The sequence below is a fragment of the Macaca fascicularis genome, chromosome 7 (assembly GCF_037993035.2).
Source record: "Macaca fascicularis isolate 582-1 chromosome 7, T2T-MFA8v1.1".
In the NCBI taxonomy this organism is placed as follows: domain Eukaryota; kingdom Metazoa; phylum Chordata; class Mammalia; order Primates; family Cercopithecidae; genus Macaca; species Macaca fascicularis.
The window spans coordinates 58,937,871-59,009,959 of NC_088381.1; the positions used below are offsets into that span (position 1 = coordinate 58,937,871).

The 72,089-nt window shown below is 38.6% G+C and overlaps 2 long non-coding RNA genes across 2 annotated transcripts; both read left to right on the forward strand.

The window, feature by feature from the left end:
• The first annotated feature begins 25,144 nt into the window (after positions 1–25,144).
• On the forward strand, positions 25,145–29,839 carry LOC141407224 (uncharacterized). Its single transcript, XR_012415254.1, has 2 exons — positions 25,145–25,350; positions 28,858–29,839. It is a non-coding gene; the product is annotated as an uncharacterized lncRNA (long non-coding RNA).
• Positions 29,840–41,570: 11,731 nt separating this feature from the next.
• On the forward strand, positions 41,571–55,641 carry LOC135971870 (uncharacterized). Its single transcript, XR_010588199.1, has 3 exons — positions 41,571–46,785; positions 52,914–53,011; positions 53,119–55,641. It is a non-coding gene; the product is annotated as an uncharacterized lncRNA (long non-coding RNA).
• Positions 55,642–72,089: the final 16,448 nt, after the last annotated feature.

Here is a 72,089-nt window from a genome sequence, read left to right on the forward strand (position 1 = left end):
TAATCCCAGTACTTTGGGAGGCCGAGGCGGGTGGATCACGAAGTCAGGAGATCGAGACCATCCTGGCTAACATGGTGAAACCCCGTCTCTACTAAAAATACAAAAAAAAAAAAACTAGCCGGGCGTGGTGGCAGGCGCCTGTAGTCCCAGCTACTCGGAGGCTGAGGCAGGAGAATGGCGTAAACCCGGGAGGCGGAGCTTGCAGTGAGCCGAGATCGGGCCACTGCACTCCAGCCTGGGTGACAGAGCGAGACTCCGTCTCAAAAAAAAAAAAAAAAAAAAAAGAAACTCCATCTAGAAACTTTAGAAAAATCTTCATTCAGAAGACCTTGTATTTGTAAAAAGGAAACACCTTTCTCCACCACTCTTTCTCCTCTCCATCTTTGCAGCATTGAGATTGCCTACTTTTAACACTTTCCAATAGAATGTTTTGCATTGATAGAAATGTCTTAGATCTATTTGTTGGATACAGTAGCTACCAGCCTTACATGGCTATTGAACACTTGAAATGTGGTTAGTGTGGCTGAGAAAGTGAATTTTAGTTTTTATTTTATTTACATTTAAATAACTATATGTGGCAAATGGCTATCATATTGCATAGTTCAGGTCTAAATATTTTATCATAAATTAATATGATGTACTCCTCTTTTATTTCATTTTTCCTTGCCATTTTTAGATAACAATAAACATTACAATACTATATGCTCAGCCCTATCCCCTCATAGCTTTTCTTTTATATCTTTTATTTATAGTTACTAAAATGGAAAAATTGTGATAACATAGTTTAGATTTTAAAAGGAAGGAACATAGTAAGATGTACAACATAGTATCACTTATGTAAATTAATTAGAGGCACTTTCATATGCAATTAATCTAATATTTTATGAAGATAACATAATGTCTCTGACATCTATAAATGTCTTTGAGATTTATATATACACACATTTATGTTTTGGATACACATACACACACACCATACATGTAAACAATAATGCTGTGTACAAAATTGGTAATTTTTTATCTATTAAATACTTTATTTCATATATTTTCATTGATCACAAAGGACCGAAATTACAAATCAACGTTAATAATAGAAATTTCAAATCAATGTTAGTAATGATAGAAATTTCAAATCGTTGGTAATAGTAATAATAGTAACAATGTTAATGGTATTAGTTAATATTACTATTTTTAATGACAAATTAGTAACATTTGTCATTAAAAATATGTCTCAGAGAAATTAGACATACTAGCTTGCATGTGTATAGGAGTTGGGAATTGGGATGAAAAGTAAGAAAAAAGAGAAATCAGAGTCCTCTTGCACAGGCTGGTGATAATAGTGTGTCATGTACTGAGGGGTTTGCTTAACTCAATTCTCTGCACATTGTATCCAGGCACATCACTGCTAGGGGCTGAACTGTGTCCTCCCAGAATGTATATGTTGAAGCTTTAGCCCCCAGTGACTATATCTGGAGAGAGAGTCTTCAGGATGTAATTAAGGTCAAATGAGGTCATAAGGGTAGGGCCCTAATCCAATAGGATCAATGTCCTTATAAGAAGAGGAGGAGAGACAGAGATCTCTCAGCCTCAGTCTCTTCTCCCATATGAGGACACAGAGCGAAAGCAACCATCTGCAAGCCAGGAGGAGCCCCCACCAGAACCCGACCATGCTAGCATCCTGACCTCAGACTTCCAGCCTGCAGAACTGGGAGAAAATACGTTTCTGTTGTTTAAGCCACCCAGGCTATGGTGTTTTGTTATGGCAGCCTGAGCTGACTGAGACAGTCAAATCACATTATTCCATGATAAATGTAGCATTTTGGAAGTTTGGCTTTTGATCACTAGTGTGTGGACAACTGGCTAAATATTTTTGTAAAAAAAAAAAAAAAAAAAACCAAAGTTTACTTCTACTTCATATCTTATAGTAAATTCCAAATGGATTAAATGTTTAAATGTAAAAAAGATAATGAAGAAAAATTATAACTAAAATGTTATCACATGGGTTTAGAGTTCATGAAAAGAAAAAAAAGCCATGATTAAATAGGTTGTATTTTATGAAGATAGGAACATTTAAACATGAAGCAGAAAAAAAAATGTCACAGATGAACAGTAATGGAATTAGCCTGATAGACATTACCATCTCACCCCACAAAAAATATTTTGATAAAACTCAGCCATTTATTTTGGTTAAAAGCTCTTGATAAAATAGGAATGAAAGGATGCTTCCTTCATAGCATAAATATCTCTAATCGAGTCAACTTCATACTTGATAGTGAACTGCATGAGAAATAGCCACTAAAATTAAGAACGAGTTATAAATATCTCCTGTTACTATTATTACTTAATATAGGTTTGGGATTTTAGTCCCTTGTGATCAGACAAGGGAAATGAACAAGATAAAATATTTAATAGATGGAAAAAATCACATTTTTTGCAGATGATATCATTTGCATAAAAACTAAAAATAATGTAAAGTTAATTATAACTGATGAAAATTTCATTAAAGGGGAAATTATAAAACAAACACAAAAAATATACAAAGTACAAAAGAACACATTTTCTATATATCAGTAATATGCAATTGAAAAGTATAATGGAAGACTGATTCCATTCATATCAGAAGCATAAAAAATCTTGTAACAATATTGACAGAAAATATGCAGGTCATATATTTTTATGCTCATACATATGTTAACATTTACTGTCAATATTGTTTATATATGTGTATATATATATGAACATTTACTGAGGAATGGGAAAATTAGGATAAATGGAAATTTTGCTTGAGAAGATAATTTAATGTTCTCAATCCATCCCAAGTATATCTATAATTTGAACATTTTAAATGAATTGTTTTGGAAATTGAAAATAAAGAAAACAAAACTTTATCTCAAAGAAAAATGATTGAAAATAGTATGAAAGGAAGAGTAATAAATTTGAGTTACAAATAGAAATAGAAGATGAAGTTAAAATAATTTAACCACTATGAAACCAGCACAGAAATAGATAGGATTAAAATCCAGAAAATAGACAAGCACATAATGTAAACGTAGCAGATGAAAAAGGTGTGAGTTCAAATTCCTGAGAAAGAATAAAGGTGATTTAGTAAATGCCATTGAATCAATTGGCTTAAACATTTGGGGGAAAAAAAGAATACAGAATCTAGCTTACGTGTTATACCAAATTAGATAGTAAATATGCTAAGATTTAACTTTCAAAAATAAAAGTATGAAAGTAGTAGATGAAAATACAGGCTAGTTAGGAAAGTTCTATTTATGAATTATATCAAAGGCAGAAATCACAAAGAAAAGTGGGTTAGATTAATTGAATCAAAAATTATTTGTTATCAAAGCCATCATGAAAAGAATTTAGAGGCAAGTAAACTGGCTAAGAGGTTATTGTCTTTAACATGTATAGGGCTCTTTCAAATCAATAAAAATATAAAAACACCATGGACAAATCAGTAAAGACTTTAAAGAGAAGTTTCTCCAAAAATGAATACAAACAAACATATAAATATTTGACCTAAACAAAAATCATGGAAACTAAAATATGAAAAATAACATTTGCCCATATCACATTGAAAGTAATGTGAATGCTTTCATGGCACAAGGGGAAATGGGTAATCTTATTCACTTTTAGAGGAAATGCAAATACCTGTCCACTGTCTGAAACTCAAGTTTTTCAGTGTATCTCAAAAGCCTTCAACGTGTGCATTTTCTTTGATCTAGCAATTCTGCTTCTAGGAAGCTTTCCCAAGGAAATAATTGGGTCAAAAATTAACTGTAAGGCTCTGCTACACAAAGTCTTTCATGCATTGTGAGGGGACAGTAACTGAAAAGTAGAGCAAATTGTTCAATCATAGCAGCTTTGTTAAGTAATTTCTAGTCATTCAATTTATTGAATTATGCTTAAGTAAAATAAATTATATAGCAGTCTATAGAATAAAATCTCTTCTCATTTAGCAACATTCAATAGATGTATAACTATTTTAGATTAATGGATATAACCCTAGAAGAATACATAGCACAATACTAACACCCAACTTTTTTGTGGTATTCATACTACCTGCTTCTAATGCTACAAAGTAATCCTGACTCTAAGGATTGTAAGCTCAAATGTTAACTCCAGTGAGTGGCCTTCGGTGAGCACCACAGACAAAACTATCTTCTAGCCAAGGACATTCCCGGTCCCAAGCCCAACACAGTTTTTTATTGCCATTTTTTAGCTTCTTCACAGCACTTATCAATGTGTGGCATTACATAAACACATTCATTTGTTAATGTATTTCTATTACCTGCCTGATCCCCTTTCAAGGTCAGCTCCACGAGGGCAGGGACTGTCTCTCTTGTTTCTACTGTCCCCAACAAGAGGACCCAGCACAGAGCAGATATTGAGTAGATGTTGGTTCAATTAAGTATGCTTTCTTACTGAATTGTAGGGGTTTTTGTATATTAAGGATGATAAACTTCTATCATCTACAGCAGAGGTTGAAAACTTTTTCTGTAATTGACCACATTGTAAATACTTTAGGTACTGAAGTACTTGCAAGTCACAGCTACTCAGCACTGCCTTTCTAGTGTGAAAGCAGCACAGACAATACACAAAGGAATGAATGTGGCTATATTGCAGTAAAACTTTATTTTAAAAACAGGAGGCCGCAGGATTTGACCCTTGCTAACCCCTATTCTGCACTGCGAATATATTTCCATTTTATCGTGGGCCATTTAATTTTGGCTTTTTATGTACAGAAATTTTAAATTTTTATGTAGTCATTAGTATTCAACTTTTTCTTTAGTTTTGTTTTATTTAAAACTTTTCTTAGAAAGTCTCTCCCCATCCCAAACAAGATAATTATGCTCCGGATCATTAAATGTACATGATTCAAATATATTAAATTCTCATCCTTTGGTCTTTTATTTCTTCTTCTGAGACACAAATTCCATGTGTTTTGTTTCCTGTGAAAATAATTGTATCTGTGCATAAAGCTTTTCCCACAATGATATTCATCACAAGGCTTATTGTAATAGGCACTTTTTGTAATAATCTTAGTGTCTACTAATTGAGAATTAGAGGTATTATCAATATAAATGAAAACAAATGATATAAACTAATGAAAATGATTTTAAATTGAATTAAATATTGACCAGAAAATGTGTCCACAATATCCTAAGCAAACGAAAGCAGATTACAAATAGACCTACAGTATGATCCATTTAAAACAATCTTGGCACTTATTTGATGTTCCATAAATTCTTGTTGAATGACTGAGTGACTGAATGAATGAGAGAATAGAGTAAAAAAATAAGAGTATTCTTTCTGACAAAATAGCAGCACACCTAAAATGCTGGATCCAAAACAACCAAACAAAAAGTAAACAAAACATTCTTTTCTAAGCATAGCATGGCTTACAGGAAAATAAGGAAGTATTTTCTGCTCCAGGAGCTGCATAAAAATGGGACTGCATTGGAATAAGCATCTACGGGAGCTGATGTCTGCCCTGGCAGTGTCTGGTAACCTAGAATTTCCAGAACTGCATTAAGAGGTATGGGGCCGGGTGAGCGAGGGGGATGACCACAAAAGAGGGCAAAAAGTGGAAAAACAGGCCAGGTGTGGTGGCTCACACCTGTAATCCCAGCACTTTGGGAGGCCGAGGCGGGCGGATCACCTGAGGTCAGGAGTTCAAGACCAGCCTGGACAACATGGTAAAACCCCATCTCTACTAAAAATACAAAAATTAGCCGGGTGTGGCGGCATGTGCCTGTAATCCCAACTATTCGGGAGGCTGAGGCAGGAGCATCCCTTGAACCTGGGAGGCGGAGCTTGCAGTGAGCTGAGATCACGCCACTGCACTCCAGACTGGGAGACAGAGCGAGACTCCATCTCACACACACACACACAAAAGTCGAAAAACAATAGAAATATGAGGCAAAATAAAATGATAGAAATGAACATAAATGTGCCAGCAACTGGACTGAATTCACCAGTAAAATAAACAAAGATTGCTAGTCTCAGTAAAAGAGAACCAGATAAATGCTGCAGTCTCTGTGTGCCTGAAGGCCTGAGAAGTCTCAACAACCAGGTTAGGGGAAGCAAGAGAGAGACGGAAGGTGTTCTGAGGGCTACCCTGCTCTCTACTTTTTTGAATGTGATAAGAAGTAAGTTTAAAAAGCAAAAGAAAATGTATAAGGTAACTGAGTTCTGACTTTTTTTTTTTTTTTGCTTCAGAGGACAGTAACAGTCTCCCCAAATTTTAAATACTAAAGAACAGTTGTTTTCACAAGTTAAATGTGTTAAGTAATATATATATATTTTCTTGCTATGATTCGCTTTTCAAAAATTGTTCATGGCTTTCGTAAAAATTATAAATAATCATAAAAAGTTAGTTATGCATGTAAAGAACAAAGCAAAAACCACAATGAACCCACTAATAGATTTTGTACTTAAACTATTTATCAGAAAAAAAACCCTAAAAAATCCTAAAAGGCCTAATTCTAACAAAACAAAGGATAGTGGCTTTTTCTAGTGTTTTTCTCCCAAGAAATGCATAGTTTTCTGATAAAATATTTTCATTGATTGTGACGAGAGATGTTACAAATTACAGGGTGGAAACTGAGGTTTCGTTCTGAGCTTGCCACTTAGCCTGTGACTTTGGGACAGTCACTTTTTCTGTCTGTGCCGCAATTTCCTCAACTATGAGACAAGCAGGTGGACAGAATTCTAAGATCTCTTCCACATAGTAAACTGTGTAGTTTGAGATTATGCAGTGCATTATTATACCACTAGGGGGCAGTATTTGCATAGTCATGTCCATCAAAAAGCAGAATTGGGCGTACAAAATTAACTTAGAACTCGTTCTCCCATCTCTGCTAGAGGACTACATTGTAAGCAGGTGGAGACCATAGCCCTGCATGAAGTATTGGGGCCTCTTTGCCAACCCACAGTTCCACTAGGAGGTAACAGCTACCCCACACCAGCCCCAAGAGCCCAGAGAGAGGCGGGACTTCTCATGTCAGCTGTGACTTTCCCGGGGGCCTCCGGAGCGTCTGCATTGTTCTCATTACTGAAAGCGTTCTGGTTGTAGCTTGATATCTTTGGTGAGGATAGAGTATATTTTGCTTCATCTACTAATTCTTGTTTTCTTCTCCTGTCCCTTCAACATGGACAGATAAATCTGCACAACTTTTACCTCTGGAATTGACGTGTTATCTTCATTTGTGGTTTGCAAAAAGATGCCTGGAAGAATACTGTGTACCAGCACCATGGGATACTTGACAAGCCCAGTCAACGGGGATCCATCCTGGGCCCAATGCTGTCCATTCAAGTGGTTCTGGAATCCCAGGGCACACCACCAACCAAACCCAAACCAAATCTCCAGGGCGGACCAGGGATCCAGAGATTGGAGAGATGTGGATTTACATGGTGGTGGCAAATAAAAGAAAGTGAGAACAAGCTTCCATTTGCCCAAGATAGCACTTAACCATATCCTCCCTAACCCAAACCTCCCACTCTTTCTACCGCTAAGGCGGCTGAGAAGCTGTCAAACACCCTCCGTGCCGTGCCTCCCTGGTGGGGCTGCTGGTGACAGAGGCATCCGCCAAGACAGGTCATTGAATATTTATTGGTCCTCCTGCACTGGGAGGAGCCGTTGCAGAGTATAAAGATCCAGGAGACAGGTTTCTGCCCTCCAGGAGTTTTCAGGAAGGAAACAAAACCAGGATACAAATATTATTAAATAAGGACAGAACACGCCGGGGACCCTAGGAGAGAAAAGGCCGAGAGCTGTGGGCAGAGACCAGTGGTGACTGAGAAGGCATCCCGTGGGCCTTCCTTGATGTGGGTGGCCTGGAAGGGAGGAGAGCTGGACAGAGGTGAGGGCAGGGCAATGACGGGTGATGGGGACAGAATACCTGAACACACTGGGGTAGGATGAGTAAGACATATTTGGTAAAAAGGAAAGATACAAGGAGGTTGAAGTAAGAGCAAGAGTGGACAATGAAAGAAGGGAGGCAGGGAGGGGAGGAGAGGAGCTCCCTGCCCAAGCCAGCCCTGTCTGGGCATTCTTTCGGCTTTATTCAGCTTATCAGAGACCTAAGTTCCAATGTTACAAAAGCATGTGGGAAGATGAGCATTCTCCTTTACTATCTGTGAATGTGTAAATCATCATACCCTTTTTTCTGCGTAGTTTGACCCTGTGATCTCACAATCCCACGTCAAGGAATTTCCCTTTAGCAGATAAGCACCTAGATGTAAGAAGCATATACGAAAAGCTGATTTTCGTAGAAGTATTTTATTTTATTTATTTATTTTGGGGGCAGAATCTCACTCTGTTGCCCAGGCTGAAGTGCAGTGGTGCAAACATGACTCATTGCAGCCTCAACCTCTCAGGAACAAACAATCCTTCAGCCTCAGCCTTCCAGAACCACAGGTGCACACCACGATGCCCAGTTATTATTATTATTTGTAGAGATGAGAGCTTCACTTTGTTGCTCAGACTGGCCTTGAATGCCTGGGCTCAAGCAATCCTCCTGCCTCAGCCTCCCAAAGTGCTGGGATTACAGATGTGAGCCACTGCACCCAGCCCAAACTATGTTTAATAGTTAAAGATCAGAAATAATCTATGTGTCCTTCAAAATGGAACTCGAATATATAATGGTCTTTAGGAGCCATTTAATAAAAAAGTAAAAATCGTCTTGTGATCAGGGGTGTTCATCACACGTGGTTCAATGCACTAGGCTACTTATAGAACAACCCTATATTGTGTTCTACAGAACAGCCCTATATTGTGATGCCTTCTCAAAGTTGTCCACATGTAAGTGTGAATGAGAATATGCACCGATCGAGTTATCTGAAAGAATGCTTAACAAAATGTGTACAGATGTGCGTGATGTTATAACATATATGTGTGCCATGATGTGTATGATTTTGTGTATTATCTTAATTCTTGACCCCAAAGGTGCCATCTTTACAGAAACTCTTGGGCAGTGTTCTCGGGAGGTACAGAACCAATAGGATGTATGTGCATAAAAGTCTCTTTCTTTCTACATATATATTGATAGATAGATAGGTAGAGAGAGATTTATTTTGAGGAATTAGCTTACATGATTTTGGAGATACAAGTGTAAAAATCTGCAGGGTAGGCAGGCAGGCTGGAGACCCAGGAAACAGTTGCAGTCCAAGCGCAAAAGCCATCTGCTGTGAGAATTCCTTCTTGCTGCAGGGAGGTCAGTCTTTAGTCTATTCAGGCCTTCAACTGCCTTGATGAGGCCCACCTGCATTTGGAGGGCAATCTGCTTCACTCAAAGTGCACCCGTTTAAATGTAAATCTCATCCCCAAACTCCTTCACAGAAACATCCAGAATCATGTTTGACCAAATAAATCTGGGCATCATGGCCCAGCCAAGTTGACACATAAATGTAGCTATCACAAGCAGTGCCCAAGATGTTAGGACTGGTTATTAACTCCCTGAGACTTTCAGAAAAAGTAATTTCAGCAGCTTCTCAGGAGATGGGGTGCAGGGGATGAAGGGGTGTGTGTGATAGCTCCGGGGAGGCACTACAGGGTTTTGTTTTACTTGGCTGGCTAGAGAAAGCTGGAATCCTGTATAGAGTTACTGACTTGAAGAAGAATCTATAAAGAACAAAGAAATATTTGAGTTCTTTTCCTACATTAGGCAAAATTGGAACTTTCATGCACAATGGCAGACCTGACCAAAAAACAAACAAAAACCAAACAAATATTCGAGTCTCTTACTGTGTGTGATGTGTTCCCATGCCTGTAATATGGTGTCTTTGCCTACTCACCCTCTTAGATACTCTTACATTTCTTTGCCTGTGACTCACACCTTGCTAGAAACAATGTTGGTTATTGGCGTCCAAGGTACAACATGCAAAAAAGCAGCCTAGGCTTAAAATATAATTTTCTGTTTTCTCCATATTTTCTTTGCACTTCTCAGGCCTTGATGCAGGAAAGTTGAGACACCACTGCTAGTTCAGGTGAAATTAATTCAGTGTGGGTCATTATCATCAAATCGGTAAAACTGCTCTCTGCTCACCCTCCATAGAAAAAAGTCCATAGCTCTCCACTCCAGTGTGGCCAGTATCATTCCTCAGCCACATTCTAAAGAGGGCCAAGGAGTTTAGTCTCATAGCATCTGTGGCTTTGTGCATGCCTCCTGAGCATGCAGCAGCTGGAAGGTGGCCAGAGCTGGGTCATTGTGGCTCTCCAAAGGCTCCTCCTCCACTGGGAGCCATGGTGTCAAGCCTCCCTCACACATTGACAAGGAACCCTTTCCTCCGCTCCCCACTGTCCATCACGGCCTGGAGATATGTGTTGCGAAAAGCAAAAGCCCGGGAAAGAGAGCCACCTGCCAGCTCAGCCTCAGCAAGTCCTTCCTTGAAGCCTTCCCGTCAGAAGCCAGATTCCTTTCCCAGGAGCAATTATTCCTAATGACAAATGACAGAGGTTCTAAAACTGCGATTCAAGTGAGATTTGCAGAAGAAATGATAAATAAACCCAGAAGTTATCAAATTATAGCAACAGGATTTATTCATTTGTATTAGAAGCTGAAAGCACAATGTAAGGGCTTGTGTTCCTTTTGGCACAAGTCTTCTCGTGCAATTATTCACTCTTCCTGAACACCCTGGGATTTCCACGTGGAGAGTTCAGAAGGAGAAGTAATCTGCAATCTCTCTGCTTCAGGCTCTCTTTTTATTTCTTCATGAATCGTTTAGTCAACTGTCCTCTGGGAGGGAACTTTAGTCACTGCACCTTCTAATTAAGATTTCTTTTCAAAAACAGCAAACATAGGTTTGGTCCACTGGGTTTGCTTACCCTGGCCCAGCTGCCATGTCCTTATGAGAACAAGTTAAATGTTTAGCTTGGGTGTGTGCAAAAAAGTTGAGATAGTCATCTGCTTTGCATCACCTGAGGTCAGCGGGCTCAAGAAAGGAGGTGAATGCAATTTTAGAATCCTTGACTGTCCAAGGTGTACAAAAGGTTGCTGGGTACAGTCTGCCTTCAACATCTGCCTCTCTAAGCAAGTCTTTCATTGCTGCCCACACTCAGCCAAATTTGCAACCCCCTTTCTCCTCCCTGATTTATTTTTCTTATTTGTACTTATCCTCAGCTGACACAGTTTGGATGTGTATTCTATTTATCTTGTTCATTGTCTACCCCCATCCCCCACTATAAAATGCCTTCACAAGACTAGGATTTTTTTGTTTGTTTTGTTCACTGTCATAATCCGAGAGATTAGTATAGTGACTCTCAATAAATACCTGCTGAATAATAAATGAATGAATGAATTTCAGTGCCTAGGTCCTAGGTCTGCCCATTGTACTTTACATAATAAAGCTAATCTGATCCTATCTAATCAGAAACAGTTCTCTAGCTTTGTATTATTTATGAGGTATTAGAAAACATGAACCTCCATCAGCCTTGGAAAGGCTAGATGATCAGTCTTTATAAGAAGGGAGGATTTATTTAATAAACACTGAGAAAGCATGAGGAGCGTTCAGGTACTGTTCTAAGGGCTTTATAGAAATCAGTCCATTCAATCCTTTGACCAGCACTATTAGGTAAGGACAACTGTTACCAGCCCATTTTACAGATGACGAAATGAGGCTCAGAGATGTAAGCAGACTGCTTGGGACCCCATAGCTGGTAAGTGTCCGAGGCAGGATTCAGACACAGGAAGTCTGAATGGAGAATCTAGTTTCACCGGCTGCCTTCCCTTGCTTGGGAAGGACTTTGCATGCTGCCGAGTGCCTAGTGAAGCCATCTCTAGGCACAGAGAAGATGGGAGCAAGGGACAGTGTGAGTGCTGCCATGTGGAAGCTCACCCTGAGGTGAGGGAGATAAGACACCTGTTTCCAAGCTGGCCATGCCGTATGAACAGTGCACTACATGGCACAGGAGGTGAGAAGCATGAGCCCTTTCCCATGGCCAGTTCTCCGGCTTCCCAGGACAACCACCCTAGGGCTCATCAATGAGAGCATGAGGCATCCCATCCCAACCCTGCCCAGGCCTCTGGGGAGAACACACACTCGCCCTAAACCAGCTTGTCAGGGCAGTGGAATCCATAGGGTGTGGAGAGGGAGCAAGGTCGGTATGAAACTTGAGGTTTCCAGAAGCAAACTCTTCAGTCAGTCTTTCTCCTCAAAATGTGTTAGGGCTCTTGCTTGAATCTTCCAACCTCCAATGATCATGTCATTCACGGTCTTCTGTCCACTAGGGACAGGTTGGCTTTTTGGAAGAGGGGAAAAAAACACGGGGAGAACCATGGAAGACTCTTCAAGCTTCTGCTCTGAGGCTTACTCTCATTTCACCAGGTAAGCCAAGTCACTAGGTCAAGCCTGATGCCAGTCTGGTGGGAAGTATTGTTCTCCCCAGGGATGGCTAAGTGAGGAAGGATGGTACATTTTTATGACAGTCATATAGTCTACCAAAGCTGGGTATATATAACGGGAGCAGGAAATAGTTGGTTTGATGGAGGCATGTGATGTCTCAAAAGGAGGTCCTCTAGGATGTGCTGAAAGAGTAGCTTGGGATCAGTTCTTGGACTGTGGACTTCACAGGAAGGTACTGGGAGCAATGGAGGGTTGTTGAGCAGAGAAGTAACATATTCAAAGCTATGACTCTTGGGGGCTGGATTGGCCCTTTAAGTGCACTTTATAGTAGGCATGTAGGGATAATAAAATATAATTACTCCAACAAAAAGCAGTTCAATTAAAGCAACCTAAATCAGGATGCTTGGACACTAGTCTGCTAAATGGTGCCATTCTGGCTGCACAAGAATCACAGCAAATCCTGGTGACCGTACCTCCCAAATACATCATTAACATCGCCACTTCTCAGCCCCATGCTCTCACCTCGGTACAGCCACCAACATCTTTTCTCTGACAACTGCACCCAGCTGTCATTCTTTCTTCTCTAGTTTCTCTGTAGTCTCTCCTTCCCACATCAGTAGAAGATAAACATATTTTTAACATGTAAATCCAGTCATGTCGCTACCTTGCCCAAACCTTCCTGCTAAACACACACACACACACACACAAAACAGTAGGTAGACTTTAAAGGAATTCTGTAGGTAAAGGGAATCTATATCACAGAAACTCAAATGATTATAATTCAGGGTTAGATATTGCTGCTCCTCATCTTCTCGAAGTCACTTTAGAACTTTGGAGGCCAATCTCGTACCACTGCTCATCCTTGCTTACTTTCTCTCCCACTCCCATTCTCATTCGCTCTCTTTCCTGGCCCTCTATGTAATTCCTCTTCTCTTTGAATTCAGAGAAGTTCAGCTATCTCTCTGGGCTCTTACCCTCAGAGACTCAAAATCCTTTCCCAGGAAGAGTTCTGACGCCCCCTGTCATGCTTAACTTCCCACCTTCCCTTCAGTTTAGATAACTTTGTCTCTCTCCCTCTTTCTTTTTTTTTTTTTTTTAAATTTAATTTAGTTTTTAAAATTATACTTTAAGTTCTAGGGTATATGTGCACAACGTGCAGGTTTGTTACATATGTATACATGTATCATGTTGGTGTGCTGCACCCATTAACTTGTCATTTACATTAGGTATATCTCCTAATGCTATCCTCACCTCCCCCGACCCCACAATAGGCCCCAGTGTGTGATGTTTCCTGCCCTGTGTCCAAGTGTTCTCCTTGTTCAATTCCCACCTATGAGTGAGAATATGTGGTGTTTGGTTTTCTGTCCTTGTGATAGTTTGCCAGAATGATGGTTTCCAGCTTCATCCATGTCCCTACAAAGGACATGAACTCATCCTTTTTTATGGCTGCATAGTATTCCATGGTATATATGTGCCACATTTTCTTAATCCAGTCTATCAGTGATGGACATTTGGGTTGGTTCCAAGTTTTTGCTATTGTGAATAGTGCCGCAATAAACATACGTGTGCATGTGTCTTTATAGCAGCATGATTTATAATCCTTTGGGTATATACCCAGTAATGGGATGGCTGGGTCAAATGGTATTTCTAGTTCTAGATCCTTGAGGAATCACCACACTGTCTTCCACAATGGTTGAACTAGTTTACAGTCCCACCAACAGTGTAAAAGTGTTCCTATTTCTCCACATCCTTTCCAGCACCTGTTGTTTCCCGACTTTTTAATGATCACCATTCTAACTGGTGTGAGATGGTATCTCATTGTGGTTTTGATTTGCATTTCTCTGATGGCCAGTGATGATGAGCATTTTTTCATTTGTTGGTTGGCTGCATTAATGTCTTATTTTGAGAAGTGTTTGTTCATATCCTTTCCCACTTTTTGATGGGGTTGTTTGATTTCTTTCTTGTACACTTGTTTAAATTATTTGTAGATTCTGGATATTAACCCTTTGTCAGAAGGGTAGATTGCAAAAATTTTCTCCCATTCTATAGGCTGCCTGTTCACTCTCTCCCTCTTTCTTTACTTTACTTGCCCAGTGGACTGTTGGATACAGCTCAGGAGAACTGATTGTACTCATTGCTTCCCAGGTCTACATTAGTAGTACATAGTGTTTGTACCTTCAAATCAGCCATAGTGGGCGTATTTACATCATAGAAAACAGCAAAGGCTACAAATCCAGGCTCTTTCCTTCCAGAGCCGGCTGTTAAACATTGATCAGCACATCACTGTATCTATCTATATGATTTGTTTGTTTAGTCATATTCAATAATTTCCAATAAAATGGAATCTTAATACTGTTTTAAAGCTAGTTTCTAGGTAAATAATCATATTATATAATGTTTCTATTGAATTTCTTTATGTGAGTGAGCACAGCATGGTTTACTCAGCCAGTCTCTTGCCACTGGACATTTATGTATTGCCAGTATTTTCACATGACAAACTATAATTAAGATATTTATAGACATTTATTGAGCACATCTTTAATCATTTACTTAGAGTTGATGATGAAAATGCTGGGAATTGCTGGATCTCCGGGTGTTCATATTTTTAGAGTTCTTGATCTACATTGTCAAGTTGAACTCAGAAAGGCTGGAGCCATTTATTTTTTCACAGGCAGTGTATAACCTGCCCAATTCTTTTTAAATTTCTGCTCTTTAGCCCATAAATTTAGCATAATCCCACTCAAAATTCTAAAGGAATATTTGAAAGAATTTTACCAAATAAGCTTGAAGTTCATCTGAAAAGTAAGCATGCAAAAATGTCCACAAAATGGTAGGACTTACCCTACTGGATGTTAAAATGTATTACCAAACTCTGAAAAATCTGAACAACTATAAGCCAGCACTAGAATCATCTGATCAGAACAAAAATTATAAAAATTAGACTAGCGCCTGTATGTGTGTTTATGTGCAAATCTGCATAAAATGCTAAAAATGGAATTTCATATTGGTGGGGGCAACGATGGATTAGTCAAAAAGTAACATCAGGATGATAATATAGGGAGAGAATCAAAATCTCTCTTCAAACTTAAAAGAAGACAAAAATGTTAAAATTAAAAGTAGAAATAAGACAAAAACATAAAACATAGGTGAATTTATATAATTCTGGGGTAAGGAAGGCCTTTCTAAGCCGGGCACTAATAGCAGAAGTTACAAACAAAATAATTAATAGATGTGTATTTCGTAAACATGTACAGAACCATAAAGTAATTTTTAAAACAATTGAAAAAAAAGTATATTTGTAAAAGACATGCCAGGCAAGGATTTAGTACACGTAATATACTAAAAGCTTCTACAATTAATAAGGAAAATATAAAATATTGACAAACTATCAGCTTGCAAATGAAAAAAATTTCTTTCATATCTTAAGAATTAAACAATTATATTTTCTCTTTGTCATATTTGTTGCTGTAAATGTATAGTCAACTATTTTAATTCTCCTTTAATTTTTCATTGTTTCTTATATAAATTTTTTTTGTCCTAGAAGTATAATTCATTGAGCTTTAACTTTGTGACTTCAATTTTTTCAGAAATTTGATGATCAATTGGATTTTCTGGGAACTTTTGACAATATTTGTTTTCTATAGTTTCTATAATATGATTTTTATAATTTATCTCTTTAATACATTTGTAATTTATTTTGTATGCTATGAGATGTGGAGCTAATTTTATTCAACATTTAATGGTTCTAAAATAATACATTAGATGTTTATTATTTTCCCAATTTTTATATTATATAATGATAGGCATTCATTTATTTATTCAACACAATTTATTGAGAATTTTGGTGGGCTGTGTGGTTGTTTTGTGAGCATAGCAATTTTAATTGTTATAACTTTAAAACATTTTTATATCTAGTAGTACTATCAACCTCAATGGTAACTCCTTTTACATTTTTTAGTGTATCCATATTCATGCTGTTTTCCTAAATCAATTTTGCAAATTTCCAAAAGGTCTTGACATAGATGTATTTCAGATGTGAGTATAGATGAAAGTGTAGATGCATATTCAGAGCTGGAGCATATTTGTTAAATGGATGGATAATTTGGTGGGGAGAAATAGGTTAAAATTCAAAGAACATAAGGCAAAACTTATTTGATGATGTTCCAGTTAGCATCACGGGCACACCAGATGGATCAGCCTTGGAGATAATGCATACAATATCTTCTGATCAGGAGAGAAGGAGTTGAGGAAGTGGTGTGTATTAGTCCATTCTCATGTTGCTGCAAAGATACTACCTGAGACTGGATAACTTATAAAGGAAAGTGGTTTAATTGACTCATTGTTCAGCATGGCTGGGGAGGCCTCAGGAAACTCACAATCATGGCAGAAGGGGAAACAAACACATTCTTCTTCACAGGGCAGCAGGAAGGAGAATGAATGAGTACCCAGTGAAGGGGGAAGCCCCTTATAAAACCATTAGGTATCATGAGAACTAACTCACTATCACGAGAACAGGATGAGGGTAACTGCCCCATGATTCGATTGTCTCCACCTGGTCCCTCCCACGACATGTGGAGATTATGGGAACTACAGTTCAAGATGAGATTTCGGTGGGGACACAGGCAAACCATATCAGGGGGAAACAGACCTGTGGTTCCCAGAGGAGGCCACCTCTGAGAGGGCATCCTTCCCAGGGAACTAAGATGCTCAGCAGAATGCAGAAGAAACTGGTTCCAATGGAAAGATTGTCAAAGAAAGTGGTGTCACAAAGGGAACTTTTGAAAAGATGTTTTGGGGGGAGAAATAGGAAGGAAAGAGTAATCTCTTTGCAAGGAATGCACACCTGAAATGATCTGGCAAGTGCACAGTGGTATTAGAGAGAAGCTGGAGATTATCCCACAGGGAGGTATGACCTCGATTTTTTGGTTATATAACATTTCAATAATGCATGTGCATGCTGCACTCTAAGAACAAAAATTCCTTATCTCCAGTGTAAACCTAGAGTGCTGGTTACTGCACACCATTTTTTGGGTATATCTTTGGCTTAATGAACATGCCCCTAGGAAAGATGTAGGGTAGATGCTGAGATTGCCACAGGGGACTTTCTTCTCACTAGGAGTGTAATTCTATGAGTGAAAGTAGAGGAAAAAAAGGAGGTCAGGAAAAAGTGGGGAATAAGAGAAAGCGATAACAAGCTCTGAGCTTCTCTTCTAGAAGTCTGTTCGGAGACATGATCTCATATGTTTTCCTAATATTCTTATAAGATGAGTAGGAAGCAGTTATCACCACCTGAACTTGACAGAGAGGAGAGTGGGTCCATAGAGATCAGAATACCTTTCTTAAGAGATGGCAATTTGTTAATATAATCAGGAATATAATAAGGTGGTTTAGTAGCCTCCTGGGTGTACACAGTCTTAAAGAGAGGGGTCGTTATTTTTTTTTATTTTTATTTTATTTTTTTGAGACGAAGTCTTGCTCTGTCGCCCAGGCTGGAGTGCAGTGGCCGGATCTCGGTTCACTGCAAGCTCCGCCTCCCGAGTTTACGCCATTCTCCTGCCTCAGCCTCCCGAGTAGCTGGGACTACAGGAGCCCGCCACCTCGCCCGGCTAGTTTTTTTGTATTTTTTAGTAGAGACGGGGTTTCACCGTGTTAGCCAGGATGGTCCCGATCTCCTGACCTCGTGATCCGCCCGTCTCGGCCTCCCGAAGTGCTGGGATTACAGGCTTGAGCCACCGCGGCGGAGGGGTCGTTATTTTTAAGTAAAACAGACTATCATCATTGACACAAGACAGTGAGATATTTTACTAATTTAATTGATTTTCTTGCTCTCACTGAATCGAATTAATTTATTTGCACGTGCTGACAGAGACCCAGAAAAAAAGCTCTAACCATAAGTCAGCACAGCCTCATTTCAGGATGAAAAGTGGTTTCAGCTCATGGCTCAGTGCCTGGGAAGGAAATATGAATCCCCGCTCAGAGGAAGGTGTGCTTCATCCAGCAACAGGAGCTGCTTTGGGGCTTATTATTCAAATTTGGCAGAATGGAGGATGGTCTGGCAAAGAGGCCGGGTTTATAGATAAAAGACCCGATGGTCAAGTGATTGGAGATGAGAGAATTTGCTGTATTTTGGGCAGAATCTCTGGCTGTAGCCTCCCCCCGGCACCTTGCCCATCGCAACAATGATGGAGATCCGCCAAGAGGATCACAGCAGACTGGCTTGCTCATACAGCCTGGCTTTCGGGTGTGCACTACAGAACATTCACCCTGATCTCAATAGAGGAGCATGTGGTGGTGGGGGTGCTGAGAAAGCCCACATCAATACCTTCATTAAGGCTCTTAGCACTTCTGCAGCTGAACAACATTTAACATGTACGCACTCCTAACATTCAATACATTCACTTAGGAAATGTAACCTTTCATGATGGGTGAGAATGTGAGTCTCTTTATCGCCACCCCCAAAATCCAAGGGCTCTAGTGTCAGGGACTGGCAGATTTCCCAAACCATTGGAATTTTTCCCTCTCAAAGAAAAGCACAGCTGAGATTTTAACTACATGTTAGCTGGGGAGTCTAAATTAAATGGAGAAGGTTTGAATGTTTTGAAGAAAGAATAAGTTTTCCTTTATTTTCTTTTTCCTTTCATATTTTTCACCAGCAGCACTAATGTGGCACACCAGCTATTTGGCAAGCCAAATTGCACCCCTGAGAGGATAGTTACCAAGGTGCTTTGCCCATAATTGCCACCCAATAAAGGCTTGACTGGTTGATCATTTAATTACACGCTGTGTATTTCTTAACTTTCTTCAAGCATCAAGCAGACTTAAGCAGACCCAACACCACAGTAGGTCAACATTAGGGGCTAATCAATTCTAGTATTTGTGCAGTGCTGTTCTCTTAACAAAGCATACTCATTCTCGTCTAATTCCTTATTCCACACGTGACGACTCTGGAGACCATTAATCAGGGCTCAAGAAACTTGATCTGTAAAGGTACAGATTATAAATACTTTAGGCTTGTGGGCCAAATACTCTCTGTTTCAACAACTCAATTCTACCACTGTTAGGTGAAAGCAGCCCTAGACAATAGGTAAATGAGTGGCTGTGACTGTGTTCCAATAAAACTTTATTTATAAAAGCAGGTATTGAGCTAGATTTGACCATGAGCCATAGTGTGCCAATCCCTAAGTCATTGATAACCTGACATTGCCCATTAAGAATCTAATGCCCAATGAAATTATATGTTGTTTCTTTAATTCTGCCTACATAACTCATTTTTAAAAGAGTTTTTTTCTTTTTTTACTTCTAGTTTTAGATTCAACTGTAATAGTTCATAATAATCAATGTTTTGTAACAACGATGACTCCAACCTCACTCTGTCTAGATCTAGATTGTTACCCTACCAAAGTCCTTGCCCGTTGTGCTGCTAGAGGTGATTCATTCAAGAAATAAACTAAAGAAGAAGCAGTATGGCTCAGAGTCCCTAAGCCAAATGCTGTTGTTAAGGACTGTGAATGGTACAGGGTCTGCCTGCAGAGCCCCACGAGTGCCTGTGCTGTGCCTGTTGGACACCTTAGCATCACTCCTCACATAACCCTACCAGACAGTCACTTGCTCTCCTTTCATTTTAAAGATGAGCAAACCCAGGCCAAGAGCAGTTAAAAGAGCTCCTCAAGGTCACCCACAAGGTCATGTGCAGTTGCATAGGGCCCCATCCTCTGAAGGGGGCCCTGCATGATTGTATTAATGCTTTGCTATTGCCATTTTGAATTCTTAATGCATTTTGAACAGAGGGCTCTGTATTTCCACTGGGTTCTGCAAATTGTGTTCTGTTTACTGGCTACAAAGCTGATAAGAGTGGAGCTGGGATTCAAACCCAACTCTGTCAGGCCTCTCCTTAACTCTGTGTGTTCTTCTCACCATCGACCCCCAAGTGATTGAATTGAGGGAAGATTTTGTTATCACGGGTTCAGCTTCACTTGGTTGATATATTTGCAGGGGCCAGACAGAGATGTGCTCAAGGGACCAAATCCATTTGACCCATATCAAACATATAAAACTCAACACAAAATACTGTTTAATCATATGATCCAAAAGATCACAAAAAAGTAATTTACGTTTGTATGGTATGTTGACTTTCATTATCTGACATAATCCCTCTCATTTCCCTGTAAGTGGATGTTACTATCTCAAGTTTCAAGTGAAGAAACTGAGGCACAGAAAAAGTTAAATAACTTGCAGAGTTGGAGATAGCCAATGCAGCTGCATATCCAATTTTTCTCTCTTGAGATGAAAAGGATCCCTTTTTCCAGGTCTCACCTCAATATCCAGGTTTATAAATGATTCCTGGAATGGGATATAATTATTTCCAGGTATGCAGACTCACACTAATATCTGCCAACAAACAGTTAAAGAAAGGAGAAAAGTGTGCCATTTCCTTCTGAAAAAGAGCCCTGCCTCCCCCTTCATCTGTTAGAGTAGATGATGTGGCTTTCCGTCCATTGAGTGTCTCTAGGAAAGACTCAACTAGAAAAGCTCTGTGTGTACTCCAAAGGAGATGTTAAGTGGGGACCCCATAAAACTTAAGTAGAAGCAGGCATTTTTCCTGGAAAATACTCACTCTGATGTGGCCATATGTTATGTTTTACAGTGCTGCCTCAGCAACAGCAAAAAGAAAAACCTGCTGCCCCCAGATTCATGGCGTGGATTTGCAACCCATCAATCACCGGGAAAAATTATTTCAATAAAGCCCTCTCCAGAAGTCAAAGCAAGGCTATGGTGCGCTTGAGGAGTCTATAATCCAGAAACCACAGCTAGCCAACTTGTGAAAAGTAAATTCTAGGTGTTAAATATGACAGCTTCATCCTCTCTGGGGTTTGGAGGCATTCAGGTGAGTTCACCAAGAATATTGGGACTGCAGTGACCACAATGTGGGAGCCCCAGCTCTACTGCTTACTTGCAGTGCAATCTGAAAGAAGTTACCTTTTATTGTGGTGCTTCAAGTTCTTCAACTGAAACAATCCTGATCATAACAATCTCATACGTTTGCTGTAGGGATAAAGCAGACAATAGTAATATTTGAAAGCAAAGCATAAACATTCTTTAAAAAACCCGGAGAGTAAACTGTAATAACATAATGTAAATGTTGGTATTGCATTTGAGTTTCCAGACCCTGAAGGTGATCACATTAAGACTGCAGATTACCTGTAAAAAAAAAAAATATATATATATATATATATACAGTATAGAATTAAGGAACTCAGAGTTCCAGCAGGAAAGTTATGGCACAGTCCAGAAGAGGCAACTGAAGAGAGTTTAATGAAGGGCCTATTTACAAGGGGGGTGAGTAGGTTATGGGGACCAAAGGAAGGGTAGTGTAAATGCCTTTGGGTTTTCAGCTGCCTAGAAGGTTCTCTTCCAGAACCTGCAGAGAGCTACTGCTAGAGGATAGGACCTTAGGCAGAACATAGTCTGTGCCAGATTATGGGATGAGGAGGTTGGAAATTGACACTTGTACTCTCCTCTCACCATCTTCTGTTAGTGCCTTCCATGGGCTGAAACCAACTGGAAACCATAGAGCAAGGGAAGCCTTGGGTGCAGTTTCTAAGAGTCTGTCTGTGGGGCAGTAAACCGGGTGGAGAAGGGTGGAGAGTTGACTTGAAGAGGCACATAGAGAACACCTGGCGCAAGGGACATTAAAAAGCAGTGACTCCCATGTCTGGCTGATTCTTCAACTTCACTGGGGATTAATGTACATACTATATGCATACATCCATGCAGCCTTGTCCTTAGATATGCTAATTTCGAGAGCTGGCCTGAGGTTCACCAGGTGATCTTGATGATCGTACAGATGTGGGAACCACAAAAAGACGTTCATCGAGAGTGTTTCCATCCCCAGCATGTAATGGATGTGCAACAACACATGTGCTGCAAGAATCTGATCTCTTGAAGTGCTTGCCCGACTGCCTCCCACCCAGTTCAAAACAACCAGTGCTGATTGCACAGCTGCAATGCGCAAAGCACTGTAATTAGTTTTTCTGCATGGAATTTGCTTTCCAACCCCTGCAAATATATATATAAGATAGGGTCCACGGTACTCGAAGTTCCTTCATTTAGTGAGAATAAAATATTTTGTAAGAGTAGAAGGTTTTTATGAAACTTCAAAGCAGTAAGTGTAAGAGATTATTTTGTAAGTGCAAAGTAGGACAAATTTCACTGCTGGAAAGGGATAAAAAGAAGTCTTATTCACAGCAACTGGGTAGAATAGGTGACTCCTTACTATCCCCATTTCATAGATTGGCATGGTCCAGCAGCAGCTGCATTGTGACTTTCATGGGGCCTCCTCCATAAAAAAAAAAAAAAAAGATTATATTTTGGAATTACTTTGGTACAAAGACAAATATCATCCAGGCTGAATTATATTCACTTTTTTTCTTTTGATTAAAAAATGTAAAGCATTTATGTAGGCTGCTAAAAGTATCATGGGTCTTAAGCACCACGCCTGCTGTGCCAAATGGAGAAGTCAGCCCTGAGCATTAGGTGACGCACCTCCACACACACAGCTGGGAATCAAAATTCTCATCAGCTGTCAGGCTCTAGAGCTATGGCTGCACCTTAGGAGAAGCTGGGTTGCTCCCTCAAATCCCCACTCTCAGCTGGCACCCAGACGAGTTAAGTCAGAATCTCTGAGTATGGGGACAAGGCACCAGACATCAGAGGTCCCAGGTGATCCCAATGCGTAGACAAGGTTGACAGCTATGCTTGAAAGTCCTCTGTCCCATGCTGCTTCCTTTTTAAGGGAGCACAGAAGAGACTCATTGTCATATCCACCAGCTGATCTCACCTGTAACTAAGGCGAGGGTGTATATTTTGTATCAATGCATACACCTCCATCATCTTCCCCTGGTGTTCTCTCCAGCCTTTTCTTCCCTTCTCAGGCTCTCACCACAGGGCTCCTCCCTTCCTGGAAGAGATTTCATGTGTTCCTGCCTTAGCTCACATGGTTTCCTAATGTGTAATTCTCCTCTGCACCTACCTGGACTCAAATCCAGCCCTACCACAGCAGCAGGCCTTCTGTGCCTTCTCCAGGTGATGGATGCCTCTGAACCCATGCACAGTCTGTCTGCTCTCAGAGCCAGGCTTAGGGAGGGCCAGCTGGCAGCAGTGCTCTGGGCTTTCCAGGAGGCTGAGCAGTGGCTCAGGGAGGCAGCATTGGCGTCTGCTTTAGGACTGGGCTTCCTTTAGGCAATATCCCAACCAACCAACACCCTCGCACCCCCACAATGAGGAGGACTCCACTGGGCTGATCTATCCCCTTGGTCACTTTCATATTCACTTCAGTATTGTATTGCTTTTGGGTCACTTCAGATTCATTTCACCTGAATTCAGATGTTTGGGGAAGGGAGACAGCCAAGGTGTAAAATAATATTGGCCTGTATTTAAAAAGAGAGAATATAGGCCGGGCACCATGGCTCACGCCTGTAATCCCAGCACTTTGGGAGGCCGAAGCAGGCAGATCACCTGAGGACAGGAGTTCAAGACCAGCCTCGCCAACATGGTGAAACCCCATCTGTACTAAAAACTACAAAAATTAGCCGAGTGTGGTGGTGGGCACCTGTAATTCCAACTACTTGGGAGACTAAGCCAGGAGAATTGCTTGAACCTGAGAGGTGGAGGTTGTAGTGAGCCAAGATCGTGCCACTGCACTCCGGCCTGGGTGACAGAGGGAAACTCCATCTCAAATAAATAAATAAATCAATAAATAAATTAAAAAAAAGACAGCACACAAAATCAGAATGATGAGTCTTCCTCCAGGAAGATTAGTTTTTAATGAAAGAAAATCCACAGAGCACATCACTTGAACTTAGCAGTATTTGTTTATTCATTTACTGTGTCATAAATCTCTTTTTTGTGTTAATAAGAATACAGAATAAAGATTCTTGGCTATCAACTGATCAGCTAAGCTGATGGCCCAATTAATATTACATTTTATTATGTTCTATACTCAATTATAAGGACAGAGTTATTTTCTTGTATTTTCGTGCCATTAAAGTAAATAGATAAGGACTCTCTTGTCACTCAAATAAAATCCAAAGAATATTCCCATGGCTTACAGAGCCACGCATGAGCTGTCTCCTTGCTACTGCTGTAACTTAACACCTTCCTCTCTTCCTCTTTGCATGTGGCTCCAACCTCCTGACCTCCTGGCTGTTCCATGCCAAGCACGCTCCTCCCTCAGGACCTTTGCACTCCTGATTCCTTTTGTCTAGCATGTTCTTCCCCAGCCATATCCAAAGGGCTCACTTCCTCCCTTCAGTTAGAGTCTCTGCTCACTTCTCACTTTCTCAAAGAGAACTTCTCTGACCACCCCACATAAAATGGCCCCCTGCCTCCTCCACGACACATTCTCTTCATCTACCCAATTGGTCTTTCTTCACAACCCTCTAAGTGTGTTGAAATAGGTTCCTCCCATCTCAGGATAAGTACAATGGCTATCACCAGAGTGAATGTGAAACCCATCCCCACTGTCCCACACCTTAGGGAGAATTTTAAAAGAACATATGGGAAAATAGCTCCATGACTCAGCCATAGAAAGAATATACAAAGGTGTCAGAGAGGGTTTTGGGTAAGGCCTTATCTTCCCCGTATGGGACAGGCGTGTAACTATACTGTGAATCTTCCTCATGTTCTGATCTCCAGCCTTAGTGATGGAGGAATCTTTGCACTTCCTGCAGTCTAGAAGTGTCTGTCTCCTGCCTGAGAAATCTCAGGTGGCCCTAGGCAGCAGGATACAGGCATTTTCTCTGGGATCACATTGCACTCCAGGGTTTATCCGAACAATGATGCATGACTATGTGCTGTGAAGGTATGGAAGAAGATGGTGCAAGAAGCAGCAGCCATCGGAAATGCTGCCTGGGAGCAATGAGTGCCTGAGAAGCAAGGGCTGAGGGAGGCAGCCGAGGATCTCAGACTCAGCTAGAACCATCCATCTGCCAGGCCCAAGAGGTATGACATGGTGGTCAGTTCTTACCAGTGCTGATGACCTGAAACTGAAGTTAGGAGTTAGGGGAGGCTCCATGAGGAAAAAAGAGAGTACTATCCAAACCCTCCCACCATTGCAACTGGCCAGCCCACCGTCAGCTCCAGCTGAGAGGGGTTGGAAAAGGTTTGGTTTGGATTCAAGTTCATTTGATTCCTACAAAACAGTAGACATTCTAACTACTAAACCGAGATTCTATTTGTGACCACAAGGGATCACAAGACTTAATTTATTAGTTCGTTGTTCATTTGTTTGATTTTACCTGAGAATGAGTAGAAAAATCTTCAGCCTGCTGGAATGTTCATCAAGGGGCAGGAAAAGAACTACTCCTCTCTGAATATGTATGCTTTTCCTGAATATATTTAAAAGAAAGAGAGATAGTATTAATAGAAGGTGGTGATTGTTTAAGATACCAGTCCCATACTTACCAGCACCACTCACTTTATTTACATTTGCTTATTTGTTTATTATCTGCCCCCTCAAGAAGTATCCAACCCCAAGAGAAAAGTGATTCGTCCTTTTGGTTCACTGCTCTTTCTCTCTATCTCTATTTCCTAGAACAGAAGTGCATAGCAAAGGGTACAAGTTCAGTAAACCTTTTCTGAATGAGTGAATGAAATTATTTTACTGCTGGACTTACCTTTGCCCATCTGAAATGTATACTTTTATAAATGTATGGAAGTCAAGATTTGTGAAACACATTAAATAAATAACTGCTGACAATAATGGCAGTTCAATCTAATAAATATTTATTGAACACTCATTAGGAACCAAGGTCTGTGAAGGGCAAAAAGATTTTAAGTCTCCTCCAGTATTGGAGAAAAAACATGTACACTCAAAGTTATTTAGAGCTTTCTTTGGGCTTCCATCAAGCGAGAAGTCCTGTGCATTTGACTACTATGTTGGCTGTCTTAGGTTTTGTACTGTGACCTTAGAAGAGACACACACACACACACACACACACACACACACACACACACATTGAGAGAGAGAGAGAGAGAAAGGGAGAGAGAGAGAGAAGAGAGAAGAGAGACAGGAGGAAAGAAAGAGCGGGGGGAAATAGAAATACCAAAGCAACGTTGACCTTGCTTTGTAACCACATTCGTATATGCATTGCAGAAATGACAGTAAAATGTATGTGGAGAGGCTGCAATAAGTCAATGCGTTCTCGGCATAAAGCATTGTATCCTGAGCTCTTGCTCAGTGATGCCAGGTGCAGTAGCTAAACAAAGCTGATCCAAGACTTTTCCTTTTTTTCCCTAAAGCATCCAATTTATTCTGAGTCCCTGGAGTCATTACTAAAAAATAAATGGTATATATTTTTCTGACTTGTGAAGTTATTTAAACAGAGCATCGTCCAAAGTATGCAATTTAAATCATGTGTAGTAATGTACTTGATGAATTGTCTTTCTAAAGGCTACAGAATCTGCAAATAATTTGAACTTTTCTATATTGAGAAATAATTCTCTCATTGGGCCAAAATATTAGGAGATTTATTTTAAAAGTTAAGCTCTATTCGGCCGGGCGCAGTGGCTCACGCCTGTAATCCCAGCACTTTGGGAGGCCGAGGCAGGCGGATTGTGAGGTCAGGAGATCGAGACCATCCTGGCTAACACAGTGAAACCCCATCTCTACTAAAAACAACAACAACAAAAAATTAGCTGGGCGTGGTGGCGGGCACCTGCAGTCCCTGTTACTCAGGAGGCTGAGGCAGGAGAATGGCATGAACCCGGGAGGAGGTGGTTGCAGTGAACAGAGATGCCACCACTGCACTTCAGCCTGGACAGCAGAGAGAGACTCTGTCCCCCTACAAAAAAGTTAAGCTCTATTTATATAAGTAAATACAGTAAGTAAGTACAATCACCAGAATTGTGTAGAAGAACATGTAACGATAGGGAAGTGTGTCCATGGGCTGTTGTTGAGAGAGCAAAAGTAGATTCCAGGGCAGGGGCTATGTTGTGATCCGGAACAGTGTTTTCATGCTTTGTTGACAGTGTTCCATACTTAGAAAGAAATTAGTGACATAGTGCATAGCCCCCAACCCTGCCCCCCGACACACACCTGAAGTAGAGTTTCACAATACCCAGACTCTCTTTTCTTATTTCATTTCTTTTTTTCATGTAATGGGAATTTTATGAAACCTCTATTCTCTTCTCTTATCTGTTCCTTTTTAATGCTGGTCACCACACCTAAATCAATGTTGTGACATTTTAATGTGGGTCACAACCTGTAAGTTGAAAGCCACTGACAGAGAAGATGAACAGCAGCCACCTACTGAGTGAGTGCTACGCTACACCAATTTACATGAATTAAAACAGCTCATTTGGCCACAATCTTATCATGCAGTGATGACTTTTAGCCCCATTTTATAGTTGAGGTAAGCATGGCAGAGAAAGTAAAATAACTAATACAAATTATTGAAACTGGAAAGTCATGATGCCAAAACTTTTCGTCATTCTCGTCTTGCCAGGGATATTGTGTATAATATTACATTTAATCAGTCCTTAACACATATGGAAGAACAAAGTCTGGAGATCCGCACCAGAATGGAGCCAGGGGTTGTCTCTGATTGTGGAATATGGGTGATTTCTTCCTTCTGCTTGTATGTATTTCCACTCTTAAAATTAAAACATTACTTCAGTAATAAGATAGCTTATGGTATTTACTTGATCAGTTTCTTTCTTTTTTTTTTTTTTTTTTTACCTATTTCTGAACTCAGTAACAATATTGTTGGAAGAACTCATCCTGTTCCACAATTTTTTATTCTTCTAAATGTTTCTGAACATCCTCTTGAGAGTCTCTAAGCAATTTAGTTATTGAGAGAGGTTTTATAAAGTGATTTCCATGATCATTGATGGCTCCTCTGACTTCTGAGGGTTGTTAATCAGTAGAAATCAAGTGTTAAGGTCAGAGTTCTTGTTCAATCATTAGAGAGGAAATTCACATATGTCCTTTATTTGTAGAATATTATGTATGTATGTCATTATGAAAATTATGAGGACGCTTTTGCTGTCTTTCATGCTCATTTTGTCCTTGCCAATTTCACTGGGAAGTTCTGATGTAGACAGGGGTTAGGAAAACAAATTTCATGTAAAAGCATTGTCCTTTGTGTCGCAGCTTATGTGTGACTTCTCCAGTGAGATCTTCCTCCCCGCAACAAGAAAATGCCAGACTCCACTATTGCACATCCCCACAGGGCTGTGCATTCCCTCTTTTAGGTAATCATCACAATTAAAATAGTTTGTTTAAAAGCTGTCTTCATGACTTGTCTGTCTGTTGCATGAGGGCAGAACTGTGTCCCTCTGGCTCCCAGCTCTCTACCAAGCCCTTGCTCGTTGTCTAGCGAGTCACAGTAATTCAGTAACTATTTATCGAATGAATGAATATGTGCATAATGAATGTATCTACAGATGAATGACTAAATAAATGAAATATGAGAAACACATTTTTTAAATTCCCCCTTTTTTTTTCAGGTAAAGTACATTGAAGACCATGCTTTCAACTGAATCCTACAGGATTAATAAGGGCTTTCAAATTTGCCCTCCAAGGACCACAGTGATGGTCCAATTTACTCAAGCTTGAGTAGGGAAGACCATTTGTAACATAAAAAATATACACATCTCAACCTAATAGAAAATAACTTCCATCTTCTATGAACAAGAAGCCCTCATAAGAATAGGTATTCCTACATACAGCAACTCCCCAGTCCCCAGGGGTTTTTAGCCACAGCATGAACTCAAGAAGACTCAACAATCTAACTTTCATTTACCTGCTGAACCTCATCCAAAATGCAATACATACTTTTTCTCAACAACTTTCTTCCTGAATTAGAGAACAGTAAATTTTAAAAGTTTCACATTTTGTTGTCTTTATTATTGATATTGATACAAGTATAAGTAATTCCACACAAGGCATGGTTACTAATAAGTGGTGCTCATCCATTTCTGGAAAATGTAACATAGAAAGTAATTGTAGCATTGAGAAAGCATTAAATTAGGTCAACTATGGAATTTTGGGGAAAAAGGGTCAATTTAAAGAAGTCGTTTAAGGCTGGGCACAGTGGCTCAAGCCTGTAATCCCAGTACTTTGGGAGGCCGAGGCAGGCACATTGCTTGAGTGCACGAGTTAGAAACCAGCCTGGGAAATATGGCAAAACCCTATCTCTACGAAAAATACAAAAATTAGCCAGGCATAGTGGCGGGCACCTGTGGACCCAGCTACTTGGGAGGCTGAGGTGGGAGCCTCCCAGGCTTGAGTCAGGGAGGTGAAAATTGCAGTGAGCCCAGATCGCACCACTGCACACCTGCCTGGGCAATAGAGACCCTGTCTACCCCCTAAAAGAAAATTCCTGTAAAACAATGTTTGAAACATTCACATGCTACTTCAAGATTGCACATTAGATTTGTATGTCTAAATAAGACAATTGGTGTGTTGTACATTTTAACAAAGAACAAATTGATGCTAACATCTTTACTTTTATTAAAATTATAAAAATCAATATTATCAAAATTATATCTACTTTAATTTTTAGAAGATCAGATATGTTATTGACATATGGATATCCTACTCATGGTTGAGAACTTCCATATTAACTTTTTAAACTAATATATTGACTTTTGTGGCTAAATAGATGTTTTGTTTCACAATGGCTAAACATTAAATGTCATCCAATTCCTAAAGTATTTTGAGCTTAAGGAGAAAGAGCATATGTTATGATAATTCTGTGTTTTGTTTGTAATAATGAAAATTTAAGTTTAAAGATTATGAAAATTTATCTGGAATTTGTGGTGCACTGGAAGCTGACTCACACCAGTTTGTGGGAGCTGATTGGACACAAATTATCCCAGTGACATCACGTTGGTAGACTTTAATCAACCATATTTGGAGTATTTATACCATGGATATTGACAAATTCTATAAATCAAGGCACCTTCTCTGGAGAGCTGGTTAATATACATTTGCTCACACAGCGATAAGTACAACAAAAAGATCTGTGACCATGGTTGAGTTTTGCAGTATAGTGTATGATTTCCCATGTTCTTGGCAACAAGCCTCATTTTACGTGATCTTATCTCAAGAAATGTATTCATGGAAGCACTAGACACTACAGACTCAACAGCTAAGTGAGTTCCTTAGATTGAATATATTATAAGTCATACTTCCTGCCTTGAGTCATGCTTATCTCATAAGTGAAAAGACAAATTGTCATGTCTCTTTTAACAAATGTAATTCTTTTGGCAAAGCTTTTAAAAAGTAAGTCTTTAAAAAATTATCATTTATAGACATTTTGACATGAAAGTTAAAAGTGTAATGATATATTTTCAAACCTTTCAAATATCTTTGAACTCTGGGAAAGTGATCTGGTAATACAGCTGGAAATGTTCCTTGCTGATGTCACCTTGTGCCTATATCTTTACTGACCTATGGCCACAATTTCTCAGCTTAGCGTACCAACACATGCCCTGTGGGCTTCAGCTACTAAAATAGCATATCTACACCTGAACATTGAGCATATATTCATTTCAGTAATCACGTTCTCACCTTAACTGGTGAATTGTCATTTATTAGTGGGTCTTAACGTTCAATAACTTATGGTTAGGTTTGTATAATTACTATATATTAAACTCTAGCTACTTCTAGAAAATTCAGATTACCCCTGGAAAAAAAAGAGCTATCTTAGAAAATCAGAATATATGGTCATTCTATTTAGATGAGAAGAGTTACTGTATTGGAATTCAAAGGACCTGTTTGCTCTCTTAATAATACGACAACCTAGCCTCCAAAAGAGAGTTGACGTAGGACAGGTGGCTACTCTTACAGTCTGAGATCCTTCTCATCACCCTAACCACCTTCTTTGCAGAAGAGAAAGGAAACATTCTAACATTTTGCTGTAACTCTCCTGTGAAAATATTTGTACTTTTGAAGGTGGATGGTTCTTAGGAAACTGTCTCTATTTCTTCACTTACAATTGATCTGCTTATAATTTCTCTCTTAGGGTACATTTTAATCATTTATCTTTTATTAAGAAATCACTGTAGAGATTCTCAAATTTACTTGTGGAAAATTACAAATGGCTTCTTTAGGTATTTTTCTTCAGGTGCTTATATCTTCCCTTTGTTATTTTTTCTTTAGCTTTTTCAAAAAATTTCTTTACTAATTTCTTGAATTAGATAAGTAATATATTTTATATAAATTTTGCTTGTTTATTAGCAAAACATTTACAACCATGAATTTTCCTCTGACAACAGCTTTGTCTTATTGAATCAAATGCAAAGTTTTCATTATTGTTCTTTTCGATATATTGTGAAAATTGATTTTAATTTCCTCTTAGAGTTGCATAGGTGGTTATATTAAAATTTTTTGGTGATAAATTTTTTATATTGTTTTTTGTTCTATTGGAGATATTAAGACTTTTTTTTTCTTTTCTTTTCTTTTCTTTTTTTTTTTTTTTTTTTATAGAGTTTTGCTCTTTTTTCCTGTGCTGGAGTGCAATGGTACAATCTCAGCTCACTGCAACCTCTGCCTCCTGGGTTCAAGCAATTCTCCTGCCTCAGTCTCCCAAGTAGCTGGGATTATAGGCACGCACCACCATGCCCGGCTCATTTTGTATTTTTACTAGAGACACAGTTTCACCATGTTGGCCAATCTGGCCTCGAACTCCTGACTGCAGGTGATCTGCCCGACTTGGGCTTCCAAAGTGCTGGGATTACAGGCCTGAGCCACTGCACCCAGCTGAGACATCTTAAACCTTATTTTATCTTGTCACTTGTCCATCAAGATGGTACAGTGGCTACCTACTGGCAACAGCATTCACCATTCAGCAAATAACTATCAAACACCTACTGTGTCTTTATGTTGTGATAAGTGCTAGAAATAAAATAGTAAGAAAATAGAGACATGATCCCTGATCCCACAGCATTTATACAAGTGTGGGAGACAAAAAACAAAGTATCTAAAACACAATTATAACTGCAGTAAGTCCCTGATGCTGTGATTACATAATAGGGAATATGACTCACTTAAGATGTTAAAAAATATGTTCAGAAAGGAACTGGTATTGAGTTGAGGTCTAAAGAATGGTAGAGGTAGTACAGGATGGGAGTGTTCCAGCAGAGATAACACACAAAGCCCCTAGAGTAGGAGGAAGAGCCGGGCTGCTCCAGCAACTGAGATAAGACGACATGCCTGCAAAGAACGAGGGGCCGGATGCTAGAAGATCATGCTGGGGAAGGGTGTTGGTAGACTAGTTGGAGGCTATTGCAGTGGGACAGTAGCTTGAGTGATGGTGTCCAAAGAGAGAGAAATATATAGATTTAAAACTTATTTAGGAAACAAATCAGAAACAGGTTATGTGTTGCACTATTAATGAATGGGGTAAGGGTCATGGAACAATCCCAATAAACCTGGTTCCTCAGTCTGATTTTCAGTGTAGCTTCCCTACCCCACTGATCTTACCTACCATGACTCCCGATATTCTCCCATTGGGAAGCCCCATCCTTTTCACATGTCCCAATAACCTCCAATCCAATGTCTGTGTCCACACTTCTTCCCTTGTCTAGAAAGCGTTACCCCTGGGCACCCATCCACATCCAAGAGAGGTGCGAAAACATTTTTTATATAAATGGATGTGTTGTTTTTCGCACAACTTCTTTTCATCTTGTGATCCTTCTCCTATTTTGTCAGTGTATTTAATGCTTCGTGGAAAGGATATTCTAGCAGAAAACAGGCTATTGCATTTCAAAAGCTTAGGCCTTGAAAAGACTCATAGAAGAGAACAGTGACCTCTAAACAGGAGTATACAAGCCAAACCACTGGAATGTGGGAAGAAAATATTAGCTTTGCTAATACAAAGGGATTGACATTGATACCTGCATGAGGTCACATCTTGCTTAGTGAAGTAACCTATGAGAAGATCGGGATTTATATGCCAGTGAGTATGGCCCATCCTCATTTTTTCTTTCACTATATGCATGCACTCTAGTTTCTTGGTACTGGTTTAATGGTCTTTGGATTATATTTCTTAAACTTAATGGAACCAGCTTTCCAAAAAATGGACAGTCGGCTTTAAAAGATTTTTAAAAAGAAATTTTTGTTCAAAAATAGTACTATGATATATTCACAAGAGAGAAATAAGGAAATAGCAGAGCCGACACATCTACTCCCGGGATGAGTTGTCAGCTACCTCATGGGTTTAAAAAAGATAATTTCATCAGAATTGAAAAAAAGTCAGCCAAACTATTTCGAAGTTATTAAAACTGTTGGAAATATAGTTTTAAATCTAACACCATGAGCAGTATATATACACACACACACACACACACACACACACACATATATAAAATCTCTGAGATAGCAATTAGTAACAACAATGTAGTATATAGGAATGTATGTATTTTCTCAGAGCATGCCTTTTTATTGGTAATTGTTCACGATCAAAAACAATTTACAAGGCCGAGCATGGTGGCTCATGCCTGTAATCCCAGCACTTTGGGAGACCAAGGTGGGCAGATCACTTGAGCCCAGGAGTTTGAGACCAACCTGAGCAACATAACAAGACCCCATCTCTTAATTTTTTTTTTAAACAAATTGCAGGCATAAAGAATATTTGATGAATCATGGCCTAACTCCCCACTCACTGAGCCTATAAGATATTCTTCATATCATAGGGGTGAGAGGAGAATTTTAATAGAATTTAGGGCTTAGATTATGGTGTACTTCTGTGAAAGAAGCCCCATATCCTGGCCTACCTGGGTAAGTCACTTTGATAGTGAGATGACTCACTCGCTGAGCACTGAGAGGCTTGTGTTTGTTAGTGCAAGCCTAGAAGAGCTTCACAGATTGCTTCGATTTGCAAAGGGGTGTCAGAATCACAGAACTAGCTAAGAGCACTTAGGAGGGGGCATGGATATAGCAAGAAGAGTTGCTGAACCAGAGAGGTTTTAGCTGAAAAGAGAGATGCTGCAACAGCAACCTGCAGTGAGCAGAATATGGAACTTAGACAATCAACATCACATTTGTGGCTCCTAAACATCCATGTCTTGTATTTATTTCCAGTCATCTGTTGTTTTTTGTTGCCTAGACTGGAATCTTCTTGAGATTAAACTGATTTCTTAGAAACGTTTTTGTACCTTCAAAGTGCCTAGAGCGTTGATTGAGACATGTCGGTGATCGTTTAGGGCTTACTGATTGTTAGTACATTGACCTTTAGAAGGAATCAATGTATTATCCATCTATTTCAAATGCTATCAATGATGTTAGTTCTGAGAAGAAACTAACCAGCAACAGCCACTGATTTGGCCTCAGAATCCGTAGTATTTATTGATTACTTGCTTTTAACAAGAATCCACAAATGGACAAACCCTCAGGAACAGTTCCTAATCCAGAAGAACCTTTGTTTTATTTTAACAGTGCAACTATTGGCTTATAGAGCCCTAGTAATTTATTTAATGTCATCCAAGGGAAGGAGTGACAGAAAACCAGATTTTTCATCTTTACTCTTTCTAGGCAGAAATCGAGGTAGTGGTAGAATGTTTGGCTTTAAAAGCCAACTACTAAAAATAAAAGCAGGATTTGTATGCTTATTAATTTGTATACTGCTTATTAATTATTTTTAGTTTATTATTGGTGGTTCTCTTTTTTAAAGCAAAATAAGTAATATTTTCAGTGTTCATTACCTTCTCAAGAGAGAGACAAACTGATGCCTACACCTTGATGCTTTATATATCTGCTTCAAAAACAGCTTTTGTCTAATTTGTCTCTATTACATCAATTGCTTGTGATTTTACATAATCCCATGAAAGTATCACTGGCAGATGATGACCTGATGCAACACAATTTGAGAATATGGCTTTCCTTTCATTAAAAAAATTACACACACCAGCTTTGGAGAAGATGGCAGTTTGAATTAAAACAGTTCAGATCCCATCTTAAAGTTTCTGTTAAACTATACATAAAATATTAAGAAGGAAAAGCCCTTCAAAAGCACCAGAAAAAGTTGAGATAAGAAAGCTGTATGTACTAGAAGGTAGTCAGATTGTACATTTTGTTCTTTATACTGAATCAGTCTTAACCAAGTCCCGATAGAGAAGTGGAATTGTGTGGCCGCTTGCTGGGACATGGCAAATTATCAATTCTCAATCAAGTCAGGTTCTTTCTTACAGCTATATAGCTTCCGTTTCAGTATGTTAGCAGAGCAAGGGACACATAATCATTTGTGCTGTGAAAAAGCACCCACAAGGAAAACTCTTTTTTTGAGGAAAGGTAGGAGAAAGACTACCATATAACAAGATAGCTCCAACAATTTCAGAGCTGCTAGTTATAAAAGTAAGTGGACAGATGATTCTAGCTCTAGAATCTACTAAAGAGGGCATAGCTTTCATCCAAAATTGTCCCAGTCTTCACTGTGATTCTCCTGCTGCAGCTTGCAAGAGGCTTTATTGGGCATTTATTTGTACTTGAGATGTTTGAAGTTTCCTTGAGTAACTTAATTGAGGGGACAGGCATTTGCATTTTTGTGGGTTTTACCTCCCGCCCTCTGTCTAACATGTGTCTCACTAAGATATCTAAAGTACTGGTTAATTGCTGTTCATAAGGTACAATCAGAGTGATATCATCATAGTAGTGGGCCAGGGTGATGTTTGTGGAATGTCAAGATGATTAAGTTCTCTGAGGACGATATTATGGCAGAGATCAGGAGAATCAAAATCAATTTGGGGCAAGGCTGTTAAAATCTACTGTTGTTCCTGCCAGGTGAAAGCAATCTTCTTCTGGCGGCCTTGAAAATTGGTATTGGAGGCAAAATATTTTGTAGAAAAATAGCTGAAAACCAGTATCCCATCCTTGCTTGAAGGTCTGTTCCCTAGGACTACTACTAATAATGTATTACTTAGGCTGTAGTTATGAAGGTAGAAACATAATAGGTATTTTAACGGAGAGAATTTAATATAGAGAATTGATTACACAAGAATTGGAGTATTGAAAGAAAAAAGAGGAAACAGGGAACCCAGAAACATACATGGACACACACACACACACACACACACACACACACACACACACAAAGAATCAGTTACCACCCATAGAAGTGAGGAGAAAAAGGAAAGTATTTGGGGTTATCAGAATATAGAACTTAGGAGGCAGGGCCCTGTTGAGGTGGAACTCAGACATCTGAGAAGGGGACAGACTTCCTTTATTGCAGCTGCAATTACTCTGAAGGCCTCTGATGATAAAGTTCTGGGAGTCCTGAATGAATTTGGAGTCTAGAACTAATTTTTGCTGCTGGGAAGTAAGTTGTGCTACTACTGAGGTGACACTAGCAAGAACAATACACAGAAAAGAAAAATAAATTCTCTTCCTCCTCTTCCCTTCTAAGATCCTCCTAGTCATCCCTATTGGCAGAACCTAACATAAAGTCATCTGGCAAAGAAGCATGTTCCAAGACCCAGAATTGCAAATATAGTATAGAAGAGTGGATTGGGGCGAAAGACAATAGATAAATGGCTGCCACCACAGATTTTCTTTTTGAGAATCTTGAAGAATTTAGTTTATTCGTCTAAGGAGGAAAAGACAAGTTTACAAATAAGCTTTCTATCACAAGTGAGCATGGCTACTATTTGGAGTTTTCTGAATCAGGATCTAAGTGAGCATTGTGAATTTAAGTGGTGCATACTGAATTAGTGCAATTATATTAAATGATTTGAGATTTGAGATTACAGGCCTGCTATGAACATTTGTACTAAGTTAGACAGGAACATTTACGTTTAACAAGCAACAAGGAGGAGCCAAATGTGAAAAGAGACCAGAGAACAATAGCAGTGGTTGAAGATTAACAAATAGAAATTCACATTAAATTCAAGTCCATAGTTCCAGCATATTAATTTCATTCAAGATTCTCCAGTTTCCAAGTTCATTTTAGAATTATGAGGCTGTCCAGTCACGTTTATACTTTTTAATACTATTTCTGTTTCCCAGACTCTAAAAGGTAGTAATTTGGCCTATTATGCTTAGATAAACACCTGGAAGCTCTCCTGGGAAAGATCCCAATTCTAGACATAGTTTTATAAAAAAATCCTCACATGTGTTTCTTATTATAAGAAACTATTACTCTGCAGACAAGGGAAAATTCCCATGTCTTCAATGAGTTGCCAATTATGTCACATTATGTGATGAAGCACTTATGACTAATATATAAGTAATTGTATCCAAAAAGTAGAATAATAAAAGGGAAGACAAAGAAGAAAAATGATTTTATTTAAAGTGCTAGAAGACTATGTTTTTGAATTCAGGTCTTAGATTGTGGGAAAAGGAGATATTATTCATAAAAATCTACCAAATAAGTTGTATTGTTATATTTTATAATTTTGGCAAGACTACTCATAAGAAATCTGATCACACTACTTCAGGTTTAAGGCAGCAATCTTTGGATAGCCATATATCCATTTAGCTACTATTGTTTTCTAAAATTGAAATTGAAATATAACTTCTTATTCTTTTATTATTATTAGAGTATAATAATAGAAAACCATTTATAACACTGCAAATATCTAGGAAAAGGTATAATGTGCAAATCAGAAATAAGAAATTTTATCAAAATACAGTGTAATCAAGAAGGGACTCAAGAGGAACTAATCAATTCCATTTAGAGTTACACAGATGTGAACTTTGAGTAGGCAGCAGCTCCTTATAAGGTGTCTACTAAAACTCCTTTCTTAGGGAAACCATGACTGACTGTTATAATAGCTTCTGACCAGGTGAATAGAAAAAATATATATCTGATACCTAGTACCAAACTCCACAAAAATCAGGATGCACTGATAATGATCAATTTTAGCTAATATTTTATATAGGAAATGTGCTAAGTAAAGCTGGAGATAACCAGTTACTAGGCACGAATTTTGGTAGCTTGAGAAGTGGGAGTAGTGCCTCTGGTCACTTGGCTACCATAATAAACACAATAAAATAAAAACTTGAGGAAATAATCCAATCCACCTTCTATGATTCCTGTGGTTGTAGCTCTTTTGTGTTTGTGTGTGTGGTTTGTTTGTTTGTTTTTAAGACAGAGTCTCACTCTGTCACCCAGGCTGGAGTGCAGTGGTATGATCTCGGCTCACTGCAACCTCTGCCTCCTGAGTTTAAGTGATTCTCCTGCCTCAGATTCCTGAGTAGCTGGGATTACAGGTGCCCCCCACCATACCGGGCTAATTTTTTATATTTTTAGTAGAGACAGGGTTTCACCATGTTGGTTAGGCTGGTCTCGAACTCCTCAACTGATCTGCCCACCTTGGCCTTCCAAAGTGCTGGGATTACAGGTGTGAGCCACCATGCCCGGCCTTGTAACTCTTTTTATTCTACCACTTACTGGATCCCCAATTTTACAAACTTTCATCCAACTGAACTCTCCCTGCGATATTGCTCATCCATGCCTAAAAGACCAAAGTAAGAATACCTATGTACAATCTGTGGGGGAGGAAAACCTTATAATCCCAAGATGTAATATTCACTATTTTTAAATGAACAACAAAAACAACAAGCTGTATTTGTTTGACATTCCAATCTCAAACAGATATTGGAAAAGATTCAGTAATAGAGAAAAGAAGCATTTAACATCTCCGGGAAATATTTTCTGGTTTTGAAGATGATACACTAAATGAAAATGCTTGGAAGTCTCTCATTTCATTTATAAACTTTCATGATGAAACTACAGTATAGAATCATGAAAAAGGGAGACTATAGGATGAGTATAGTGTTCACACTAGAGGTGGAAAGTGCATCACTTAGTTACAGAATGCAATAGGCAGCAATGGCAAATTGGATGAAATAAACAGTTTTCTTGGTTTTATGGAATAGAATAGATTAGCCTGAAGAATTTATTGGCTCACATAACTGGATATTTCTGGAGAACAGATTTAGCTTCAGGCATGGCTCAATTCTGAGCTCAAATAATGTGATCAGCTTTATGTAGTCTACAGCTTTACTTGTCTGCCTTTTGTTTACTTGGCCTCAATTTTTCTTACCGTATGCAGGCTTTCAAAGTAGCACCTGACAAGATAGTCATCAGATGCTCTAGGCCTATTTGCTTTTAGCTCATACTCCTAAAGGAAAAGAAAAACCTCAAGTTTCCCCAAAACTGTGTCAAGGAAAACTTTGATTGGCCTGGGAAAAAGTCACACACCCGTATCTGAAAATATCACTGTATCCCCTGAGATGTAGCACTATGATTGTCAAATGCTTGTTCCTGTGTCTGAGATTGGAGTTTGATACCATGATTAACAGCCACACCAGCACTACATGGGATTGAGACATTCCTAAAGAAATCAGATTAAGTGCAGTGTGTTCTTAAACTTACTATAAACTATATTAGCTGAAGTCTGCTAGTTTGTGAACTCCAAAAACATATAAATCAACGAATTGGAACACTTTGCCATTAAATTTTCCAAAGACTCAAGAGAAAAATAAAGAAATGAAAATAATTGGGAAAAGATATAAGAGATATGTACTTTTGCAGTGAAAAATTCAGTATTGTTAAGACAGGAATCCAGATAGAGTAGGATGCAGAGAAGAGTTGTGTGCCATCACATAGCAGGGGTCTGCAGTGCAGAATGCCTCTGGCTAGGCATCCACAGTGCAGCCCTTCTGGGCTTCTCACAGATATCTGGGGAAAATGAACACACACAATAAAGCACATGGAGGTGAACTGAGTAAATTCTTTATTTTTCCTCTCATGCTACAATTTCCTTTTGTTTCCTGAAACTATACATGTATTTTTTTTTTTAAAAAAGAAAGACTCAATTTACCTTCTCCAAAACCAAAAGTTGTACCAAAATACATGAAATAAAACACAGCATTTATTTATTTATTTATTTATTTATTTAGACGGAGTCTCGCTCTGTTGCCCAGGGCTGGAGTACAGTGGCGCGATCTCAGCTCACTGCAAGCTCTGCCTCCTGGGTTCACGCCATTCTCCTGCCTCAACCTCCCGAGTAGCTGGGACCACAGGTGCCCAACACCACGCCAGGCTAATTTTTTGTATTTTTAGTAGGATGGAGTTTCACTGTGTTAGCCAGGATGGTCTTGATCTCCTGACCTCATGATCCACCTGCCTCGGCCTCCCAAAGTTCTGGGATTACAGGCGTGAGCCACCGCGCCCAGCCACAACTCTTTTTTTCTATTATTCATTGATGTTCATCTGTGAGGCAATCAGACCTCTGTTTTACAGGATATGCCTCTCACAGTTACCATTTTTTAGCATCTCAGAACAAGTAGACAGCAGGGAAAACAGGCTCTGCATACGTTGGCAGGACTATATCTTTCAAATAAAGTATTGTAGGAGAGGGTCGACAATGGGAACCTGCCAGCAGATGTTTATGGTGGCTTTTTATTATTTCCTTGGTTCAAAATTACAAAGACTCCTGGCCATCTCCATTGGCAATACACCAATAGAGGGTGTCCTGGAAAGCAAGAATTAGAATGGTTGTGAGAACTGAAATGGTAATGCATACGAGTGGACAGGGAGGAACAAATGGAAATCTACTAACACGCTCTGTTAATAGACTTTGTTTCTAAGTCTGGAAACAGTATTGTCTTAATACCTATAAAACGTAAAGAGGATAAAATCAACCAGGGACCAGTGAAAATATATAGCAGAATAAGGAAAAAGAATTCACATTTAGAAGATGCAGAAGAATTAGCTGGGCGTATTGGCACGCACCTGTGGTCCCAGCTACTCGAGAGGTTGAGATGACAGGATTGCTTGAACCTAGAAGGCTGAAGCTTCAATGAGCCATGTTCATGCCACTGCACTCCAGCCTGGGTGACAGAGTGAGACCCTGTCTAAAAAAAGAAGATGCAGAAGAAGAACGCTTTCTGAAAATATCCAACAGAAGAATTCCAGAAACTTTTGGCATCATGAAAAGAATTTAAGCAGATATAGATTCTCTGCATAGAATCATAACAGACTGAAATGAAAAGATAAGATGAGACTCAAATGAGCACAAATAAGTGGATGGAGTAAAGATGATTGTAAACCACAACTATCTCTATCACATTAAGTTATAAGAGACTGAGATAATGTAAGGAATCATTACATGAATAAAATGGAAAAATGTAACTCTCTCAGATTTCAGAGGACACAGTTCAGACCATGGGAAACCGTGATATAGAAGGTTCTGGATGTGAATGACAGCAAAGCAGTGCCAGCAGATGGAAGATCATTTCTAAAGGAGATACTAGAGTATGTGGAAGATAAGGAATACACAAACACATAACAGGAGAATATTTTCTGAACTAAAGAAAACAAATAAGAATTCAAGTCAAGAAGGAAAATAATACTCAGGCACTAATACTCAGAGAAAGCAGAAAATAAAAAATTAAACAAGGTGAAAAAGAAATTAATATAGGAATTCTTTAAAAAGAGGATACATCGATAGCCATTCCTGTGAAAAGAGTAATAAAACAGCTAAACCATTGGCCTAAAACAACAATGAACAATTAGCAATTTTAGGAATAAAAACAAGAATGTAACTGAAGATACACTAGATAGTTTGAGAAGAAAAAGAAGAACGTTGTTCACATTCCAGACAATTCAATAGAAAGGAAACCCCTCTTGAGTTCAGGTGAGACAGAAATTTTAGAGTACAAAGATATTTTGAAAGTACAAAACAAAATTCCAAAAAGTATCCAGGCAGAAAAAAAGGACAAATTGTTACTTGCACAGTCACATAAATCAGGCTGTCCTCCATTTCTCTATTTTAATTACATTTGTAGAAATAAAATTGAATGATTATTGTTGTCCTGGCGGAGAAAGAAAAGGTTGCAGCATTGTAGTAGATCCATCTAAGATCTTTCGTATGCTCATTTCTGATGAGAGTAGAGAGACATCTCCAACTACACAAACTATATCATGCATTTCACTTGAAAATTTTATTTCAAAAGACACTGTTTCTAAAGAGATAGAGCAAAATTAACAATCAGACTCTTAGAGTATGAAAGGTCTGATATTGGGCATTAAAATTGATTAACTAGAGCTAAACCTGGTAAAAATCTCTGTCTGGCTAGCTAGCTAGCTCACTATCTTTCATTCAATTTCTTTCTCTCTCCCCTTAATCTTACCAGGCTGCCCATAAGGTCCTGATGAGCAGCCAGGTTTAGGTACTGCCACTCTAGAATCTACACTGAGGGCAGATCTACACAGGGATATAGCTGACCTTGCAAAATATGACCTAGCTATTGGATTGAAGAAAGATGACTAAGGTGAGAACCACCCATTGGTTTGGGAGGAGAAAGGAAATAATCCAAAGGAATACAGCAGGCTTGGGACATTGTTGAAGGCTCAGGGATTCATGAGGGTGAGGATTAATTGAGTAGGAGGAAAACTGAAAGCAGACACTCAAGGGATGGTGCCTGGGAAATGGGAAGTTAGAGTCAGGGCTGACATATGCACAGGCACATAGAAATTGAATTGGCGGAGCAGTTGCTATGAGGGCTGGGACTGGGATAGATAGTAAAGAAGGTTAACATTTGGGAATTTTTTTCAGAGTCCAAGTCAAGGAAGAGAATTAGTCAGTTCGTGGTGGAGTTGTGTTGATGATTCCAGAGCAGTTCCTGCTCCTCTTCTTTAAGCCAGTGTGTTTTACCAAAGATTTTCAGGACAAAGAAAAAGCCAGGCAGTAGGTGCCAAATACAGTGACTCATCAGATGACCCTGCTGTTTATCTCCAACATTTTCATGAACAGTTTTCAAGGAATGAAGGAAGGAAATATTCTGTGTCCATAAAGTAGGGTTGGAAACAGTTGATTCATATGAACATGGCCAACACAAAATAGTCCAGGAGGATGTAGAATATTTGAGGAGAACAACATTAGACTGAGAAATTATGACTGTCAGGAAAAGAAAAATTGTACCAAATATCAAAGAACATGAGTGTTTTTTAACAGAAAACTAAAGAGATAGATGGAACCTGTGAGTTCACTTCTAAAGGAAAAAAAAAAATGAAACCTAGGAAAATTTTTTGGGAAGAACATCATTATAAGGAGTGGAAATACAGTTTTCCTGAAGCTTGTGTATGCAACTAATGATGCTATAATTCATGCTTGTTTAAGGGTTCTGGTAAAACAGAATGGTTGTTAAAAGATAAGCTCCAGAATTTGAGACAGCATAGATGACAAGTTACAGATAAATATCTTGAATAAAACAGTGGAAGTTGTTCATGGGTAGGATTTATGGTAGATCCTTGGAGACAGGGAGGACCCTTCTAAATTCAGCAAAGCTAGCATAGCTTTAATTACCAAGAAAAAGAGGAGTCACAGATGAGAAATTTGACTCTGGTGATAGGAAAAGTCACAGAAACTTGATATGAAATAAGATAATAAACCAGATGGAGAAATATGACTGATAGAGCTATAAGGAGTCTCAACTGTTTAATTAAAATAAACTCATTTTGCTAAGGAGTTAGATATTTTTAAGGCTACACATTTGAGAAGGGAATGGAGAAGAAAAGAAAAACTTCCTTATATTTCAGGAGCAATCTGTCTCACCTGCTACACAAGGAATATTGCTATGTGAAAACAAAGATTTACTCAGCAATCATTCAGTGACGGCATTCCAAATCTTCAGTTATTTATTTCCTTGTGTTGGCATGAATAAGATTAAATAACAAATATAGTACTGACCAATCATCCTTATCCAGCTGGAGCTAGTGAGACAGCAGATTGCAGAAGTATCATTCATTTATCCAACAAACAATGGTAGAAAGTTTATGTGCCAAATCCTGTGTTGGACACTAGAAATTCAAAGATCAGTAAGACACTGCACCTCGATGAGTTTACCACGTAGGTGAGATACATAATGCCATAATTACTATGTAATGTGATAATAGAGCCTTCCTCACCAGTCTATAGAGACAAAGGTAGACACTTAATGTAGCCCAAAAGAGAGAAGTGACCAGTCAGGGCTTCCTTGGTTAGAGAGATCCCAGCCATGTTTAGAGTGACCGCAAAGATTTCAGTGATTTGACAAAGAAGAGAGATGCTTCAGATTTTAAGCACAAGATCGTTTTCAGGGTGCTGAGAAGAGTGATTTTTCTGAGGACCCAGAGGATCCAGTAGACCTCTATGGATCAGGACACCTGGGAGAGTCCCAGACATCAGGGCAACTGGAAACCTCTTCCCCAACTAGGGCATATTCCAAGGCTCCAAGGCTCCAGCTCACAGAAAGCTTTTGGGGATGTTCTGGTAAAACAGTATGGTTGTTGAAAGATAAGCACATGATGCAACAGAAGCTGGCTGAGACGATGCGACCAATGAGGTACCCTAGATGCAAAATATAAAAAAGACTCCCACAGTCAATGTTGTGCAAGTGAAGTATCAGTATTTGTACAATTCATGAAGAGTGAATGTCTCCTTAGATTTTTTGCCTTGCAGAAGCTCATTTCTCTCCCCTCCTGCTTGGGCCTCTGCAGGATAAACCCCAAAGAAATAGATGAGCGGGAGGCTCCTAACAAGTCAGTCTGCTGCTGGTCTATCCCCTTCTGTTTTTTCTTTGTGCTGGTATAATCTGGTTTTGGACAGAAGGAAAGCAACTCATTCTCTCATATAGGTGGGAAATGGTTGAGGTATGGGGTGAACACAAATAATTTTGCAGGAGGGCAGGAAGTTGAATGAGTTGTCAGAAGACCTCAATCTTCTTTATGAAGTGAAAGGTGAAATCATTGCTGTGGGTATCTTAGTTTGCTAGGACTGCCATAACAAAATACCACAGACTGGGTGTCTTACATAACAGAAATTTATTTTCTCACTTTTCTGGATGGTAGAAATCTAAGTTAAAGCTGCCAGCAGTGTTGGTTTCTCTGGAGGTCTCTCTCCTCAGCCTGCAGATGGCTGCCTGCTCACTGTCTTCACGTGGCCTTTCCTCTGTGGGCTCACAAACACCCTTGCTACATCTTCTCTTATAAGTACAACCATTGTATTGGATTAGGGTCCCACTCTTATGACCTCTTTAAACGTAATTACCTCTTTAAAGACTGTATCTCCAAATAGAGTCACATCAGGGGTGAAGACTTCAACATGTGAATTTGGGATAGACACAATTTAGTCCATCGCAACGGGTAAGGTAGATGAAGTGGGTTAGGCGTTTGGAGAGGGATAAGAAGTTACAAGAGGTGTAGAGGGGAAATTGGCTGAGAATAAGCAAAAATTCACCAAGGTAAGCAAGCCAGGTTGATGGCTCTAAGGTTGGGAGCTTTGGGTACATGAAATGGCTAGTCTGTGTAGCTGAGTAACATTCGTTAGAAGGAAGTTCCCTTAGCAGCCCAGACGTTTGAATGGAGACAGTGGGTCGGGAGACTGACTGCACCAGAAAGGGAAACTATCAGGTATGGAAGGACATGTTGAGTACTGGGAGAGAATAGATCAATTAATGAACTACAGAGCAAAGGCTGGAAAGGCTGGCACACAAATGAATGGACTGAAGAGTTGAACGAAGGAAGCCTGTATACAGTAAAAGGTGAGTCCTGGGGAATGGGAACTTGAGAGGGCTGAAGGGATGTGGAGTGATGTAGAGCATGCAATATTGGAGTATGAGATTTCAGAGGTAAAATAAGCTTAGGGTTTGGTTTGTGAGTAAATGACTGAAGTGGTTAAATATGTGGTTAAATATGGTGTTAAATATAGAAATATTTGGGAAATACATTTTTAAAAGTTAGTGTCTATCTAATGGAATCAACCCAAATGCCCATCAGTGATAGATTGAGTAAAGAAAATGTGGTGCATATACACCATGGAATACTATGTAGCCATAAAAAGGAATGAAATCATGTCCTTTGCAGGGACATGGATGGAGCTGGAGGCATTATCCCCAGTAAATTAACACAGAAACAGAAAACCAAACACCACAGGCGCTCACTTACAAGTGGGAGCTGAACAATGAGAACACATGGACACTGGAGAACAACACTCCCTGGGGCCTGCCATGAGGTAGGGTTGGGGGAGGGAGAGCATTAGGAAAGATAGGTAATGCATGCTGGGCTTAATACCTAGGTGATGGGTAGATAGATGCAGCAAACCACCATGGCACACATTTACCTATGTAACAAACTTGCACATCCTGCACACGTATCCCGGAACTTAAAATAAAAACAAAAATTAAAAAAGTTAGTGTCTATCTAAGTAATAATTAGAATGATAATACTTTGGGACGACTTCAAGAAAAAAAGGCTAATAACTAAAATGGTGATCTATAATACAGGTAAATGTCTTAAAGTTCTGTTTGTGACCCTCCCCAAGGTGAGTCTTAAGAAAAAGAAGAGGAGGCTGGGCGCTATGAATCACACTTGTAATCTCAACACTTTGAGAGGCTGAGGCAGGTGGATCACTGAAGTTCGGAAGTTCCAGACCAGCCTCGGCAACATGGTAAAACCCTATATCTAACAAAAATATAAAAAATTAACCTGGCATGGTGGTGCATGCCTGTGGTTCCAGCTGTTTGAGAGGCTGAGGTAGGAGGGTCATTTGAGCCCAGGAGACAGAGGTTGCAGTGAGTGAGTCAAGATTCCACCACTGCACTCCAAACTGGGTGACAGAGTGAGACCCTGTCAGAAGGAAGGAAGGAAGGAAGGAAGGAAGGAAGGAAGGAAGGTGAGAGAGAGAGAGAGAGAGAGAGAGAGAGAGAGAGAATGAGGAGAAAGAACGAAAGAAAGAGAAAATAAGCAGTTTTCAGACAATTTCTATTTTCTACAGACCCTCGTTATGGTTACACAACCTTAGAAAAGAGATGCATTTATACCAATGTGTTCAAGTTTAGTAAGGAATTTAGGGACATTACAAAGTAAATTTTAATCTAACATATGAAATGAATCAAAGATAATTTTGCATTTCTCACTGAGAGCTGTCAAGGATAATGATTTGTCTTTAACTTAATTACCACTATTAATTAGACCTCTGGATGGGTTCTGGAGAAAATAGGCCCAAAAGAATAGTCCCTCCTAATGCAACAACCTTAGGAGAGATGACCCGTTCAGGCCCGGTCCTTCTTTGATAGACTAATGATCTTTAAACAATCTGGCCCTGGTAAAAGAACAAGACTATTGTAGTTTGCACGTCCTTTCTTTTCAGATAATTCTCTGATGTCAAAACCAAAACTCTCTATCTTTTCCTGGCTGGGTCTTGGCAAGGATACAGTGCAATCAATTCATGGAGCAGGTAGCATCACTAACAGGACATCCTTTTTCAATTATACCCATCCTGAGGACAAAGGTGCTCGTTAGCCAAGGAGAGCACCGTTTCCTGGAATCAGGGCTGGCAGAAAGTCAACATTGGTGCCATTTTCCTTCCTTTTAACTATGTTCAGTAAATATATCTTTCTTGTATTAATGAGTGTACCTGACACAAAGAATGCTCAATTTGGCCAAAATCTTCAAATAGAGTTGGAAGCTATGAATTAAATAGTTATGTAGTCTTTGTGTAACAGGAAGCATCACCCCCTCTTTAGATGAAACGATGTGTATATAACTCAAGAAATTATCTTCTGAAAGAATGAATTAGGTAGGAGCCAGAAAATGTTTAATGTGATGATGATTTTGCCTGTTTCCTAAAGTAGACAATATGTATGTCTTCAGAGTCAATATTACATAGTCCTTGAAGTGATATAAAAATAGTATTTTAATCAATTCTGCCATTTTTCTCTTTTTGAAGTTCACTGATTTATTATGACAAATTTCATAAAAAATATCTCTTGCCTAAATTTGCTTTATTATGTTTTCTAACTTTTGGTCACATTTTAAAATAATTTATTGTCATTTTTTTGCCACTTGATATTAAAGCAATTTAAGTAAAATTTTTGCTATAAGTATAGCTTTGGCCTTTACTATTAGGCTAACATGATGATGTTTAATGTTTTCGTTGACATGTAGAGGTTGTCTCGTTGTGTGAATTTCAGATTATTTAGGAAGCAATGTTGATTTACTCTTTGACCCAGGAGAGCTTTAGGTAAATTTCATATTTAAATTTTCAAGTGTTTTAGTGTTACATTTGTTTTATTTGTTTTTTAATGAAATATATCTGTTTATCACATTATGGTCACAGAGTGTTGTATTTATAATTTCCATTATTGAGGCTTTCTTTGTAACTTAGCATGTAATTGATTTTATACACATTTCATAGGAATTTTAAAAAGAATGTGTGTTTTCAGGTCTTTGTTTACAAAAATCAAAGCTATATATATACACACGCACACACGTATATACACATACACATATATGTTTCAATTTTATTAGTGACATTTTAAAGTTCCTCTATTTTCTTTTCATAGAAAAGTTTTTGTTTGTTTCTGCTATCCAGCATCTACTTTCCTTAACTGAGGTTGTAGAACCTTGTTTTCTTAAATTGAGGTAATATACAGTAAAATGCTCAGTTTGATGATTTTTGACAACTGTATACACTCACATAATCACCATCCTAAACAAACTACAAAACACTTCCATCGCCTCAGAAGTTCTCCTATGTCCGTTTCGAGTCAATCCCTCTTTCTCCCCAAAACCTCTGTCTGCCTTTAAACTTAACTTTGGAAAAAGCAATATTCTCTCTCTGTATCATACCAGATTTAGAAGCATATAACAGAAACACATGAATTACAGTGACTGGAATAAAAAGCAGTTATTTTGATTTTCACAATAAAAGAAGTCTGGAGGCACGCAGCCCAGAATCCAACTTTCTACTGAGTCATGTTAACAGTTACTCTCCACCTTCAAAATCACCTTCTAGTTTCAAGATGGGCTCTGCAGTTGAAACCAACATATTCTAGAAAATAGAAAGGAAGAAGGGGAAAGAAAAAAGGTGAGGGTAAATAGGTGACCTCCCTGCTGACCCAGATAGCTTTAAAACAGTTTTTCCAGAAGGCTCACTCAAAAGTTTCCACTTATATCTGGTGGACCATCCCCATCCCCAAAGAAAGCTAGGAAATGTCTGATGAGCCTTTTGTCTTTTAAGCAGGGCATATTGATTTCCCTCTAGTGCTACAGGGGTTTTAGAAGGAAGGTCAGGAAGAACGGCTATTGAATAGGGTCCCTGTGCCTCTGTCACATCCACTGTCAGTCTTATCCTTCTGATGAAGCTGGTTTTTTTCCCCAGCTCCAAATCTGGAACCTGTGACCTCTGCCTACACTAATCAGTGTATTTTATTTTCCTGGCCATAAAGATTTATTTTAAGATGGGTCCATCAGAACAAACAAGTCTGCTGATGAAACGGGAGAGTTCCCTGATCCCCCTTGCAAGATGTGTGACAGGGGTGTAGCCACCAGGCAAGTGCAAGAGCCAGGGCAAGTGGTTTGGGCTCCAGTCCCATGGTAGCCTCTAGGGGTGGGTGCCTGCAGCCCCATTGTTCCAATGCTCTTTTAGCCTTGCATTCACGGATGTCTTAAGTGTTAGCCAGCTCAATGGACCTTTTGCCTTTTTGCAAGGGGGGAGGGCCAGAGGGCCAGTGTGGCAGCTATCTGTGTCCTGAGCTCTTGCCCAGCATCCTGGAAGAATTGGGTCACACACAGGCTTGAAGGATGAATGTGGGCTTTTATTGAGTGGTGGAGGTGGCTGCCAGAAGGACCACTGGGGAGCTAAAAGGGCGAATGAAGTGGGAAGATGATCTTTCCTTGGAGTTTGTCCATCCAGCAGCTGAACTCTTCTCTGACCACTCCCAGCTGAACTCCACTTGGTGATCAGACATTCTCTTCTCTCTTTCTCTTCTGCATCATTCCACCATTCATCTGCTTGTTGCTTCATCTCCTCACCTGCTCATCTGCTTCTGGAGCCAGGGGTTCAGGGTTTATATGGGTACAGGATAAGGGGTGTGGCAGGCCAAAAGGCAACTTTTTGGGTGTGAAAACAGGAATGTCTGTCCCCATCTAGGGCCAAGGGTCTCCAGGCTTGAGCGTGGAGCCTTTGCCAGGGAACTACCGTCTTCTACCCAATATTTATCTGTTTCCTGTCCGTATCACTATGGTGTATGTTTATCAGGGAAGCCTCCCCTTTCTCACAAAACTCGAAATTGTGTTGTACAGGATAGCTTGGTTATCTTGAGACCCTGCAGTAAGAGCTGTCTTTAAATTGAGTCAATGTAGGGCAGACTGCAGCCAAGAGTCAGGAACTGTGTTTTTGCTCATTGTTTCTGCCCCTGACCTGAGGATACCACTAGGGTTTTCCTTATGTAAACGAATAAATCCCCCTTTATCTTAAACTAGTTTTGGCTGCATTTTCTTTCACTTGTAGAAGAAAGAGTCCAAAGTGAAATACTTACCAGTGTTTTATGTACTTGATAGAAAAGCTAATAGGTGTGTTGCATTTTCTGCAAATAAATGTGACCTTTGTTTTTACAAATTCTGTTTAATATATTTTATGTCTATGCTACTTGGTTCTTTAAAACTTATTATTGCTTTGCTATACTTACTTTATACTATATTTTTTTAAACAATTAGGAACACATCATTTTGTCCTATTGACCTATTTTTGCCTCTATTGCTACTTTGTTCCTAATATCCTCCTTCCAAGTTTGTTTGAATTTGCCTGGTATCTTTGCTTACCCTTTATTTGACCTTCTGTATTTTACTTAACACCATATCTCTGAGGTCTGGGATAATGCGTGACACATGGGGGGTGCTCAATAAATATTTTTGGGATAATTGTAGAAGTTTTGTTTTGAAAGACAAACCTGAGAGATAGAATAATTAGATATAATTTTCTTTAATAGATTTTTTTTTTTTTTTTTTTTTTTTTTTTTTTTTTTTTTTGCTGTTGCCTTTTCTTTTCCTCCTTTCTTCACAGACCTTTGAAATTCTACTCTTCTATTTTGTCTCATTATTCGGAAGTAATGAATGCTACATTTTCAGTCTTCATATTACTTTTTTTAAGGACCATGTTTTACTTCTTTGTTTCTCACAATATCGTGATCTGACTGCAAGCTGACAGATTTATTGATTGGTTCTTATGGTATTGAGAAAATATTGGGAAAATTATACAGTCTAAAAACACTTAACATGAGCCAGAAAAAAATTTGTTACCATTGTAGTATTTTGCTTATTTCTCTAGCAATTACTATTAATTTGGTTGCATTTTTTTGACATTTAAAACTGAGGGGTTAATCTGTTTGGATTTGCCAAACCTAACCTGCCTTGCTTGATTTTGTTTGCCTGCTTTTTGCTCCTTTTTTCTTTTTTCTTTTTTTTGTAACCCAGATAGCTATGCTGCTAAACACTGTAACTTAGCCTTCACTGGCTTCCTTGTAGATAACATCTTTACTATATATGTCACCATCGTAACAACTGCTTTAGTTGCTTTTCAGGAATTTGGAGCAGCTCTTGTCCAATTCAAAGCAGTTGAGATCACTGACCATTTAGCTGGGCCTATGCAAACATCTGAGAGGTAGCCTTTTGATGTCAGAGGGCCAAAAAATCTACCCACAGATTATGCTAACACTATCATTTTCAAAACATGTGTCCTGTGAACAGCCATGAACCCCAACTATGCTTGTGCAGATTACCAATTACTTCATTTTTATTGCTGGTCACCTTTCCCAAGCCTCAGGCCATCTCATTTCTCTAACCTATAGACATCCGTAAGCCTTATCTTTGGTGAGGTTGATTTGAGAGCTGTTCTCCTGCCTCCTTGCGAGGCTGCCCTGTGAATAAATCTTTTCTGTTTTGCACAACCCATCATCACAATGATTGGTTTACTGTGTATGGGCAGAGCAAATCTGGTTGGCATCACATTCTTTCCTGGCTTTTGGGATAGTGCAACGCTTAACTAGTAAGTATTTGCATAGATTTGAGTGCCTCTAAAAAGTTAAAATTTAGTTCTAAAACTAATTAAGAGATTAACAACAATGTGATTTGTTTAAAGTAAGGTGAAAAAATAGATTCAAATGCTGGGTCTCAGATGGAGAAAGGAAATCTTCATTTTGGCCCATAGAAATAGAGGTACAGGAAGATTTCAATGAAATCTCAAATATCTGTTTTTATTAGTATTCTCCCTTTGGTTTGTATTGTCTCCAAGGCATCAGAAGATTTTTATTGTTTGGCACTACGGGATGTATGCTTTTGCATTTTCTTCTTTGCTTGTCTAAGCCTGGAAATCCTTTATCTTTATTACAGACAGCCAGTGTTATACAGATATGGCATTTAGAGGGATTGTCATGTGTAATCTATACCTGGAGCAAATTCTAGGACACTTGTGTCAGTGATTGAAGATTTTTTAAAAAATGAATGTAAAAATAAAGCAATGCATATGATCACAGTTTTGTGCTTAGTGTGCCATGTATGTTTTGCTTGAGTATTCTTATAATTGGAAATCGTATTAGTTTTCTGCAAAGCCTAGAGTATGGCCTCAGGGTGACCAATGCACCATGTCCGTTATGATATACTCCAGTTATTTTGGCCTGTCTATGAATCTGTTGGTTGCAGGAAAGAAGTAAATTCTTCCAGACTTTGGGACCAGAGTTCAATGAGAAGTGATAATACTAGCAGGCTGTTCTTACTCTCCTTCTTTCTCTTTGCCAGGGGCTTAGGAGCTGTTGGCCTGAATAGTCATTGTATTCCTGGGGTGCCTAAAAAGGATGACAATGGATCTCTTACTGATAATTCAAAAAATAAAAGAGGTGTGATTTTATTTGTTCCCAGAGGTAGTAAAATGATTGATATTCATTCTGAGTATATTGCAATTCCTGGAATTTTTAACATTTTTATTTACTTTTTTTTTTTTCAGATGGAATCTCCTCTGTCACCCAGGCTGGAGTGCAGTGGCTGATCTCAGCTCACTACAAGCTCCGCCTCCCGGGTTCACCCCATTCTCCGGCCTCAGCCTCCTGAGTAGCTGGGACTACAGGCGCCCGCCACCATGCTCGGCTAATTTTTTGTATTTTTAGTAGAGATGGGGTTTCACTGTGTTAGCCAGGATGGTCTCCATCTTCTGACCTCGTTATCCGCCAGCCTCGACCTCCCAAAGTGCTGGGTTTACAGGCATGAGCCACCGTGCCTGGCCCCTGGAATTATTTTTTATCATTATTTTGAAACAATTTAAAAATATTTTATTAGATAACAAGTAAATACTTGCTCTCATCAAAAAATTAAATAATATAAAATAAATGGAGTTCTATCTTTATTTCCTTATTTTCCTTCCCTCACAGTTGAGTGGATACTTTGAGGACCCTCTTTTTCACTTAGTGGCTGTGTGATCTTGAACAATTTACTCTGTCTCCGTGCTTCAGTTTTCTTATCTGCAAAACAATGATAAAAATAGCAACTTTCTTGTGGGGCCTTTGTAAGGATTGAAGGAGGGAATTCACATAAAGTACTGAGAACAGCCCGGGGTTATCATAACTCTTAAGTGCCAATTATTATTATCATCAATGTTCTTATTTCACACTTATTTTACATTTTTCATAAATGGGATCATCTATATAAAATATTGTTATTTGTGTTTCATGATAATTTGTTTCCTAGAGATATTTTTATTTCTGTATTTGTTTCTTTGTAACAGTTGAATAGTAGTCCATAATGTGAGTATATAGTGTGATGCAAAGCACACTTTTATTTGTAGAGACTTGGATGGCTTCCAGGTTTTTGATATTACAAATAATGCTGCAATTATCATCTTTGTATATATATATTCTTATGCACTTACTTGTGAGAATATTTCATATTTCTAGATGTAGAATTGCCAGGCCAAAGGATATATGCATTTTCAATTCTCATAGGCATTGCTAAATTTCCCTCCCCAAAAGTTACATCAGCTTGTACTCAGCCCACCAGCCATGAGTGACAATTCCTTTTCTTTTGCTTTACCATTGTTTAAATTTTCCTTCTCCTCAACATCACAATCATTAGAGAAATGCAAACCAAAACCACAATGAGATACCATTTCACACCAGTCAGAATAGTAATTATTAAAAAGTGAAGAAACAACGGATACTTGTGCGGTCATGGAGCAATAGGAATGAATGCTTTTACACTGTTGGTGGGAATGTAAAGTTCAACCATTGTGGAAGACAGTGTGGCGATTCCTCAAAGATCTAGAACCAGAAATATCATTTGACCCAGCAATCCCATTACTGCATATATATCCAAAGGAATATAAATCGTTCTATTATAAGGATACATGCATGCGTATGTTTATTGCAGCACTATTCACAATAGCAAAGGCATGGAACCAACCTAAATGCCCATCAATGATAGACTGGATAAAGAAAATGTGGTACATATACACCATGGAATATTATGCAGCCATAAAAAGGAATGAGATAATGTCCTTGCGACGACGTAGATAGAGCTGGAAGTCATTATCCTTAGCAAACTAACACAGGAACAGAAAAACCGAACACTGCATGTTTTCACTTATAAGTGGGAGCTGAACAATGAGACCACACGGACACAGGGAGGGGAACAATACACACTGGGGTCTGTTGTGGGGGGCAGGGGTGGAGGGCATAAGGATAAATAGTTAATGCATGTGGGTCTTCATACCTAGGTGATGGGTTGATAGGTGCAGCAAACCACCATGGCAGATGTTTACCTATGTAACAAACCTGCATGTCCTGCACATGTATCCCAGAACTTAAAATAAAATTTTAAAAAGCCCGATTGCAATAATAATAATAATAATAAATTTTCCTTTTCCATTTTCCCTAAGGTCTGGAGAAATGTCTCAGTGTTTCACTTTTTTTCTAATATCCCCTAACAGTTTTTAAGCAATTAATGAAATACAAGTCAAATCTTTTTCTTAAACTAGAGTAGAACTATAGTATTACTGTCGTTTAGAAATTTTCCTAAATAAAACTTGAACAATTGGTTTCACAGCTTTGTAGGACACGGGGAGGTAGTTGATGTTTGATTTTTATTGTCATTTTTTTGTTTTGTTTGTTGTTATGTCTTGAGAAGCTTGTGGTTATAAACATAAACATAGAATATATGATTTGGATGTGGAATATTGGAATTAAAATATAAATTGTCCTGAATAAGTTTTATTAAAAGAAGCATGGTCTATCAAGAGATGTGTCTCTCACATAGGCTCAAAATAAAGGGATGGAGGACGATCTACCAAGCAAATGGAAAACAAAAAAAGGCAGGGGTTGCACTCCTAGTCTCTGATAAAACAGACTTTAAACCAACAAAGATCAAAAGAGACAAAGAAGGCCATTACATAATAGCAAAGGGATCAATTCAACAAGAAGAGCTAACTATCCTAAATATATATGCAGCCAATACTGGAGCACCTAGATTCATAAAGCAAGTCTTTAGAGACTTATAAAGAGACTTAGACTCCCATACAATAATAATGGGAGACTTTAACACCCCACTGTCAACATTAGACAGATCAACGAGACAGAAAGTTAACGAGGATATCCATGACTTGAACTCAACTCTGCACCAAGCAGACCTAATAGATATCTACAGAACTCTCCACTCCAAATCAACAGAATATACATTCTTCTCAGCACAACATCACACTTATTCCAAAGTTGACGATATAGTTGGAAGTAAAGCACTCCTCAGCAAATGTGAAACAACAGAAATTATAACAAACTGTCTCTTAGACCACAGTGCGAATGCAGGATTAAGAAACGCAATCAAAACTGCTCAACTACATGGAAGCTGAACAACCTGTTCCTGAATGACTACTGGGTACATAACGAAATGAAGGCAGAAATAAAGATGTTCCTTGAAACCAATGAGAAGAAAGATACAATATACCAGAATCTCTGGGACACATTTAAAGCAGTGTGTAGAGGGAAATTTATAGCACTAAATGCCCACAAGAGAAAGCAGGAAAGATCTAAAATTGACACCCTAACATCACAATTGAAAGAACTAAAGAAGCAAGAGCAAGCACATTCAAAAGCTAGCAGAAGGCAAGAAATAACTAAGATGAGAGCAGAACTGAAGGAGATAGAGACACAAAAAAACCCTTCAAAAAATCAACAAATCCAGGAGCTGGTTTTTTGAAAAGATCAACAAAATTGATAGACTGCTAGCAAGACTAATAAAGAAGAAAAAAGAGAAGAATCAAATAGACACAATAAAAAATGATAAAGGGGATATCACCACTAACCCTACAGAAATACAAACTATCATCAGAGAATACTGTAAACACCTCTATGCAAATAAACTAGAAAACCTAGAAGAAATGGATAAATTCCTGGACACATACACTCTCCCAAGATGAAACCAGGAAGAAGTTGAATCCCTGAATAGACCAGTAACAGGCTCTGAAATTGAGGCAATAATTAATAGCCTACTAACCAAAAAAAGTCCAGAACCAGACGGATTTACAGCCGAATTCTACCAGAGGTAAAGGAGGAGTTGGTACCATTCCTTCTGAAATTATTCCAATCAATAGAAAAAAAGGGAATCCTCCCTAACTCATTTTATGAGGCCAACATCATCCTGATACCAAAGCCTGGCAGATATACAACAAAAAAAGAGAACTTTAGAGCAATATCCCTGATGAACTTCGATACAAAAATCCTCAATAAAATACCGGCAAACCGAATCCAGCAGCACATCAAAAAGCTTATCCACCATGATCAAGTGGGCTTCATCCCTGGGATGCAAGACTGGTTCAACATATGCAAATCAGTAAACGTAATCCAGCGTATAAACAGAACCAAAGACAAAATCACATAATTTTCTCCGTAGATGCAGAAAAGGCCTTTGACAAAATTCAACAGCCCTTCATGCTAAAAACTCTCAATAAATTCAGTATTGATGGAACATATTTCAAAATAATAAGAGCTATTTATGACAAACCCACAGCCAATATCCTACTGAATGGGCAAAAACTGGAAGCATTCCCCTTGAAAACTGGTACAAGACAAGGATGCCCTCTCTCACCACTCCTATTCAACATAGCGTTGGAAGTTCTGGCCAGGGCAATCAGCCAAGAGAAAGAAAAAGGGTATTCAATTAGGAAAAGAGGAAGTCAAATTGTTGCTGTTTGCAGATGACATGATTGTATATTTAGAAAACCCCATCGTCTCAGACCAAAATCTCCTTATACTGATAAGCAACTTCAGCAAAGTCTCAGGATACAAAATCAGTGTGCAAAAGTCACTAGCATTCTTATACACCAATAACAGACAAACAGAGAGCCAAATCATGAGTGAACTCCCATTCACAATTGCTTCAAAGAGAATAAAATACCTAGGAATCCAACTTACAAGGGATGTGAAGGAACTCTTCAAGGAGAATTGCAAACTACTGCTCAATGAAATAAAAGAGGACACAAACAAATGGAAGAATATTCCATGCTCATGGATAGGAAGAATCAATATCGTGAAAATGGTCATACTGCCCAAGGTAATTTACAGATTCAGTGCCATCCCCATTAAGCTACCAATGACTTTCTTCACAGAATTGGAAAAAAACTAAAGTTCATATGGAACCAAAAAAGAGCCTGCATTGCCAAGACAGTCCTAAGCCAAAAGAACAAAGCTGGAGGCATCACGCTACCTGACCTCAAACTATACTACAGGGCTACAGTAACCAAAACAGCATGGTACTGGTACCAAAACAGAGATATAGACCAATGGAACAGAACAGAGCCCTCAGAAATAATACCACACATCTACAGCCATCTGATCTTTGACACATCTGACAAAAACAAGAAATGGGGAAAGGATTCTCTATTTAATAAATGGTGCTGGGAAAACTGGCTAGCCCTAAATAGAAAGCTGAAACTGGATCCCTTCCTTACACTTTATAAAAAATTAATCAAGATGGATTAGAGACTTAAATGTGAGACCTAAAACCATAAAAATCCTAGAAGAAAACCTGGGCAATACCATTCAGGACATAGGCATGGGCAAGGACTTCATGTCTAAAACACCAAAAGCAATGGCAACAAAAGCCAAAATTGACAAATGGGATCTAATTAAACTAAAGAGCTTCTGCACAGCAAAAGAAACCACCATAAGAGTGAACAGGCAACCTACACAATCAGAGACAATTTTTGTAATCTACTCATCTGACAAAGGGCTAATATCCAGAACCTACAAAGACCTCAAACAAATTTACAAGAAAAAAAGAAACAACCACATCAAAAAGTGGGCAAACGATATGAACAGACACTCTCAAAAGAAGACATTTATGCAGCCAAGAGACACATGAAAAGATGCTCATCATCACTTGCCATCAGAGAAATGCAAATCAAAACCACAACGAGATACCATCTCACACCAGTTAGAATGGCAATCATTAAAAAGTCAGGAAACAACAGGTGCTGGAGAGGATGTGGAGAAACAGGAACACTTTTACACTGTTGATGGGACTGTAAACTAGTTCAACCATTGTAGAAGACAGTGTGGCAATTCCTCAAGGATCTAGAACTAGAAATATCATTTGACCTAGCCATCCCATTACTGGGTATATACCCAAAGGATTATAAATCATGCTGCTATAAATACACATGCCCACATATGTTTATTGTGGCACTATTCACAATAGCAAAGACTTGGAACCAACCCAAATGTCCATCAATGACAGACTGGATTAAGAAAATGTGGCGCCTATATACCATGGAATACTATGCAGCCATAAAAAAGGATGAGTTCATGTCCTTTGTAGGGACATGGATGAAGCTGGAAACCATCATTCTCAGCAAACTTTCGCAAGAACAGAAAACCAAACACTGCATGTTCTCACTCATAGGTGGGAATTGACCAATGAGAACACTTGGACACAGGAAGGGGAACATCACACACCGGGGCCTGTTGTGGAGTGGGGGGAGGGGGAGGGATAGCATTAGGAGATATACCTAATGTAAAGAACGAGGTATTGGGTGCAGCACACCAACATGGCACATGTATACATATGTAACAAACCTGCACGTTGTGCACATGTACCCTAGAACTTAAAGTATATATATATATATATGTATGTATATGAGATATGTCTCTTCAGTTCAGCAAGCAGCTTCACACAGAAGTAAAATACAAGGCATGTAGGCTACAACTGAAGCCTGGGTGAGCCAGTTGCCTTTTGTTCACCCAGAATTTATTGAGTTAATGTTCCATTATGTCACAGGGATGATCTCTACCAGGTTGGCCTCTTCATGGACCGTAGTCTTGGTGGACAAGGCTCATTACCTTTGGCTAATGCATAGAGCTCCAGTGATATCACTGATGCATAGGGTAGGAGAGTTTAGCTCAACATGTAACTCAACACATGTGGTTCAAACTATAGTCAAATATGTAAAACAATTAAAAGCAAAACACCGATGAGCTCCAAGATGATGGAATAAACCTAAATTTAAAAAAGACTCTCTTAACACTTAATAATAAAACAAATGTGAATTTGTTCCAATAAGAAATCCATCAACAGTAAGCAGGCGGGAGAGAGAGAGAGACATGGTCGATTTAAAGTCATGAATGTGCCAAAATGATGATCAGATAAAGGAACAAAAAGATCCTTGTTTGGAGTTGCAGTGCAGGGTACTCCCAGTCCCTTCTTCACCTGTTGAACAATGGTTGGAGTCATTTTATTTCAAATCGCATATTTCAATTTTAGATGATGTTGATCGACTCCCTGCAATGAAAGATGTGGTCATTAGCATTCTCACAGGCCCACCGATCTTCCAGTCTTCATCTTTCCATTTTGTTACATCACTGATTTTATCCATTTAACTGTCTATGTAGAAAGACTCTGATATACTGCCTTTTAAAACAGTCATTTTTTTCTAAAATAATACACTCAAGAAGATCTTATTTCTTGAGGGCATTTTGAGACTTTATGGACAGTGTGGTTCACATTCCCATGATGCAAGCTTAATATGTCTAAGGATCTGTCTCCAACTCTTAACGCAAGGATTCTGACTTAAATGATTTCTTATGTCTCCTGACTTCAGATAAAGATCTTAAACAATTCCTGAAGGAGTTCTTTGCATTAGAATACTATAAAACTTAGGTGAGGATGACAGCACCCTTATTATAGATTGAACTATATACACAGTTTATTGGAAGAGTTAATTACAGCATACATTTTCAACAGACTACAAATAACGTAAGATACAGTTCTGGTATTAACTCTCAACTCATTGTCCATAGGGAGTTGGCAAATTCCTGATCCAGATGTGGCTGAGACAAATGTTTTTGTTCTGGCCCAGACTAAGTCCTGTCCTTCTGCAGTCCTTTTAATTTTGCATTATTTCTGGAATGCCTTTTGTTTCCCTAAAATTCATTTTCCTATTGTCACTGAAATGGTCACTTTTGGCATTTCAAAACAAACAAACAAGTAAACAAAAACGACTTAGCTTCTCAGCTATCAGTAGCCCACGATTTATCCTCATAAAGTGCAGAGTCTTCACAAATTGCTTATTTCTAGGCATCCCATTTTTTAGCCAGACACTTCAGTGATTTCTGCAAACCCTAGGGTTTGCTTTGTGCACACTTCAAAATAAATGCTAGGTACCTATTTAACATAGACAGGCCTCCTCTACCTGGCCCATGTCTTTGCTCTGATCTACATGCTCTTTAATTCGTACTTTGTCTCCCTCTGAGCTGTGTTCTGGTGGCAGCAGGGATTTTATGTGGCTATAAAACCACTCTGTCTTTTGTGAGAAGACAACAGATTCTGGGTAGAGTTCAATGTGAAAAGCTATGCTCTGTGGGGAAGTTATTTATTTTATGATACTACCAGTGTCTCTCTACACATTTCCCTGGTTTTAGTACATCACGGTTTCACTTTGGTTTTTTCCCCGTTAACCTTCCCCCATCAGCACTCTCAACGTCTGCCTGAATGTTTAAAGAACCTGAAACAAAGACAGTTTGGGGTTGATCATGTAACTTCAGGCCAAAGATATTTTACAATGCTATTCTGTAAAGAACTTTTGGCCACAGTTTCAGATCATTATTTATAATCCCCAAATGATGCCTCCACCACTTTCTAATCTTACCGGATATACTGGACACTCATATGTTAAATTCAGGTCAGAGTCTCTGTGGGAGAAGAAAAAGAAGCTCAGATTTATTGAATTCTAATGTGCCAAGACAGACTTATTTCTTTCATTTAATTATCTTAACAAATAAGCAGGTATTATTCTCATTCTTTTAATAAAGAAACTGAGGCCAGAAGAATTTACATAACTTGTTTAAGGTCACCATCCAATAATTAATGGAATTGTCCAAGTCTGTCTGATTCCAAAGCCTATATGTTTTACACTAAACATAATGCACTTACCAGGACTGTAAATGTGAAAGGGGCTGGGGCCCAATTTTTAAAGGACTTCTAAACGTTTATAACATTCTTTATTTCAGACAGCCCAAGGTTGCTTTTTAAGGCTGATGCCCCTGCTACGTAGGTAGGGTTAGTTAAGACAAGTCAGGGTCTGAGCACCACAAGGAAATTCTTACCAAGATCCCAGAGGTATCCAGGAATCCACGTGGTTCTTATTAGGAAGATTTTGCAAATGAATCGCTTTGAGGATTTTAGTGGAGGAAGTCAGTCTGGGAGACCCTCCTGCTCCATATGGGCTGCATTTCACTCAATGGGGTCTTTGTTGCAGCACAGCTATGGAAGGAGGTCAGGCGGTGGTCAGCAGAGGAAACCACCGCTGAGAAGGCTGGGCCCTGAGCTGTCATTCCCCCACTTTGCTTTGGACAAGGTACAAGAAATCCTTTATGGGCTGGTGCGATGAAAACTGATGGAAGCCAGCTTTGTTCTATTTTTGTAATATATTTCTGGTCAAGTTAATTCTATGGAAAAAAATAGTCAGTGGGGTTGTGTGTTTATATAGGCCCTTCATCCCGCTGCTCTGTGCCAAGTTCCACGAGTCTGCAAGGAAGTGAAGCCAGACATGCTCAGCGTCCTGGGTCCTCACCCCAGTGACCTCTTAATCTTTCCAAGTTTACCCAGCTCTCTCACAGCAGCATTTGCATGAAAATTGATCTCTCAGCTCCTGGCTTTTGGCAGGAGGACACTTCCTTCATATGGAAAAGTGTTTAATACCAATTTAATGGTCTGTCTAGCCACTGCACGCCCTTAACCCACCCTCCTCCCTCAGTGCCCACTGGCACAGAGCATGGAAATCTAACTTTTAATCACCCCTTTAAAAACACCCTGAAACTTTCTTTCAGTATGTCCACTGCTTTTCTAATGAGGGTTCGCACCAACTTCCTTTTCATCCTGCAAAGGGTAACTGCTGCTATAAATTAAAATGATGTCCTTAATAATCCATATTATTTTTTAGCATCTCCTATTCTCATTAAACATAAGTGCAGACTGGGAGGAGGGAGGAGATGGCTTTTTTTTTTTTTTTAAATACACGGGAACCAAAGCAAGTGGAAATAATTTTGTTGGTGACTCTGATAAAATGATGCCTCCTGTTTGAGTTTAAATAATGAAATAAATAAAGGCCAACATGAGGAAAAAGACTATTGTACAGTGAACATTTTCTGAACTTGAAGAATCAGATAGACACTAAATTAAACATTTGAGCAAATCATGGTATTATTTTGTCAGAGTCTCCTTAAACAACACAAGTCTACATAGTGGAAAATGATTAAGAATGACGAGAATGTGAGAGGAGTCTTACTATAAATACAATAAGTCAGTCATAAAATAATTGTGATGTGGCTTGTCAATTTTATGATTTATCCCTGGCCAATTTTTGCTTTTGTTGAGTTGTTGCTTTGTCTTTATTTTTCAGTATCATTATTGTTTAAACTGTTCAATTTTTAAATTCATTTAGTTGTAGTCAAAATAGCTATGTTCTAGCCCTGACTGCCAACAATCCACTAGGAAACACTAGAAAACCACTTACTATTTCTGGTTCTCCAAGGATTCTTTTATTCTCTAAGTCATTTATGAGTCTATTATCCCCAATATACCCCCGTTAAATTAAACGTCCTGAAAAGAACCGCCTTCCCCTTGATAAAATGAGCTACTCATTCTTGCTTACCAGTTGGAGTCTTCGTTTTACATTTTCATATACTGCACAAATACTGTTTTAACAGCAATAAAAGAAAAGAAAAAATTTAAGAAAATTTCCCCTAAGCACTCATTGTAATACATCACACTTTTCCATGTCAGGGAATTTCTTCACCATATTTTCACATACGTGCACATAACTTTTACATAGTTTTAGTTTCAACAAATTTTTTTTGCCTTTCACTTAATATTCAATTCTAAACATTTGCTGCAATGTTGGAAAATGCATTCATTCAACAATATATCTTATATGCACTTCTAAAAAAGTCAACTTGTATGAAAAACCATAGTAACCGTTCTAAAGGCTACATAATGTGTGTATAATATACCATTAAGAAACATCATTTATTGGAGCATATACTTTTTTAATGTATTTATTTTTTTTGAAAGGGTCTCATTCTATCACCCAGGCTGGAGTGCAGTAGTGCAATCATGGCTCACTGTAGCCTCCACCTCCAGGGCTCAAGCAATTCTCCTGCTTAAGCCTCCTGAGTAGCTGGCACTACAGCCACACACCACCACGCCTGGCTAATTTTTTTGATTTTTTTGTGGAGACGGAGCTTCACCATGTTCCCCAGGCTGGTCTCGAACTCTTGGGCTCAAGCAATCATCCAGCTGGAGCCTCCCAAAGCCCGGGGATTAAAGGTGTGAGCGATTGCACCTGGCCAACATATGGTTTTATTCGATGTTTAGGTTTTCAGTTTTCTGTATTATAAATCAAACAGTAATGTAGGTCTTCTTTCATTGATCTCTTTTTTCATATTGACAACTCCCTACTCCCACATCCTCCTTGGGATAAATTTTCATGAGTATTATTACTGTCTTTAAAGTATCTCTAATTATAGCAGCACTTTAAGCTGGTGAGAATTCCAGCTTACCTGTTTACTAGTCCTTGATAATACCTGTTGCAATGATAAAGCGTGATTGAATATGAAAGCATACAAACTAATAACTAGGATGTAGTAGACCCTGACTAGAATTTGATTTTGCTTTATTATAGAATTACATTTCAAAACTCATAGAAATTTGTACTGCTACTGGTAATATGTAAGAGTATGAAATGCCACCAAAATCTCATAATTTTTTTTTTATATATTTTGAAAATTGACAAGGCATCAATTGGTGCTTTGCGTTGTGATTTTTTTGTATTTTTAATTGAAATGTAATTAATACACAAAAATGCAAAAATCAGAAGAGTACAGCCTGAAGAATTTTTATAAAGTGAACACACCCATGAAATGATATAATACTATCACATTATCAGCATCCTAGGTGTCTCTTTGTCCCTTTTCCTGTCATTATTTCTTACCTAAAGATAACCAATATTCTAACTTCTATCACTATATATGAATTTTGTCAGTTTTTGAAATTTTTATGAATGGCATCATATAGAACGTATTTTTTTCTGGATTAGATATGATTATGTTCATGAAATCCATGTGGCATATTGCATTTGGCTAATTGATTCCAGAGTATACATATATCACATCTTATTTATCCATTATACTATTAATAAGCATTAAGTAGTTTCCAACTTTTGGCTCTTACATGTAATGCTCCTATGAACACTTTCATATATGTCTTTGGCTTTATACAGAACATAAATTTATGTTGTGTCTATTCCTAGGAGTGGCATTTCTGGGTCATATAGAATGCAATTGTTCAGCCTTAATAGCAATTGCCAAACTGTTATTCAAATGGTTGCAATTTATATTCCCACCAGATGTATGAGAATTCCAGTTGTTCCACATCATCACCAACACTAAGGAGTTTCTACCTTTTTCATTACAGACATTCTGGTGTTGTAGCCATTTTAACAAATATGCAGTGGTATCTCATAGTGGTTTTAATTTGAATTTCCCTGATGTCTATTGATGATGAGCATTTTTTCATGTGCTTATTGGCCATTCCAATATCTTCTTGTGTGAAGTGACTGTTCAAGACTTTTACCCACTTTTTTCTTTCTTTTTGTATTGTCTTTCTTTTTCTTATTAAATTGTGCATGTCCATCATATTTGGATGCAAGTCCTTTTGAAATACATGTACTACAAATATCTTGTTGCAATCAAACTTATCTTTTTACTTTCTTGATGTTTGATAATAAATAGAAGTTCTTAATTTTAATGTAGTTTAATTTATCATTATTTTCCTTCATAGATAGCCTTTTTGTTTCCTATTCAAGAAATCTTTGCCTCTTAGTGTCATCTGATTAAAATAATCATTGGTATTTTTACAATTCATCTGGATTTAATTATTGGGAAGGAAAGCAGGGTCAAGTTCCAATGTTTTTTTGTATGGATGCCTGATCAAATAAGCACACTTTATTGAGCACCAACTAAGCAATACTGTGTCATCTTTGTCATAAAGCAAGTGATCATATACGTATTTTATCTGTTTCTACACTTTCTAATCTAGTGTATAAGTCCTCATATATGGTAGTTTATATTTTCTAATTTTGTTGCTCTTTTTCAAGATTACCTTAACATTTCAGTCATTTGCAATTCTATATACATTTTAATAATCCATTTTTAATTTCTACACAAAGTGGCTCCAGTTCCAACATGGTGGGCATAGAAGCAAACTTGCTTCACTCACCCGACAGCAAACATAAAACAAATATACAGCACTAGGATTATCACCGGCAATATCCCAGAACTCAAATATGTAGATCAGAGAGTTCCCGGGGATACAGAGAACTGAAAAACTCTGAACAGATGGTAAGAGAATTGGACTTCCATATCTGCAATGCCACTCCCCACAATTTGCCTACATCAAGCACATGGAAAAGTTACTTCACTCTCATGGTTTCTACCCTGAAAAAAGCAAGATTAAGGTGTAGACTATCAGTACCCCCACTATCTTGGGTTCCCTAGCAGAAGACCTGTCACTGCCTCAACCCACAGGAAGCAGTATCGGAAGGGAGAAATATCCCTAAGGAGAGCCACAGACAAAGTGGGGAGGTAGTACCAACATCCTCAACCCTGAAAACTCTGCTCTGTAACTTGGCCAAAGGAGTTGTCAGATCAGAATAGCTGTTCAGCAGCTCCACGCTGTAGGAGGTGTGTTCCACAGTTCCCTTGTGCATGAACCCCTAACCAGCTTTCCCATACTGCTGGAATATGCTCTTTGAAACCTCCCTCACTTGCAACACATAGTTTTGTAAGTTTTTATTAGAGCAGAGGCAAACCTGGGCTTAAGTTAGTATTTAGTGCCAAAAAGGAGGTGGTGACATAGCAGGAAAAAGAAAAAAAAGAAATTTCACAGGTAAATTACAAAGAATAAGCAAATATGTCCAATAAAAAACAAAAGAAGCTAGGTAGAGAAGACTGGAATTAAAAAAACTAATGCTTCAATATATAGGCATAGATATACACCCACAAGAAACAACAGCAAACAGAACCAGGTCCTCCCTAAATGGACAAAATAAGGAACCAGTGACTGTCCCTAATGAGATGGTAATATATGAGCTCTCTGGCCAAGAATTCAAAATACCAGTTTTAAGGAAACTCAGTAATCTCCAAGATAATGCAGAAAAGCAATTTAGAAATTTGTCAAAAAATTAAAAAGAGATGGAAATAATTTTTAAAAATCAAACAGAGATCATGGAACACACAGATTCATTTGCTGAACTAAAACATTTATTATAGGCTCTTAACAACTGAGAGAATCAAGCAGAGAAAAGAATTTGGGAGAAAGTAAGAGAAAAGAACAACGGTCTCTGCCTGGTAATCCAGAGAATCCTTCTGGATCTTATCCAAGACCACCAAGGCAGTACCTCTATGAGTCTGCAAAAACCACAGTTCTATTGGGCGTGGGGCCCAACTCCCTTTGAATACCTGGAAAGCATTCCCAAGAAGAACAGGCACAAAGAAGCCCAGACTGTGGAAACTACAATAAATACCTAACTCTTCATTGCCTAGGCCCTGAGGAACATCCACAAGCATCAGCATCATGCAGGAAAACATTAGCTCACCAAACGAATTACATAAGGCACCAGGGACCAATCCTAGAGAAGCAGAGATATAGGACCTTTCAGACAAAGAATGCAAAATAGCTATTTTGAGGAAACTCAAAGAAATTCAAGATAACACAGAGGAGGAATTCTGAATTCTATCAGAAAAATTCAACAAAGAGATTGAAATAATTTAAAAGAATCAAAAAGAAATTCTGGAACCGAAAACTACAATGGACATATTTCAGAATGCATCATTCTTAAGAATGCAGTATTCCTTTAGTAGCAGAATCAATCAAGTAGAAGAAAAAATTAGTGAGCTTGAAGACAGGCTAGTTGAAAATACACAATCAGAAGAGACAAAACAAAAAAGAATAAAAAACAATGATGCATGTTTACAGGATCTAAGAAATCTCCTCAAAAGGGATCTAAGAGTTTTTGGCTTTAAAGAGGAAGTAGAGAAAGAGATAGGGGTAGAAAGTTTATTCAAAAGGATAATATCAGAGAACTTCCCAAACCTAGAGAAAGATATCAAGACTGAAGTACAAGAAGGGTATAGAACACCAAGCCGACTTAAACCAAAGAAGACTACCACAAGACGTTTAATGATTAAACTCCCCAAAGTCAAGGATAAAGAAAGGATCCTAAAGGCAACAAGAGAAAAGAAACAACAAACAATGGAGCTCTAATACATCTGACAACATAACATGGCAAGGATGCCCACCTTCACCATTATTATTCAACAGAGTACTGAAGGTCCTAGCTAGAGCAATCAGACAAGAGAAAGATATAAAAGGCATCCAAATGAGAAAGCAAAAAGTCAAATTAATCATGTTTGCAGATGATATGAACTTATATTTTGAAAAACCTAAAGACGCCATTAAAAAGCAATTAGAACTGATAAATTCAGTAAAGTTGCAAGATACAAAATCAACATACAGGAATCAGTAGCCTTTCCATATGTCAAACTGAACAACCTGAAAAAGGAATTTAAAGAGTAATCCCATTTGCAATAGTCATAAATAAAATTAAATACCTAAGTATTAACCAAAAAAGTCAAAGCTCTCCACAATGGAAACTATAAATCACTGAAGAAAGAAATTGAAGAGGACACAAAAATGGAAAGCTATTCTATGTTATTGGAAAGATATTCCATGTTCATGGATTGGAAGAATCAGTATTGTTAAAAAGTCCATATTACCCAAAGCAATCTACAGATTCAATACAATCCTTATTAAAATATTAATGACATTTTTCACATAAATAGAAAAAACAATCCTAAAACTTACATGGAATCACAAAATACCCAGGATGGCCAAAGCTATCTTGAGCAAAAGGAATAAAACTGGAGAAATCACATTACCTGACTTCATATTCTACTACAGAGCTATAGTAACCAAAACAGCATGCTGCTGGCATAAAAACAGACACTCAGACCAATGGAACAGAATATAGAACCCAGAGATAAATCCATACATCTATAGTGAACTCATTTTTGACAAAGATGTCAAGAACATACATTGGAGAAACGACTGCCTCTTCAATAAATTATTTTTGGGAAAACTGGATATCCATATATAGAAGAATGAAACTAGGCCCTTATCTCTTGCCACATACAAAAATCAAATCAAAATGGATTAAACACTTAAAGCTAAGACCTCAAACTTAGCTAAGACCTCAAACTTAAAATTACCACAAAAACATTGGGGAAAATCTTCAGGACATTGATCTGGGCAAAAGTTTCTCAAGTAATACCCCACAAACACAGGCAGCTGAAACAAAAATGGACAAATGGAATCACATCAAGTTAAAAAGCATCCACACCACAAAGGAAACAATCAACAAAGAGACAACCCACAGAATGAGAGAAAATATTTGCAAATTACCCATCTGACAAGGAATTAATATCCAGAATATATAAGGAGATCAAACAACTCTATAGAAAAAAAATCTTTACCTGATTTAAGAAATGGGCAAAAGATTTGATTTAACATTTCTTAAAATAAGACATACAAATGGCAAACAGGCATATGAAAAGGTGCTTAACATCACTGATCATTGGAGAACAGTGAGATATCATCTCACTGCAGTTAAAATGACTTATATCCAAAAGACAGGCAATTACAAATGCTGGTGAGGATGTGGAAAAAAAGGGAATCCTCGTACACTGTTAGTGGGAATATAAATTAGTAAAACCACTATGGAGAACAGTTTGAAGTTTCCTCAGAAAACTGAAAATAGAGCTACCACCCAATCCAGCAATCCCCTGTTGGTATATACCCTCGAAAAGGGTAATCAGTATATCAAAGAGATATCTGCACTCTAATGTATTTTGCAGCAGTGTTCATAAATGACAAGATTTGGAAGCAACCTAAGTGTCCATCAACAAGTGAATGGATAAAGAAAATGTGGTACATATACACAATGGAATGCTATTCAACCATGGAAAAGAATAAAACTCTGTCATTTCCAACAACAGGGATGGAACTGGAGGTCATTATGTTAAGTGAAATAAGCCAGGCACAGAAAGAAAAACATTGCATGTTCTCACATATTTCTGGGATCTAAAAATCAAAACAATAACACTCATGGGAATAGAAGATTGAAAGATGGTTGTCAGAGGTTGGGAAGAATAATGGAGATGTTAGGGGAAGGTGGACATGCTTAATGTGTACCAAAAAAATACTTAGACAGATTGAGTAAGACCTGTTATTTGGGACCACAACAGGGGGACTATAGTAGATAATAATTTAATTGTACATTTTTATAGCTAAAAGAGTATAATTGGATTGTTTGCACCACAAAGGATAAATGCTTGAGAGGCTGAATACTCAATTTTCCGTGATGTGATTATTAAACATTGCATGCCTGTACCAAAATATCTCATGTACCCCATAATTACATACACCTACTGTGTACCCACAGAAATTAAAAAGCTTTCCAAAACTTGGGAAAGAGATAAATATCCAGGTACAGAAAGTTTAGAGAAGACCAAACAGATGTGACCCTAGTAAGACTACAGCAGTGCACATAAAAATCAAACCAAAAAGGCCAAGAACAAAGAGGGGATCCTAAACGTGGCAAGAGAAAAGAAGCAAATAACATACAAATGAGATCCAATTCATCTAACAACAAACTTCTCAATGAAAACTGCACAGGCCAGGAGGAGCAGGATGACATCTTTAAAGTGCTGAAAGAAAAGAAAATACTGTCATCCAAGAATACTGTATCCACCAAAGCTCTTCTTCAAAAACAAGGAAGAGACAGTCTTTCCCAGACAAACAAAAGCTGAGTGAATTTACCACTTCCAGACTCATATTATACAAAATGCTGAATGGAGTTTTTCAATCTGAAAGAGAAAACATTAACATGAAAAATTTTAAAAACTGAAATTATGAAACCCATTGGTGAAATTATGTACAAAGACAAACCCTGAATACTCTAATACTGTACTTGTGGTACACAATCTGCTCATAACTCTAGTATAAAACCTAAATGACAAATCTATCAAAATCAATAATAGCTACAGCAATCAGTTAAGATATAGGCAGTGTAAATATGTATAAATTGAGACAACAAAAAGTCAAATATAGGAGGGTGTAATTAAAGTGTGGAGTTGCTTTTATTTTTTATTTATTTCCATTTTCTTTGTGATCTAAGATAAGTTCTCATCTCTTTATAATAACTTATTATATCTATAAGAATTGTTATAAGTCTCATGCTAACCACAATGCAAAAACCTCTGATAAATACACTAAAAATAAAAAGCAGTGAATTAAAACACTCTCTCAGAGAAAAATCACTTAACCAGAAAGGAAGATAGTTGGAAAGGAATAAAAGAATAGGATTTTAAAAACAACCTATAATCCCATGAGTGCTTTATAATCCCCTTTATAAGTGCTTGCCTATAATCCCAGCACTTTGGAAGGCTGAGGTGGATGGATCATGAGGTCAGGCATTTGAGACGAGCCTGGCCAACACAGTGAAACCCCGTCTCGGCCGGGCGCGGTGGCTCAAGCCTGTAATCTCAGCACTTTGGGAGGCCGAGACGGGTGGATCACAAGGTCAGGAGATCGAGACCATCTTGGCTAACCCGGTGAAACCCCGTCTCTACTAAAAAATACAAAAAACTAGCCAGGCGAGGTGGCGGGCGCCTGTAGTCCCAGCTACTCGGGAGGCTGAGGCAGGAGAATGGCATGAACCCGGGAGGCGGAGCTTGCAGTGAGCTGAGATCCGGCCACTGCACTCCAGCCTGGGTGACAGAGCGAGACCCTGTCTCAAAAAAAAAAAAAAAAAAAAGAAACCCCGTCTCTACTGAAATACAAAAAATTAGCCAGGTGTGGTGGTGGGCACCTGTAATCCCAGCTACTCAGGAGGCTGAGGCAGGAGAATTGGTTGAACCCGGGAGGCGGAGGTTGCAGTGAGCTGAGATGGCGCCACTGCACTCCAGCCCAAGCGACAGTGTGAGACTGTGTCTCAAAAAACAAACAAACAAACAAACAAACAAACAAAAACCTGAAAATACAAAACACAATGGCAGTACTAAGTCCTTGCTCATAACACTGAATATAAATGGACTTGATTCTACAACTAAAAGACATGGTGGCTGAATGAATAAAGAAACAAGACCCAAGAATATGCTGCCTGACAGAAACTCAATTCACCTATAAAGATACATGCAGACTGAAAGTAAAGGGATGGAAAAAGATATTCCATGCAAGTGGAAACCGAAATAAAGCAGAGGTACCTGTACTTATACTAGACAAAATGAACCACAAGTTAAAGAATGTAAAAAGAAACAAAGA